The sequence below is a fragment of the Marmota flaviventris genome, chromosome 19 (assembly GCF_047511675.1).
Source record: "Marmota flaviventris isolate mMarFla1 chromosome 19, mMarFla1.hap1, whole genome shotgun sequence".
Taxonomy (NCBI): Eukaryota; Metazoa; Chordata; class Mammalia; order Rodentia; family Sciuridae; genus Marmota; species Marmota flaviventris.
In genome coordinates, this window is record NC_092516.1 from 20,141,609 (window position 1) to 20,209,978 (window position 68,370).

Below are 68,370 nucleotides of genomic sequence, written 5' to 3' on the forward strand. Positions count from 1 at the left end.
ACCAAAAAAAACACAAACAAAAAACCTGCTTGGGGTCCAGAGGCACAATAATTGTGGTTGGGGTCAAGACCTATCAGATCTCATTCCACGACTTCCCCAGAGAAAGAACTGAACTCGCCATGGAGATGCAGGACCACCGTGAGCAGGAGGTCAGGGTGGGGCAGACTGGGGTGGCCAACCGTACCCCATCACCAGCACTTCTCAGAGTGTGGTCGGTGACGTCATCTTGGACCTGGCTATAGAAAACAGAGTCACATCCTGGGAAAACTCCTTCTTCTCTTTTCATTTCTTGTTAAGATCCCATTTAAGACTGGGGGTGTAGCTCCGTGGTAGAGTGCTTGCCTAGCATGTGCGAGGCCCTGGGTTCCATCCCCAGCGCTGCAAAAATGTAAGGAAGAAGGCGAAGGAAAAGGAAAAGAAGAAGAAGAAAGAAGCCCTGCTTGGTGACACACACCTGTAATCTCAGTGACTCTGGAGGCTGAGGCAGGAGGATAGAAAGTTCAAGGCCAGTCTCGGCAACTCTCAAAATAAAAAAGGCTAGGGATATAACTCCATCACAGAGTACTCGCCTAGCATGTGTGAGGCCCTGGATTCCATCTCTAGTACAAAAAAAAAGAAGAAAAGAAAAGAAAAAGAAAGAAGATTCCATTTTAAAATACTCCCACTGAATAATTTTTAATTGTTTGGGGAAAAAAAAGTGAAGGAAATTAAAGAAAAGTGTAAACCCGTGCACAGCCACTGCTAGAATCAATGTTAACATTTTATCCTATTCGCGTCAGATATTTTTACTAAAAAAAGACAAAACATGACAGAGAAAGATGAATTCCCATCACACCCCCTCCCATCCCATTTCCTGGATTCCGTCCCCAGAAACAGCCGCTGTCATGATTCTGGAGAGATCCTTCTCCTCGTAGGACTTGGCACGCCTTCAGTGCAGGGAGCAGAATTCCCGACTGAAAGCTGCTTCAAGTTCAGCCCAGCAGGTCGGTGACACCAAAGAGAAGCAGGTCCTTTGCTCTTCCTGCCATCACAGTGGCAGCCAGCTGGCCACCCACCGTCCCGGAGTTGTATTTCCACGTGGGGTGGGGGTGGGGGGGCTCAGTGGCACTGTCTCTGGAACAGTGTGCCTCTCGCTTCAGAATGTATCCTCCAGAAAGAGACTGGAAGACGGGCCCCTCCAGCTGCTGCACATCCCGCCTGCCCAGCTGTCGCTCCCGATCCCCCTGGGGTTCTGGTGAACTTCCTGGCTTTGCTTATCAGCCATGACTACCTTCTAGAGGCCCCCGATGCTCCTGTGCCTGTCAACTGCTTCCAAACTATGGCCCCAAATGTCATCCTATCTGTCATCTTCAACCTGATCAGCTCTCGGACCTCCCCAGTCGGCAGTGCCACCAGGGTCCATCAGGCTGTGTGAGCTGGTCACCAGTACCAATGTCCTAGGCATACTGGTGGCCATTCTGGAGGGTGGGGGTTCTTCCTGGACAAGACCGCTGTCCTGCAGGTGACCAGAGGCCTCGCCTCTGTCATGCCTGGTAATTTACAGGGAGCAGTCGCTAACTGCGCAGGAGCATATAGATGTGGCATCACTGTAAAGGGCTGTGGACCCTGGGCAGAGGAAATCTAAATGGAGATGATCTCTGTTTTCCAACCTGTCTTCTATGTGGCTGTGGAAATCATGGCCAAGTTTTACCTTTGTGTTCTGCTATCCAAATTATGCCCATCAAGACCTCTGGGGGGGTCTTGCTGGGGAAAAAGCTTGGGGCTGGCAAGATGGTTTATCCCTCGGTGTCAGTAACCAAGACCCGCAGCCTCCTAAACAGCGGCATTGGTTCCTCTCTCCAGATATGTCGTGTGGCTCAGTCCTCTGAGAAGCAGGCCAAGGTGGGGTCAGCAATTTGTTGGAGAAAATGCTCGGGAGGAGATCGAAGAGCGGGAGCGAGAGGGGGCTGGGAGAAGCCGCAGGCTGCACCAGATCCAGCCCTTAGGAGAGAGAGAGAGACTCAGGCTGCAGTGCAGAGAATGTGTTGTCAATGCCAAGGGGTGACCTTGATCCAAGGTCGCCCTTAGAGGGCTTCTGTGTCTCCAAGGAACAGGTGTGCTGTTATTCCTTGGCTGGGACCAGTCCATGGGAAGCAAACTGCAGCCTCTTTTGTGCGCCAGAGATGGGTTTCACAGCTGCCCCCGTGGGTTGAATACTTTCCCTGACGTCAGAGGTCTGAGTGGCACAAGTTCGTGGCTGCCATCTTCCTCCCCTTGAGCTACATGGCAATTTCTCAGACCCCATGACCCCCTCCTTCTTTCCTTCCTTCCGGGGATTGAACCCAGGGCTTCGCGCATGCATGGCTATGCTCTACCCCTGAGCTACGCCCCAGCCCTCGCCATGTGCCTCTTTGAAGAGTTTCTAAGAGGAAACTCTGAAGACTTAGTGGAGCATACTACAGCCTCCTGTCCCCACTGCTGCAGTTATCTGGGGGCCTAACCAGGGACTCACTCCTTCCCCTTCCACTGTCCATTTCAAATGATCCACACTCACCTCCTAAAATTTCCACCATGTTCCAGTATCAGCTCTCATCTTGGCCAGGTGTGACCCCTTCAGTCCTCAGGGACCCAAACTGTTGGTTATCATAATCCATGCACCGTTGGATCCACACAGGTGTCTGTGGGCTTCCACTCTATAAAGCAGCCCGCCTTCCTCTGCAGGGACAGCGACTCCCCTCTTCTTGTCCATTGGTCCCAGGACACTAAAGCCCAAAGTTTCCCAGCAACAGCCATAGCTTAAATTTGGTGGGACCCTTGCTGTGTCTCTGGACTCAAAAGTCCCTCTCAGCTCCGATGTGGGGGAGGACAGGATCTTATTTCCCACAATGTGTCTTGGCAAACTTTTCCTAATTGCTTTGTGGGTAATCACGGCCCCCACTGAGGAATCAAGGAAGGTTTCTGCAGAAGGGGGCCTTAACCTGGCCAGCCCTCAGGAACTGGGTTAGCGTTCTGTTATTGTCAGATACCTGACAAAGTCAACTTAGGAAGAGGAAAGGTTTATTGTGGCTCACCATGCTGGAGGCTTCCGTCCAGGTTTCGTTGGTCTCATGGCTTTGGGGCCTGTGGTGAAGCAGTCCTCTGTGGCAGGAGCATGTGGCAGAGCAAGCTCCTTCACCACATGGACAGGAATGAAAAGAAGAGAGGAAAGACTCATGTCCCCCGAGCCCCATTCAAAGACACACCTCGAATGACCTAAAATCTCTCACTACGTCCCTCCGAAAAAAGTTTCCACCACCTTCCCATTGCACCAATCTTAGAACCAAGACTTTGATGGCTTTAGGGGGATGTTTTAGATCCCAACAAAGCAATAACCATGGCTGGGAGTGTGTCAAGGCCTGATTCAACCCCTTTCCTTTCTAGGCCTCAGTTTCCTCATCCGTATAAAAAAGGAAAGTCCTCGCTAAACTCCTGGGACTTGGTTGTTAGACCCAGGAGGGCATTCTTTCCCACTTCCTCCCTCTCCAGCCCCCCTCTACTGTGTACCCAATAACTCAAACACCTTCATTAGTTTGGGGGCACTGCGCCTTCCTTGGACAGCCTTAGAATCAAGAGGGTAGAATTTGACATTGGTAGTTCAAGAAGAGGGAGGGGAGGAACAGCAGCCACAGAGGAATTGGTTGGCAGGATAATTTGTTTGGAAAACAAAGAAGAGGAGAAAGATGTTCTAGATAAAGAAAAACAAATATATAAAAAAAGATGAGGAAGTAGATGTTCCAGAACAGGGAGACTGAGGTCAAAGCTGAATGGAGAGGGGAATGGTGAACAGGCTCCAAATGCTAAAGGCTTTGAATGCCACAATAAGGAGGGTAGACTTTATCCTGGAGGGAACAGGGAGTCCTTCAAATTTTCATATACGGGAGGCACTCGATTTGATTTGCATTTTACACAGTTGATGGCCACAAAGGACTTGCATTCAAGAAACATGCATGTAAGTAGAGATGGGAGAAAAGACAAGTTAGACACTGAGCAATATTCTCAACAGGAGAGGTTGCCAACCAACGACCTGTAGATCAGATCTGTCGCCAAAGCGTGTTTCATTTGGTCCATTCAATATTTCTGAACTTGGGGAACACACTGCAAACATGGAAAAGCTGGAAGATTTTATGTTAGGATATGGATTTTCTGCTTTTCTTGAAACACCATCTGGCCACAGGGAGCCCAGGGTCCCTCCAGTTTGTAACATTTCCACCACTCCCTAGCCTTTCCCTGACCTCAGCTACTTTTTGCAGTTCTGGGTTGGGACCCAGGGCCTCCTGCATGCTAGACGCTGTTCTGCCACTGAGCTATATCCCCAGCCCCTATTCAGTCATTTATGTGACCTATGGTACTTGAGCTCTTAATCCCTGGATTTCAAAGTCCTAGAAACAGTCAGATGGTAGGACTGAGAAAAACGCCTAATCACAGAAGAAATAGGGGAGGTGCCTGGGGCGTTGGGGGGCTTTCTCATAAAGCAGAGTATGCTGCAAGGACGAGAGGGAGAGAGACTAGGGCCTGGAAAGATGCGCTGTCCCCATCTCATCTCTGTCCTCATCCGCCCCACTTCCATTCAGGCCACCAATTTCCGGTTATCATACAAAGCTCCTTCACACCCGGGTGGCTTTACACATGCTGCACCTCTATCTCTGCCAGGAATCCCCTTTCTTCCCTTCTGTCCAAGCCCCGTTGACCCCCACTGCGTTCCTTGACTAGTCACCTCCCGTTTACAGCTCGGGTCGCAGATGCCACCCGAGTGGTCCACAGCCCAAGATCCCAGTTTAAGACCTCATCCCTGAGCAGATTGTTCTCTGGGGTCTCGCTCGAAATCGGATGGATAGATGGATGATGAATGGATGGATGGCTAGATAGATGGGCCGACAGGCAGACGGACAGAGGGACGATGGAGTGAATGCATATCGAATAGGAGAACTCGGATTTGTTTTCCCTTCTTGAAACAGACCCAGGCTCCGCCCCACAAGCACTGACTGGGACAGTCTGGGGCAGTGTGGTCCCTCGGGGGCCAGGCAGCTGGACCAGGTGACCCTCTGAGACTCCCCCGAGTCCTCTGTAACCTCGTTCTCGCCCCCTCGTGGGCTCTGACCTAGAAAAGGCGGGGGTGGGAGGAGGGGGAAGGAGTCTGCGGGCGCTAGGACCCAGCGCGGCCGGAAGGCGGGTGGGGGCGCCGCGCCGCGCCCCGCGCTCGGGGAGACTCTGCGCCCCGCAGCGCGCGGCGGGCGGGCGGGAGCGCGCGCGCGCCAAGCGGGACGGACAAAGGGGCGGGCGGCGGCGCGCGAGCCGGAGGGCGGAGCCGCGGGCCGGGCGGGCAGGTGCGCGCCGGCGGGAGGGCGGAGCCGCGATGCCGCGATGGAGCGCAGCCCGGGCGGGCACCGGCGCTGGGGCCCGAGCGCCAGGCGGAGCGCGAGCCGGATCCGCAGCCGGAGCCCGGGCCAGGCCGGGGTTCGGGACCGCAGGGCCGGGCTGCTCGTAGCGGCGGCGACGGAGCCCCCCAGCGGCTGAGGGGCGTCCTCCCAGCGCCCGCCTGTGGCCGGGACCCTGCAGCCCCGCAGCCGCGGAGCGCGGGGATCCCCCCCGGCATCCAGCGTCCAGCGAGCCCCGGGCAGCGGAGGCCCCCGAGCCAACACCGAGCGGCTTCCCGCGGGGGACAGCGGAGCCAGCTTTCGGATTCCGAAGACAGAGCTCCCTGCGGCTCCGCGGAGACTCCCCCTCTTCGGTCTGGGCCCCCCAAGACCCAGAACGCAGAGCTCCCGAACGGGATTGCTGGAACCCCTCCCAAGACCCCGGTCGCTGCAACTCCACACCTCAAGACACCAAGACCCAGCTCGGAACTCCCCAGATCAGGGATCCTAAGCCCCAGCCCCGGCACACGGAAACCCCAGGTCTGGGAACCCTCACCAGCAAGAAGCCTCGGGACCCCCCTCGAACCTCCGGGACCCGGGCGACCGAGCCCCTGACGGCACCCTTCGGATCCCGGCCCGTGACTGTGGCGCCCTGAGCCCCCGGGGCCGGGCTGATCCAAACCGAGACGGCGCCCAGGCCCCCTGCCGCGGCGTCCCCGCGGCCCCAGCCCAGGTAAGCCGGGCCCAGGTGTGGGGCGGCAGGTGAGTGGCCCCCGGGGTCCCTGCATCCCTGCAGGTGGGGAAGGGAGTATTGTGAGCGCGCTCCCCCTCCCCAGCGTCGCCATGGAGCCGAGGCTGAAGGACGTCTCTTTGTGTCTCGCTTGGAGGAGCCGCCCCCTCCTCCTCTCCCTTCCCCCACCCCACACCCTAACCCTGAGGTTTGGGCGCTGCTCCGGGGTCCCAGGAGGGAGTGATGAGGGAGCCCCCTGTGCGTGGAGAGGAGGGCAGAGGGTGCAGAGGCTCCTCAAAATCTGAGCCCCGAGCGCTGGACGCTAGGTCCTCGGAGTATATACACCCCTCCCCCATGGCCAGCCTCAGTTCTCAAGTAGAGTCCCCTGGGAAAATATGGGGGTGTCCACAGGTGAGGGGCCTGCAGCATGTGGCTCTGGGCACTGACCGGGGCTTTGGGTGGTGTCTTTGTCTGAGAGCAGGGAAGGGGTGTGTTTGAGAGAAGGACTGGGGATCCCTTGTTTTCTCTGTCTCCACTGCCCACCACTCAGGCCACAGCAGTGGTCTTCACCCAGACCACTGCCCTGCAGGACCGGGAGGGGGCAAGCCCTCCTCAAAGTGAGGCGCTTGTCTCTGGGGAGGAGAGGTAGTCTAGATGAAGAAGCCCTTTCAGGTCAGAGCACTTTTCTATCCCCATGTGTCCCAGGGACAGTAAACCCAAGTTCCTCCTTTCTCCTGACCTCCAAAACACCCAGGGCCAAATCTAGGATTGGGTCAGTGTGTCCCGGACAGCCCAGGGGCCATTCCAGGTTCTTGCTTTAGATTTCCAGTCTGCAAAGCATCCACGGTCCCCGCCCTCAGTGTGGTCCTGAACCCCAGGCCCTGCAACTCCTGGGGAAGTGAGGTGTCCCCGGAGGTTGTACCCTGAAATTCTGAATGGGAGATCTTCAGCAGGGGCTGGCCGATGCCAGAGAACACTCTGGGCTGCTGGGATCCCCCCAGTCTCCTCGCTGGGAGCCCTCTGCAGGCAGGCATTGGCTCCAAACCCAGTCGATAGGTGAGCACACTGAGTCTCAGGATGCAGGACCCTGGGTACCTGGGGCCCCCCCAGTAGCTCCTTTGTTTACTGATTCATTTGAACCTTTAGCTGGTGTGTGTGCACTGAGTCGGGCCCTTTGTCACTTCTCCTGAGCTCTCCTGAGCTGTTCCTGTTCTTGATCAGACCCCCAAGATGTTGACAGCTTGCCCCAGCCATACTTAGTTGGACCGTTAAGGTGGCCCTGGTCATTGCCAGCTGATCAGTTCCTGACCCCAAACCTGAGGCACCTGACCCCCAGCTTCTGCAGACTTGGAGACCCTGAGCCTGAGCCGTTGATGCCTCTTCTCCCCCTTCACCACACCAGGTCCCTGCCTCCCCGCCCCACACACCTGCTGCTGGCATGGCCCCGGGGGTAAAGGTGAGACCCGGAGGAGGGGAGGACAGGAACTGCTTCAGGCCCAACTTCTTGTAGCCCCATCCTGAAAGTTCAAGGACAACTGAGGGGACAGCTGAGGCAGCCACCCTCAGCACAGGCTGCGGAGTGGCAGCTGCCCTAAAGACTATGTGACCTTGGGCAAGCATGTGGCATTACCCAGAGAGGGTGACAGAGGGCAAGCCACTCTCTGCAGCCAGCAGGGCAGCTATAGATAGGAGTTGGATCTGAGAAGCGTCCAGGTGTGTCCTAACCATCCGGGAAGGAATTCACGTGCCCAGGTGGGCTGGGACCACATACTCACAGAAAAGGGAGTGGACCCAGAGTGGAGAGTGGAGTCATTGACCAGGGGGAGACATTAGGCCAGAGGAGGACCGTGTCTAATCTGCAGTGACCCCCCACTGAGTCCAGGCCTCTGCAGTCTGGCCCTAAACCACCTCACTCCCCAGCCTGCTCTCTCCTGGCCCATCTGCTCTGGGTTTTCTAATCATCTTCCGCTGTCCCATGCTGCCCCCCCCCACCCGGCCTAGAGCCCCACTCTAGAATGGCCTGAGAACAGCTTCTGCCTCCACCTCCCCTTTTGACCTGACCTGGCCTGGCGCATCCTGTAGAGATGAATGTGATTGCTTGGTGGCTTGGAGACCGTGGTGTGTGTCTGCGTGTGCTGTGGAAGTTCCTCAGCATATCTGGGCTGTGACCTCCCGGGGACAGGGCTGTCTGATCCCCATCACATTGGCCTTGTCAAACCCAGAGCCCAGCATATGACCCAGCACGTGTTGTCAAATACAGCTTAAGAACGGGGCGGGGTGGTGGCCCAGTGGCAGAGCACTTGCCTAGCAAGTGGGAGCCCTGGGTTCCATCTTCAGCACCACATAGAAATAAATAAAGTAAAGGTCCACTGACAACTAAAAAAAAAAAAAATACAGCTTATAGAAGCGTTTTGTCGATCTGGTGTATTTACATGTTTACATTTGCTGTCAGTGCAAAAAAAAAAAAAAAAACAATTGGAAGGTCTCATATTCAAATACTGATTCAGATCCTCTAGAAGAATCAGGTGAGGTGGCAACCCTATGCTGAGCTGAGGAATGGCCACCTTGTTTGGACAGGGCACATGCCCCTGCAGCTTGCCCTAGGACCCCCCTGGCCTGTTCACTCATTGGTGTGACCTCCTGGCCACTGCTACTGGCGTCCAGGTCTGAAGGCCCAGGGAAGAGGCTAGAAAAATGTTTGCTCAGCAGGGGACCTTCTGTGAGTCTCTGCACGTGTGTGTTCCCGGCCTCCCCTGCGCAGGCTGCAAGATGCAGAGAACAGTGTCCATCCGGGGTCTTTAGGGCTCAGAGGTGAAGTGGGCACGAGCCTGGACACTCTGGTCCTATCTCTATCACACACTGCCACCCTGTGCTAGAGGCATCCAGTCATCTAAATCTGTTTTTACTCTGCCACTTGCCCAGGAGCAAAAGTCCAAGGTTCTAGACCCAGGACCTGCCAAGGATTCTCAGAGGAAGGCTTCCTGCCAGGCCTCAGTTTACCCATCGGTCCAGAGAACATGAGACTGAAGTTTCCTTGCCTGTAAGCCTCCTCCTTGCTCTCACTTTGTAAGACTGAGGTCTGGGTTTCGTCAGGCAGAAGGGTGCGTGGATGCAGCAGTCACTCAGAAACCCAACATTCCCTAAACGTTAATGAAACTGATGGGTGTTGCCAAGTAGATGGGCCAGGGGCCAGCACTGGGCCCCAGCCACTGGGCATGGCCCTGGAAGGAAGTGTGCCATCTTTCTGGACACAGGTCTACAGCAGCCTGTGGTCAAAGTAGATGGCAGAGCACCACGGTTGAGGGTGCGGACTCTGGACTCTGCCTAGGTTTGTACCTCATTTGGTTGCTGTGGGACCTTCAGCAAGTCACTTAACCTCTCTGGGCCTCAGTTTACTTATATGTAAGACAGGGACAATACTAATCATATAGGGTCATCTGGGGGATTAAGTGAATGAAATCATGAAAAGGGCCTAGGACAGGAACTGTTGGCAGTTTTTCAAAGGGGCATTGGTGAGAGGGTGGGTAAGCCTTGGTGGTTATGCTTCCCTGGGCTGGTCCCAGGAAGTGAAAGGCTCTTGGTGCTGTCCTAAGACAGGACAGGCATCTTTGGAAGGTAGTAATTCGTAGTGCTTAAGAACACCTCACCCCTGCTCCGAGGTGCATGGGGTAGGGTGGGGCTCAGGGCTGAGGGTCTGGGGGGCTCTCTGAACTTTGCCTTGGAGCTCAGCTGAGGAGCAGGGTCCTGGGTAAGGCTCTCTGCACCCCAGCCTCTGCTGTCCAGGCAAGGCCTGCTGGGCGGCCAGTGACTGCCGGAGGCCTCTGCCCCAGGCGGGTGGCTCAGGGCCAGAGCCAGGACCAGCACCTCCTGCAGGCCCCAGGCATCCCTCGCCTGCTCCATCTGGGTCTCAGGAAATGGCAGCAGCTGGACCTGGAAGCCACCTCTCCTGCCCGCCCCGTGCCCCATCCACACCATGGCTTGGCCACACCTGAGAGAGGACTCTCCAGACCCCTCTCAGCCCCACCTGGGGACCATGTCACCCTTGGGCTGGAAGGAGGCATTGAAGAGTTTACCCCGCCAAGTGCACCCGGCCAGGCACGGGACGTCATCTTCTCGTTTGGCCCCGGGTGCTGCACTCCTGGCCCTGAGCAGGACTCTGAGGCCAGCTCCACCACTGCAATCCAAGCCAGGCACCGTGGGCATGCCTGTCATCCCAGCAGCTTGGGAGGCTGAGGCAGGAGATCATGAGTTCAAAGCCAGCCTCAGCAACTTAGTGAGGCCCTAAGCAAATCAGTCTCTGAATGAAACACAAAATCAGGCTGAGGATGTGTTTCAGTGGCCTAGTGCCTCTGAGTACAATCCCCTGTGCTTCCCCTCCCCACAAAAAAAAAAAAAAAAAGCAATCCAGACCTAGCAGTGTGGCTTTGGGCAAGGTACCTAACCTCTCTGTGCCTCATACCCCTGTCTATAAAATAGGGGCGATACTAGTACCTGCCTGTAGGGCCATCATGAGGCTTAAGTGAATGAATATTTGTAAAGGGCTGTGAATGGTACCTAGTGTCTACTGAAGTTTTGCTCTTAGTCCTCAGAAGCCCTGAGCAGAAAGGGAGCACCAGCCCCACTTTTAGAGATGGAAAGGGAGGCTTCAGGTGAGGGGACGGGGCTTTGTTCAAGTCCCCGTGTCTGCAGTTCAGGGAAGAGTCCCCCACCACTCATACACAGCCCACAAGGCATGGCCGTGAAAAGGACCCAGGGGGCCTGGCCTGGGCTTGGCCACGTTCCTGATATATTGCCGGGCAGGGAAGGGTCTCCGCTCTGGCTGGATCCTGGGGAGTCTCTGAGTTCGAGGGCTCGAGGCCCAGGTGGGTGTGGTGTGTCTGCCTCCACCATTCAGGGGTGGCACATGGCTGGCTTCAGGAAGGGCTTGCTCAGGCCTGGGATTTAGCGTGCTTCTCACCGAGAGTGAAAACCAGATCTGTGTCGTGGTCTCCAGAGCCCTACATGACAACGGCCTCCCCCTCCCCCTCTGCCCTCCTGCTACCCCATCGTCCCTGGCCACCCCTCTGCAGTCCTGCCCCTGAGCACGCCTGCACAGCCCACCGCTGGCCTCCCTGGCTCCCACTGGGAAAGCTCTCCAGCTCTGTGTCCATGGGCGACAGGCTTCTCAGTGAGGCCCTGTGGCCATGCACTCATGGGGTCCTTCCCTTCCTGCCTGTATTTCCCTCTAGAATGTCTCGCCACTGACATTCATCCCTTACCTCCCCTGTGGCCCTGGGGGTTGAACCCAGGGGTGCTCTACCACTGAGCTACGTCACCAGCCTTTTTTATTATTTTGAGACAGAGTCTCGCCAAGTTGCTGAGGCTGACCTTGAACTGGAGACCCTCCTGCCTCAGCCTTCCAAGTTGCTGGGATTACAGGCCTGTGCCACTGTGCCCAGCTCTTCCTCGTCTGCCACCAGTCAGAACACAGGCTCCTTGAGGGCATGGCCGTTCCCATGGCTCACTGCTGTCCTCCAGGTCCAAGAACAGTGCCGAGCGCTCCGAAGGCGCTCCACGAATACTTACTGAACGATCTGGAGCCAGCAGATGATCTCTGAGGCCCCTCCTAGCTTTCTGACCCGGGATGCTTACTTAATCTTTCCTTCTCTGGTCTCCGGGGATAATAAATAGCTTCTCCTAAGTTTTTGAGTCAATATGCATATGAAGCTCCCCTCCCCTAAGTGGCTCAGGAGCACTGGCTGTTATTACCTCTATCTGAACCTGCGTCCTCACTGTGCTCATTAACTGACGAGGAAACCAAGGCTCAGGGAGTAAGTGATTTGCCCAAAGCCTCATGACCCGGATGGTGGTGTCCCAGCCTGGGCCCCAGCCTGCTGGGCGACAGCACATCCTTCCCTCCTGTAGGAGCAGCGGGAGGGGCCGAGCCTCCCAGGAATCCCTGCTCACCCAGCCAAGGCCCCTGCCTCACCAGGCAGTGGTGAGGGACCCCAGCCCCCTGTGCCCTAGTCTGTCCCCTCCCAAGGGCCGGCTGCCTGCCTCCCCCAGGTAATGAGGCTGGGAAAACCGCGCCCCATGGCCCCAGGGCTGCCTCTGCCCCAGGCCCTGGAGCAGGGGAGGATGAGGCCCAGGGCTCCCGCCTCCCCTGGGGCCAGAAGAGGTTCTGTAGCCTGTTCAGCTCTGGGTACCAGCTGCAGGCTGGCAGAGTCACAGACTATTAATAGCCACCAAGGCTGTGCCCCAGGGAAGGGGCAGACTGCGCGCCAGCTGGGAGGGGAGTGGAAGGAGAGGCTGAGGCTGGAGCCAGACCTGGAGCCTCACCCAGCACAGGGAACCCTGCGGCCCCTGGAGGGAGGGCAGAGAGGAGGAGCAGGTGCTGTCCCGCCGAGGTGACTGGGTCTTGGTACAGTCCCCACTCTGCCTCAGTTTCCTCATCTGGGAAATGGGAGAGGTGGGTCCACTGACCGTCGTTCCTTATGGCTTGAGTGGGTTCAGGGTGAGGTTTAGGGAGCCCATATGGCCTCTGTGGGCAGGATAGAAAACCAGGCTCACCTGCAGCATCAGCCACAGAACCAGCTCCCCAGCCCCTCCGGGCGTCTGCTCAGAACCAGGCCCACCAGGCTCACTGGGCATGGTCAGCTCTGTCTCACTGCGGGGCAAGCTGGGGCTTAGGCAGGTGGCACAGCCGCCCAAGGTCACACTGCCAAGAAGGGACAGAGCACGGTTTTCACCTCAGTGGATGACAAGGACGAGACCGGAGAACACCATCTTCTTCCTTTGAAGCAGAACAGGGTGCGTGACAGGGTCTGTACTGTGTCAAAGGACCATGGGGAAGCAGAGTCCCATTTAGAGTCTGGGGGCTCCCCAGGGCCCTGTCCTCTGGTGTCGTATATAGAAGGGGACACTGCTGCATGGGGACATTTCTCAGGGAACAGGGTCCTGAGCTTGTAAAGATCCCTGAAAGATAAGAAGCACTAAATTAGTTCGTTTCATAGCTTGGAAAATGGAAGAGATGGCCAGGGCTCCCAGGGGACCAGTGGCCGAGGCCAGAGCCTGGCTAAGTACCTCATAAGCCTCCTTCAGGGCCCAGAGGGCCTGGCTCTGGGTCCCCTGTCCCTAGCAGTGACAGGAGAGTCCATGTGCAGACAGCTGTCTGAACTGCGGTAAACTAACGTGAGGGGCAGGGACATCTTTCAGGGAAAGTGTTAAAGTCAGGTGGCCCGGGAAACCTGGCTTGGGGACCCAGAGAAGGGGCTTCCCTTCCCGAGCTCCACTTGGCCCACTGTGGGGACTTAGGCGGCCGCTGGGCAGGTCACTGTCCTCTGGACCCTCTTGGGAACCTGGCTCTGTGCCTGGGTGTGAGAGCAAATACAACCTCTCCTGTCACTGTCCCCTGGTCTCCCTGCTCCCCAGCCACACCTGGCTCCTTTTACTCCCCAGGCCCTACAGGACTGTCCCTCAGGAAGCGCCTTCCTACAGCACTTCCCTTCACTCCCCGAGATTCGGTTGCCTTGTGGCAGCCCTGGGGCCCAGCAGCCAACGCACCAGGCACCACGGTTCTTGCCATCCAGGTGCTTGAGACCTGGTGGGACAAAGAGAAGTCACAGTGGATGCTGCAAGGCGGTGAATTGTGTCATACATCGGCAAATGGTACATCTACCAGGGGAAAGAGAGCAGGGTGCAGGGTCAGAGGGCAGGAGGGCAGCCCTCGCTGGCAAGGTATCCCCTGAGCGGGTCCTGGGGGAAGGAGCCAAGCCACATGCTGTCAGGGAAGAGCTTTCTAGGTGAAGGGACCGCCCCACGCAGGACTGGCCGGCTCGGGAACAGCAGGAAGACCCGAGTGTCAAGCACAGGGCCCAGGAGAGACCGCCCGGGGGCCAACAGGGGCATCGGGAGGACCTTGGAATGGGGCGGGAGCCAGTGGAGGTGCTGAGCTGGCAGTGATGGGGTGCCCCCTGGCTGCTGTGACAAGGGCAGGCTCTGGGGGCAGGGGCGGCTGAGAGGCTGGTGGCTCGGACCAGTGGGAGTGAGGGGTAGTGACAGGGTGGGTGCTGCAGGGGCTGAGTGGCTTCGTGAACCCTTGCAAGCGAGAACCCTTCCCCCACGTCAAGGTAGCACTAACCATCTGGAACTGCCTGACCTCAGTGACAGTGACATGGAGGCCCAGAGAGGGTGAAGGGGCTGGTGGCCGCCACTGTGATCCTCCAAGAAGCAGCCCTGCCCTATCGGGGGGTCAGGGGTGCGGGGCACAGCTCCCAGCAGGGGGTCAGGCACCTGAGGGGATCCCAAACACACTTGCCCTTCAACCCACAACCCTGTTTCTAGAACTTACCATAGAGAGACACCTGTGCACTCTGCAAAACGACTTGTGTGCAGCCCACTCGTTGTGTGTAGTGAGTAGCAAAGCGTCGGGTGTGACTGGGTGTCTTTCAGTAAAGGTCTGGTTAACTAAATGGCAGTGTGCCCAGACGTGGCTTTCCAGCCACCGTCCTGACTTCCAGTTCTCCAACAGTCCCTCTGCCTGGTCCTCATCCTCTAGGGCCTCTTGCACTTGGAGGCTGGGCCTGCCCGGGCGCTGTCCATGCCTGTGGTGCTGAACGCAGTGGGGCGGGAGGGGGGACCTGGGGCTGGGAACCAGAGACCAAGAGCTAAGAGGGGGAGTCGGAGCTCTGCTGCTCATGCACAGATTGATTTGGGGCGAGTTGCCTAACCCCTCTGAGCCTCAGTGTCCTTGTCTGTAAAATGGGGTTTCAGTGAATATGAAATTGGCAACATAAATGGTGACATTCACGCTGTCATTTTAGAGACAGCAGCCTAGAGGTTAAGCTGCTGGGTGTGAGTGATGGGCCTGGGTGTGAACCTTGGCTCTGTGGCTCCCTGGATGGGATGATCTCAGTCAAGGGATGCCTCAGTTTCCTCATCTGTAATTTGGGGATAATATGTCACTAATGTCACAGGATGGTGTAAGGATGAGTTCATTTACCTGAGGCGCTTGGCACTCAGCAGGGCTTCTGTCACTGTCCTCTCTCTGGCTGTCACCATCTGTCTCAGCCCTGCCAGGCTTTCTGTGCACAGTGGCCGGTGCCACTCACAGCTGCTCCTGTCTGTGCTGTGCAGGGGGCTGGGCTGGGCTGCCAGAGGGGACAGCGCCTTGCCCTGTGGCGCCCTGGCTTCTCGCTCAGCCCTGCCACTGACTTTCTGAGTGACTGTGAGCAAAGCACGTTCCCTCTGGCCCTCAGTCTCTGCGCCTGTGAAATGGACCTAACGGTCCTTCCCGCCACCCCTGGAGAAATAATTATGTGCCCGCAGGGTCACATTCTGAAAAGCCAAGATGTAAAAAATAACAACTTCCCAAACACGCACGGAATTATTCAGCCCGCGTTTGTCCCATCCTGGCCCAGTGCTGGGAATGGCGGGCTGATGGCGGCAGGGGCTTGCTCTCCAGGAGCTCCTGGGCCTCTTGCTAGACTGTACGGACACTTTTCTGGGCTCTTTAGGTTGGGGGTTCTCAAACCAACTCCAACAGGCTTCATTAAGCCAAAAAGGAAATAGACCTATTCATGAAAGAAATGTTCAGGGTGTGACTGGCTCAAAGTCACCAGGAGTCCCTGCATCTTTCATCTCCTCGTATCTCTTTGCCGCCTCGTGGTCAGGCAGACTCACCCGCTCATGGTGGCAGACAGTCCCCAGCAGCTGCAGACCCTACCCTCCAGCTTTACAGCTCAGGCCGAGAGGGCACCTCTGTGCTGAGACCTGTAGCCAAAGTCCTAGCGCTTGACCCTGGTGGGTCACCTTTGGTCACACGTCCATCTCTGGCAGACAGGATGGATCGTTGGGTTGGCGAGGCCTAGGTCAGCCCCACACCTAAAGCCAGAGTGGAGACCACCCTCCTGAACCACATGGGCAGAGAGAGGGGCATCCAAAGAAAGGGGGGCTCCGGCTGAGCGGAAGGAGACAGACCGTACTCACTCAAGAAGCCACTGAAGCGGCACGTGGTGCACTCCTGTCATCCCAGCCGCTCCAGAGGCTGAGGCAGGAGGATCGCGAGTTCAAAGCCAGCCTCAGCAAAAGGGAGAAGCACTAAGCAACTCAATGAGACCCTGTCTCTAAATAAAATAGCACTGGGGATGTGGCTCAGGGGTCAAGTGCCCCAGAGTTCAATCCCTGGTGCCCCAAAAGAAACCATTGAAAATGCGTGTTGAGGCCAGGACTGGGCCAGATCTGCTCTTAAGACAAGTTATTTGAGGAGCAGGATCAGAGCCAGGAACCTGGAGGCAGGTGAGAGAGGAGGACGGAGGTGTGGAGCGCTCAGGCTGAGGGCGCAGCTCCTGCCCCTCGCGGTACAGGGATGTAGGCGAAATCACGGGCTCCTCGGTGCCGGAAGTTCCAGCACACGGCTGCTTCTTCAGGACCTTTTAATAATAATACTAACTCACAGAAGGGAGGTGACCACCCAGGACAAGGGTCCAGCCCATGGCATCCTCCCCACCTGGCCCCTGTTAGGGTGCCCTCAGCATCTGCCCATTCCAGGCCCCTAGGGGAGGGGACCTGGGCATGGAACAGGGGATCGTAGGATCCTAGTGTGAGAATCAGCAGGACCTGGCTGGATCACTCGGTCCAGCCAACCCCCCAACCGAGTCCCCAGCAGATGGGCTCCCAGCCTCTGCTTCTCCACCCCCGTGATGGGTAACGCACATCCTTCCTGTAGCGTCTTATTTTGAGTCACTCTGCCCGGGTCTGCCTTCAGGAGCCTCACAGGACACGGAGCGTGACAGCCTGGGATCAGCAGCCTGAGTTCAAATCACAGCTCTGCTAACTACAAACTCTTGGGCGAACTACTTAGCCCCTCTGGGCCTCAGTAGTGGTCCTAGGCCACTTAGGGCCACTGCAACAGTACCACAGACGGGGTAATTAATAATGAGCAGCAGTTTATCTCTCACAATGCTGGAGGCTCAGAAGACCAAGGTCAAGGTGCTGGCGTCTGACAAGGGCCTTCTTGCTCAGCCATCCCATGGTGGAAGGCAGCAGGACAAGAGAGAGAGGCCAAGTGGGGGCTGGACTCAGCGTTCATAAGGAACCCATCCCCACAGTAATGGCATTAGCCCATTCATGAGGACACAGCCATTGTGTCCTAGCCAGTTCTTGTGATCCCACCCCTTAATTAAATATCAACATGGATTCTAGAGGGGATGGTGAAGCCACAGCAGAACCAAAGATAGCAACAGCCAGCTTCTACCTCCCAGGACAGTGATCATGAAGTGACGTGGCCCAGCGTGGTGAGCACAGCACCCGGCACATGGTAAACGCTCAGTAAATATGTGGCCAGTGTTATTCTCCCACAAAGCGGGGGAATGGCAGGCTCTCTTCTCGACAGATTCGTCACCCCCACTCACTCCTACAGTTGGATTCTTGTCACTTGGCCGCAGTGTTGTCACTATCCGGGGTAACCTCTGGCTAGGTTCCAGGCATCTGAACACATGGAGATTCAGATCTTAGCTCTGCGTCCTGGCTACACAGCCCTTGAACCGGAGCAGCACCAGTTGCTGTGATAAGTCAGCCCAGGTCGCAGCCTGACAGCAGAAGTTCGCTTCTCGTGCTCAGAATAAAGCAGACAGGGAACCCTGGCCCGCAGGTGAAGTCACAGGGGCTCCTCGGTGCCTGAGACCCCAGCACATGGCTGCCTTCCACAGGGTCTTGGAAGAGTGATACTAACCCAGGGAAGTGAGGTGCCCCGTCCAGGAACAAGGGTCCTCCTGATGCCTGGGCCCCTCATTCCTGGGGCCCCATCACCCTTTAGAGTCCTCTGCACCAGGCCAGGAGACTAGAGGAGCCTTTGAATCTGGACAAGCCCCAGATTAGAGGTGACACACCTCACTTTGGTTCACATTCCCAGGGGGAAACCGACCTCACAGCCACACCTGGATGCAAAGGAGGCTGAGGATGTGGCTTCCTATGGGACAGCCACTTTCCAACAGTGACTTTGTACTGCAGGAGGGGAAACAAGTTTGGCGGCCAGGTGGCTGTCCTCCATGGCAAATCCTCAACCTTCATCTGTAAAACAGAGCCACACTCCATGTGGCTGGGTCGCCGGCCTCTGCAGTGGCTGAAGTCATTGAACTGCATGCTCTTGATGGACGGCTTTGTCATGTAGAGTTTGTCCCCCCATGAAGCTTTTTTTCAGAAAACATAGGACGCTTCCTGTCCCCTTCCCACTGTTCTTGTGAGGACTCAATGAGGGGAATTCTGCCGAGCTGGCAGCGCTCCCTACATGCGCACGCGTGTTCCAGAGTCTGCGCACATGTGTATTTGCGCGGGTCTGTGTGTGTCCGTGTGTGCCTGGGGACATGCCTGTGTGTCCGTGTGTGCCTGGGGACATGCCTGTGTGTCCACGCGTGGTGGGGGCAGGGCTTCAAGGCAGGCCTGAGTCGGGTGTAGCTTCGCAGGGTGACACCAGCCCCAGCTGCCTGCCAACAGGAAGTGGTGGGCGGTTCAGTCTCGCTTCTCTCCTGGGAAACCCTCCCCCACCACGGTGGCCCTCCCAGCATATGGCAGAGCCACCCTTGCTGCGTTAAAGAGGGGCCCCACCTGCTCTCGGCCACTCAGAAGGGAGATGGAGGGCCTCCCTTGGGGCCAGGGAGGACACACCCTTGAGGTGCATGGCCTAAGGAGGTCCCCAGGGGCTGCAGAGTGAGCCTGAGTGTGGGTGATGTGGCAGCTACTACCCGAGGGGACTGAGGTCAGCAGAGGCCACAGCTGCTCTTCTAGTTGCTGCAGCGACAATGCGTACTTGAGGATCTAGTCCCCCCAGCGCCGGCGAAACGCCTCGCGGCCTTCCCGCCCGCTGCCACTCAGATGTCCCTGCTTCACTCGGGGCCTGGGGTTCTCATCTGGAAAAGGAGCAGAGCAGCTGGCGCCTGTGCAGCCCGAGCCCGGTGCCCAGTGCCAGGCAGGTTCAGCAGGGCCGCCCGGAGGGCGGGGCTTCCCTGGCTGAGACCCCACCCCCCTCTGCTCCCAAGGGATCTGGGGGAGATGAGCCCAACATGCTGGCTCTAGAAGATACGGTGGGTGAAGTGCCAGCCTGGAGCCAGGCTCAGGACTGGCTGTGTGACCTTGGGTGCAGGACTTAGTCTCTCTGCACCTCATTTGTGTATCTAAAGTGACGGTGTTATCAATAATACTTACCCTACCCCTGCACGGTGGCCCAGGCCTGTAATCCCAGTGACTCTGGAGGCTGAGGCAGGAGGATGCCTCAGCAACTTAGCAAGACCCTGTCTCAAAATTAAACATAAAAAAAGGGCTGGGGATGTGGCTCAGTGGTAGAGCACCCCTAGGTTCAATCCCCAGTACCACAAAGATAAATTAATAAATTAAAATTTAAAAAAAAAAAAAACCTACCCTGGAGGATATTGGGAATCAGGCAAGGTGGCCCCTGGCCCTGTAGCAAGAGGGACAGTTAGTGCTGGTGGCATTCTTGTTTTCTTCACTGTATGGATATGTGAACTGAGGACCAGAGGAGTAGTGGGACCCACTGAAGGTCACCCAGCCAAAGTGTGGCACACGTTGGGATCAAGGCTGCGGAGCCTTGAGGCCCGTGCTGTTTCTGTCACTGCCACTGTGCCTCCTAAGTCACATGCGTGGTAACTGGGTCAGAGGCAGCGAGTACCTGGGCAATGACGTGGCGGCCGTGGCGGCCGGGACAGGCGTGTGGATCGATTCCTTGTGGAAAACAGACCTGAGGGACAGGCAGGAGGGGGCAATGTGGGGACCCCCAAAACTGGGCCCTCTGGGGAGTTCCTGGCCTGATGGACAGGGGCGCTGTCCAGACACACCCCCTCCCCACAGGGTCAGCAGAGCCCATGAGAAAGGGACAGGGTGCAGGATCCTGGTGCTCACAGAAGTGGGAACTGGCACCTGCCGGGCATCAGGGAAGCTTCCCAGAGGAACGAGGCCTGAGTGGCCGGGGAAGTGACACAAGTGACAGAGGTGGCTGGGCAGCGCTGGCGGAGACTGGCTGGGGCCACAGAGGCTATAGGCGAAGAGCAAGGGCTGAACCCAGGTCAGCTTGGAGGATAAAGGGGCAGGGGCAAGCCAGGTACCCAGCAGTCCCTGGTGTGAGCAGGGAAGGCGTGTGCCCACTTGCAGCTGCCAGTCAAGTTCCCAGGGGACGCAGAAGCAGTCCAAAGCCACCGGGCTGAAACCTGGAGGGGAGGGGGCATTGCACACTTGTGTACACATGTGCCTGCACCCACAGGGACTGTCCACCTCGGCCCTGGGGAGTCTACACATGTCGGGACCAGGTCAGGAGAGCAGCCCAGTGTCTCCCCGACACCATCCACAGAAAGGGCCAAGAGAGCAGGGCACAGTGGCACACACCTACAATCCTAGCAACTTGGGAGGCTGAGGCAGGAGGATGACAAATTTGAGGCCAGCCTCAGCAACTAGGGAGATCCCTAGACTGGGGATGTAGCTCCGTGGCAGAGCCCTTGCCTAGCATGCAGGAGCCACTGGGTTCAATCCCCAGTACCACACACACACAGAGGCCGGGGGCTTGGGACACACTGGCCTGAGGACACCCACACAAAAGTAACCACAGCATTCCCTGCTGGCACCAGGCCAGCCCAGGCAGTTTCTCAACTCGGTCCTCGTCAACGGGTAGTGGATGTTTGCTGGGGCTTGGAAGAAGTGATCTCTGGCAGCCCAGACACCAAGGAGAGAGCAGCATGGGGAAACAGCACCCCCTACAGCCCAGTTGTGGCTGCTGCAAAGAGACCCAGAGCCGTGCAGCCTAGAGCTGGGACCACCTGGGCGCCTGGTTCCATCAAGATCTGAGGGCAGAGGAAGGGGAGGCAGGACTTGGTTTCTGGAGGTCTGTGCCATTCCTCCCTCCAGGGGTCTCTAAAAGGAGCTCACCGGACTGCAGACTAGACCCTGAGGGCGACCATGTGGCATTTCAGATGAAGTCCCCAGCACGCATTCTGATCAAGATAAACTAGGAGAGAAACGGCCCTAGCTGGGGAGGGAAGGGGCTGTTAGAGCCCGGTCCCCGAGCAGAGCTGGCTCATGAATGGAGGGAGCGAATCCTGAAGGGTGGAAGTCAGGCTGGGGGAGGGCTCCCTGCGCCCCAGCCAACCAGGAGGTGGTGCAGATGGAGCTCCGCTTGGGGCTGGTGGGAGGCCAGGAAGCTCCGTCCTGATGTTCCTCCTCCTTGCGAAGTGGGAGGCTGGGTCGTGAGAGGGAAGAGGAAGAGGCTTTGGGCCTGGGAGGGAGCTGCTGGGCCGGGGGGAGGATGCTGGGCTCCCGAAGAGCGGCCCCTCCCTGCAAATGCTGCTCATGATCATATGGGCATCATGCCAGGCACTTATGGAGCGCTTACTGTATACTAGGTACCAGGTGCTTCATGTCTACCATTTTACTTGATCCTAACAGCTTAGCTAATAGGTGCCGTGGTCACATCCTTTTTGTAGAGGAGGAAATCAAAGCCCAGAGATGTGAACTAACCTGCCCATCACATCCAGCGAGCAAGCGACAGATTTAGGACTCAAACCCAGGCTGACTCCAAATCTGTGCTTTCTCTCGATGGAGCGATGGTGCTTGTCCTTCAGGGAGCAGAGGACTGGGGGGCTGGGAGTGCTGGGTGAGGCCTCTGGGATTAGAAGTAACAGGGAACGAGGCCAGGGCAGAGGGAGGTGCGCCAGGAGGGCAGGTGATAGAGGGCGGGTACTGGCCCCCACGGCTGATGCGTGCATGTGTGCACACCTTCACGCGTGCGCTGGGAAAAGGCCCAGCCCTCCCTTTGCACCCAAGAAATGAAGGTCCCAGAGTGGACACCTAGAAGACAAGGATGTGGAGGGTCAGGAGCTTATAAGGGGCAAAAGCAAACTCTTGGGGTGACGGGCATATGGTGGTTTCATGAATATGGATCTGTCACGACTCATCAGCTCCTGGGGTTTGGATATGTGTAGTGATGTGCCTCCATCCGACACGCCTCAACAGACTGCAGGAAAACTAAGTGAAGTAAATAACAGGGAAAAATAAAGTCCAGGATCGGGCATGAGCTCCCTGTCACCCTCTTGAGTTTGCTGTCACCCACTTGGAGCCTTTCAGTCAGGTCTCCCGTCCCCAGCCCTGGACTCACCCCCTGTGACACCCTGCTCCCTCCCACCCCAGTACGCACAGTTAGATTCAAGGACACTGGTCTACTTGGGGACAAACGCAGTGGCCGTGAGGGGTGGGTCCAGGAGGACCACCCTAGCTTGTGTGGACAACAAAGGAGTCTCAGGCAGTGACTGGAAAGAAGGACGGGGCCTTTGTCCCAGCATCCAGGGACGGGGGAGGGTGCAGCCTTGGGACCACAACTGTGTTGTGCCCGAGCAGGGTTGTGTTGTCATCTGTTGGGGGAGGTCTAGGCAGTGCTGTGTGTGGCCGTGTCTGCACTGTCCTGCCAGAGCCGAGGCAAGGCCACGTGGTGGAGGCACTGGATGCCACAGTCCCCCTCAGGCCTGCCCTTCATCCATCCCAGCCTTGTCCCCCCCACAGCCCACGTCCCCTCTGATCATCATATATAATTTGTGTTTTTTCTGTTTATTGTCCCTTCTCCCTGGGACGTAAGCACCGAAGAGCAGGGATTTGTGTGTGTCGGGTGAGTGCTGCCTCCTAGGGTTTTGATGCCCGCCTGACAGCACTTGCTTCGTATTCGGGGCTGGGGCCGGGATGTGGCTCAGTGCGAGCTGAGCTTGCACACAGTCCTGGTTTCATCTCCTGAGAAAGCAAAGCACAAGGCAAACTTATGAATGAGAAAAAGCACCTGAGGTTGACATATGGCCGTGTCTGTGACATAAACGAGTGCCTTGCCTGGCGCTAGGTAGATGACAGCAGCAGACCAATGGGCCAGGGGTGCACAAGTGCTAATGAGCCACAGAGATTGGCTCCAGCCTGACCAGGAAGCTTCTGGAAAGTGATGTGACAGAGATGCTTATCGCCCCCTTGTGGTCATCTTGGGCCTAGCATGGGGCCCAGGAGTGTTTCCTGGGTGCAGGGGAGGCAGCAGCAGGTAGGTGGAGAAGGGGGACCTGGTCTGATGTCACTCTTCACACTGAACCCCCCACACACAACAGGGAGAAGATGAGCGTGGGCTGCCCAGAGCCCGACCCGCCGCACTCCCTGCCCTGCTGTGGGCCAGGGACCACCCCAGGCCCGGGCACAGGTGTGCCCCTCCTGACCGAAGACATGCAGGCACTGACCCTCCGCACACTGGCTGCCAGCGATGTCACCAAGCACTATGAACTTGTCCGGGAGCTGGGCAAAGGCACCTATGGGAAGGTCGACCTGGTGGCCTACAAGGGCACAGGTGAGTGTCCACAGGGTGGCCGTTATTAAGGTTGATGGGGAGCTAGGAGGCAGAGACCGTGGTCCTGGAGGAGGGGACAGAAACTGAAGCAACCCAGAGAGGAGACCAAGCAGATGGGACAAGGAGGACTCAGGGCAGAGTTCCAGGCTGGAGGGCAGGCCATTTGGGGGCCATCTGGGGGCCATTTGGTACAGCCAAGGGGATGCACCCAGGGACCTCAGGAGTTCGGGGGAGAGAACGGGGGTACAGTTGTGCTTGGGGAGTTGGTGATGTGGTGATGGCTAGCCCTAGGGAGGTGGACAGAGTGAGGGGTCCTTGGGAGTAGGGTCCCATGGTCAGAAGGTGAGGTCAGGGTGACCATCGCCATTTCTCCAGGGGGACACTGAGACCCACACCTAGCCAAGGTCGTGCAGCTAGAGGTCTCAAACCTGGATGGCACCCAGTTGCTAGTTCCAGATCCATCTCGCTTAGCCCCCACCTCACAGCAGTGCCCACTCAGAGGGCACACAGTCAGGGCCGGGTCTCTGTGCCCACTGAGGGCAGCAGGAGTAGTACTGGACATGGGTCCCTGACCACTGCTTGCTTGCTGTGTGACAAGTGATCACCTTCCTGTGCCTCCATTCCCTCATTTAGAAAACAGGGCTAGCGCTCCCCTCCTAGGGTCAGTATGAAGCATGAGTCGTGAATGTGAGGTGATGGAGGCGGTCCTGTCACAGGTAAGTGCTCTGTGGACACACATGTGTGCATCCGGGAGGGCACACGTGTCTATCCAGGCACAGTGTCAGGGACCTTTGTCTTTCAGTGTCGTATCTTCTTTGTTCACCCATTTAACAAATCTTTGCTGAGCAACTACTCTGTGCTAGACTCAGGGACATAGCAGCTGACAAGACAGTTTCCTGTGCTCGAGGAGCCATGCTCTGGCTGGGAAAAGAGATGCCACAAATAAGTATACAGCATGGCCGCAAAACAGGAGAGCAGGGGTGGAGGCAGCAGCCTCCTGAGCACCTCCTGTGGAGGGCTGCAGACAGGGCAGCAGACGCACCTGAGCAAGGCCTGCTGTGTGGCCTCAGGCAAGTCCATTCCCCTCTCTGGGCCTGTTTCCCATCTACAGGACAGGGACCGTCATGCCTGCTAGAGCCCTGGTGGGCCTTGTTGTTGGACAGGCTGTGCAGACAGGTATGGGAATGTGGCAGGTGCAAGGTACAGGGAGAGGCCTCACCATTGTCACCATGGCCCCCACCAGGCACAAAAATGGCACTGAAGTTTGTGAACAAGAGCAAAACGAAGCTAAAGAACTTCCTGCGGGAGGTGAGCATCACCAACAGCCTCTCATCCAGCCCCTTCATCATCAAGGCCTTCGACGTGGTCTTCGAGACCGAGGACTGCTACGTCTTCGCCCAGGAGTACGCGCCTGCTGGGGACCTGTTTGACATCATCCCTCCCCAGGTACCTGGGGTGGTGGCATAGAGAGGGGAAATGGTCTTCAGGGTCCCCAGAGTGTGAGACTAGGAGTCAGACGGTTGAATCAACATGCATTTATTGAGTGCCTACTGTATGTCCTTCCCTATTTGGAGAGCTGCGGAAGAGAAAGGTCCTGCCCCTGTCCTAGTGAAACCTGCCCCTGATAGGCCAGATGACGACAGAGATGATCACCTGGGAGGAGACAGCAGGGCCATGGGCTCAAGTCCAGTGGCACCTTGCTCAGGAGCTGCTCAAAGTGGGAGGTGTCAGGTCCACCTGGAAAGGAGGTGACCCTGGGGCAGAGAGAGTGAGGAAGACCCCAGGATAGACTCTGCTGTGCCAAGTGCTGGTGGAGGAGGCTTCCTGGAGCCTCAGTGTCCTTTAGGGGAAGTGGACATAAGACCCATCTGAAAAGGGACTTATGGCAGCACCTGGTCTGCACCTGGGGCTCAGTCTGGGATTGCCACCGTTATTGAGTAGAGTGGGGGATGACAGCCACCCCCCCCCCAGAGATGGGATGGAAAAGTGCCTGCTAGGATGGGGGAGGGTGGCTGGCACCAGGACCTGGGGCAGCCACGGGAGAGGGGCAATGTCCACTTAGAGGCAGCCAGAGGGCGCAGCCCCGGGGCAGGGCCTGAGGACGGAGGAGGAGGTGGGGTGGGGCAGGCGTGCCTGGTCACCACTTAGCTTGGCTCTCCTGCCTGGCTGGCAGGTTGGGCTCCCGGAGGACACCGTGAAGCGCTGCGTGCAGCAGCTGGGCCTGGCGCTGGACTTCATGCACGGGCGGCAGCTGGTGCACCGCGACATCAAGCCTGAGAACGTGCTGCTGTTCGATCGTGAGTGTCGCCGGGTGAAGCTGGCCGACTTCGGGATGACGCGCCGCGTGGGCTGCCGCGTGAAGCGCGTGAGCGGCACGATCCCCTACACGGCGCCCGAGGTGTGCCAGGCGGGCCGCGCCGACGGCTTCGCGGTGGACACGGGCGTGGACGTGTGGGCCTTCGGCGTGCTCATCTTCTGCGTGCTCACCGGCAACTTCCCGTGGGAGGCGGCGTCGGGCGCCGACGCCTTCTTCGAGGAGTTCGTGCGTTGGCAGCGCGGCCGCCTGCCCGGGCTGCCGTCGCAGTGGCGCCGCTTCACGGAGCCGGCGCTGCGCATGTTCCAGCGCCTGCTGGCCCTGGAGCCCGAGCGCCGCGGGCCGGCCAAGGAGGTCTTCCGCTTCCTCAAGCACGAGCTCACGTCCGAGCTGCGGCGGCGGCCCTCGCACCGCGCGCGCAAGCCGCCGGGCCCCGGGGACCGCCTGCCCGCCGCGGGGCCGCTGCGCCTCGAGGCGCCCGGGCCGCTCAAGCGCACGGTGCTGACCGAGAGCGGCAGCGGCTCGCGGCCCGCGCCCCCTGCTGTCGGGCCGGTGCCGGTGCCCGTGCCCGTGCCCGTGCCCGTGCCCGTTCCGGTGCCTGAGGCTGGCCTGGCGCCCCCGGGGCCCCCTGGCAGGACCGATGGCCGCCCGGACAAGAGCAAAGGGCAGGTGGTGTTGGCCACGGCCATCGAGATCTGCGTCTGAGCCGGCCCCGCCGCCCTCGGGCCAGGGCGCCGAGCACGCAGCCGGGCGGCTGGGGAGCAGCCCTCGGTCCGCGCTGAGCCGGTTCTGCCAGGCGGCGGGATATGGAGCAGCCGCTCGGCGGCGGGAGGGAGTAGCAGTAGAGTAGGCGGCCCAGGCACCCGGCCAGTCCGGCGGGCGGGTGATAGAGCCACCAGGAGACCTCGCGCGGCCCTGCCGGTGGGCCTCGGCCCAGGGAGCCAAACCCCGCAGACTCGAGGATTCAGAGGCCCCGACACCAGAGCCAGGGAGCTTGCGGGCCAGACTCCCCCACGCCTCCCTGAGCCCTGGGACCCCTACAAGTTGCTCCTGGCCCTTTGCACACCCTGGTAGATTATCCCACAGTCCCCGCCCTTCTGGCCACTCCACTCTGTCCCCATTGCACCCTGGGCACAGAAAGGGACTGAAGCTTAGGGCTGAGATAGGGCGTGAGTCCTGGTGCGAAGGAGGAGGGCATCCAGCAGAGGGCAAGCATATCCTGCCCCTTTCCTGGGAGGCTGGAGGGAGAGGCCAAGCCCCTGGACAATGTAGCACAAGTCTGGATGTCACATATGTGCGGGCACAGGCCCCAAGAATCTAGTGGTGTCCCTACACCCCCATTCTGCTGATAAGAACCCTGAGCCCAGGAGGGGAGACATTGCCCTGGCCACACAGCCACTGAGGTGGTGCTCTGGTAGTCCTTCCACTCTCCCTATCCCCAAAACTACTGTCCTTACACCTCTGGGGGTCAGAAGGGCTCCAGGGCAGGGGTCTCAGGGGCCACCGCATCCTCTAGGGCAGGGGAGCCCAGGGCAGGTCCAGCTCCCTCTGCAGAGGCACCTGCCGCCTGCCCCGGGAGATCCTCCCAGTCCTCGGGCTCCACCTGGACACTCAGTGGGGACCCCAGGGGCAGCAAGTTAGTTTGGAACAGTCATTTCTCCTGGGCTGCTGCTGGGGTCAGACATTCCATTTTCACGTTGCCCCTTCAGGCTGACCCCACCCCCACCTCTGTAGTCCCTGGAGAAGGCAGGGGTAGGAGGGCATCTGTGGGCATGAGGGAGGGCGTGGAAGCCCGCGAGGGTAAGTGACTGGTGTGTGCAAGGGCAAGTGACTGGTGTGTGCGGGTGTGTAGAGCACATGTGTGGGATGCCCTGTGCTTCCCGGTGACTGTGCAGCCAGACGCCTCTGCACCCCTGCCTGGGCCTCCTCACCAGGCAGCTGTCAAGAGGGCTGCCAGGCCTGCATTTTGACCACACCCCTCAGGGAATCCAGCAAGGAGGCACCTGCAGCCTGGTCCTGGCCCCTGGGCGGCAAAACCAAGAGGAAAGGAGCCAGCCTCAGCCAGCTCCCCGCGACCCGCCTCTGTGGAGGCTGGGCCCGCAATAACCTCAACGTGGGTGAGGCTGCTCCCGCTGCCTGGCAGTGCCCTGCCCACCAGCCCCGGCTGCCTCTACCAGGGTTCCTCCTGGGGTTCTGGAGCGTTTGAGGGGACTCCTTGATAGGCCAGGCCTGCGACAGGGGACACCAACCACCCTCTGACCTGGAGCCCCCACATCTCCACCCACCCCTCAGTCCCACCACGCAAAAGGGCTATAGGTCCCCTGCCCTGCCCAGTTTACAATCAGCGTGTGGTCATCCAGGGCCTGGCCCGCTCCCCAGTGCGCCCGATCCTCGAGACCCCTCTCCCAGAGGGCATGGGGCCCACCTACGCCAGGTAAGTAGCAAACCCCCTCCCGCCGAGGCCACATCTCAGAGAAGGCCCCGTCACTGCCCGGCCACCTGGGCCGTCCAGGCCCTCTGTCCAGCAGCCACTTCTCCTTTTGCCTTAGGCCTCTCGACAGCCTGATCTCCTGCAATAACAAGGAAGCGAGACTCCAGTCCTCGTCCCCGCCAGACGCCCTCTCCCTCTCTGTTGAGATCCTGTTGGGAGTGTCCTCCCTTGTCGTACTAGTACCTAGGATGTTAGAGCTCGGGGGACCATAGCTATGTAGCCCACTCCCCTCTGTTTTCAGCGGCAGCAACCAGCCTGACCCTGAGCAGGACTGGAACTGGGCCAGGACTCTGTTCCTGTTGCCGCCGCCGCTGCTGCTGCTACTGTCTCTGTTGGTCGGGTTGGGACCCTTTGCCCCTTAGGAGAGGTGTTGGTCACAGATGTTTACCTCAGTTTATGTCATTGTTGAAGAAACAAAAAAATAGCAAAAAATTAATAACACCGTAGACATGGAGACTTAGAAGACAAAAAAAAAAAATCACAAAAAACCCTCCCCCTTGCGGTTCCTCTGTGAAGGTACAATGTGTACGTGTGTGTGCGCACCTGTGGGGGTCTCTGACCCACCCCGGGGCAGGCCAGGGCGTCCCGGGCCTCTGTCCAAGCCCCTGTGTCTCCCACACTGCCCCCGTCCTTCGGTGCTTCCCAGAGGCCCCTCTGAGCTGGCCTGTGGGGTGTGGGGAGCCCCATGGATGGGAGGTGGGGCCACGGGCCAGCTGGAGGGTCCCCCACCAGGTCCACTGAACAGAGCCCCCAGGCTGGTAGCATTCAAGCCTGGCTTGGGACCTGGGGCAGGGTCCTGGGTGGAACCCCAGCCCCAGAGCCCCAGACTCATGTCTTGCCCCCGCGACCCCCCAATATGTGTTTGTAAATACTCTGGCACCCTTTGGCCCTGAGAAAGTTTTTAAATGTGTTATCTACTTCTCTTATCATGACAATTGCTATAAAATAAACAAAAGTTTAGAAAAATTATCCCTGGGTGGCTGTGTTGTCTCGACTGCAGGGTGGCAAGGGACACATAGGGCCTCTCGAGGTGGCATTTCCAGACTGTGGGCTGCTACCCCAGGCCAGGGCTCAAGGGTGGGGGCACTGAAGACCTGACTCTGGGGAGGGGCAGGGAATCGTCCCTAGCCTGGTGTCCAGCTTCAACCTGGAACCTTCAGACGGGGCAGGAAACAGGCCAAAGTCCTGAAGAACAGAGCCGGCCAGTTCATCTGGCCACCACTCAGCGATCATTTATTGAGCACCTTTGGAAAACTGGCTCCAGACGGACCAGTGAGCAGGACAGACAGGGCCCCTGGGCTTGGGCAGCAGCCATCTAAAGATGGAGATGGACGTTACCCAATCACAAGGCCAGGCCCTGAAGCTCATCCGGTTTGGAACCGTCAGGAATACTGGCTAAAGACAGGGCCCGAAGACTAGTTCTCTGGACCTTAGGTCACACGGGGTGTGGGAAGCTCAATGGGCAGCAGACGTGGCCAAAGGCCTAAGGAGGTTCTGAAGCCGGGGAAGTGGGTGGCTACGGGGAGTTACATAATTCAACGTCCACTCAAGGGAGCTCGGGCTAATTATCTACTCATGTCAACAGAACAGCTCTGGATGCAGCCCCACCATGCGAGCCTGTCACAGTGGCCTCTTTGGCTCACAGTTCCCTCTCTGGAGTCCCATGAGCTCTTCATGGGACAGCAGCCAGAGTGGTTCTTACTTATTAAAAGACCCATCGCTCGGTCAGAACCCTCCGCTAGCTCTCCACATCAAAGCCCAGGTCTTCTCAGTGATCCCCAGGATCCCACAGGGTAGCAGGTCAGGCCCTGCTGCCTTCCAGCCTCATCCGGGCTCCTTTCCCAGTACCACCTGCCTCCAGGTTGGCCTTTCGCTGTTCCCAGGACAGCCAAGCATGGTCTCACCTGAGGGCCTTGACCTTCACCTTGGATTCTCCCACCCTCCCTCCCTCCAGGTCCCTACCCAAAGGTCAAAGGATCTGGGGCTGCAGGTCCTTATTGACTTCATCACACACCGTGCAGCCCACACCACCGCCAAGCCACATATTGTCATCCCTATCTCCTTGCTAGGACGCAAGCTACGTAAGAGCAGAGACAGGATTTGGCAAATGGCTACTCCCCACCGCCCCATCCATGCCTGGTACAGGGCCTGGCACATGATGGGCACTTTGCCATAAGTAATCAAATCAATGAACGAATACCCAACACTGTTTTCAGAGAGCAACAGACAGAGGCAATCCACGCCTGTCATCCCAGCAGCTCAGGAGGCTGAGGCAGGAGGATGGTGAGTTCAAAGCCAGTCTCAGCAGCTTAGCAAGACCCTAAGCAACTCAGCAAGACCCTGTCTCTAATAAAATATCTAAAATAAAAGGGCTGGGGATGTGGCTCACTGGTGAATGAAGTGCACCTGGGTTCAAACCTCTGTACCAAAAAATAAAAAATAAAATGAAGTTTCCTTTTAAAGAAGAAAACAGACATTAAATCAGTTACATAATGATCTATGGAATGGGGGGAGGAGAGAGAAAAAGAAAAAGAGAAGAAAAAGGAAAAAAAGAAAAAATACCACTCAGACCAGATCAGAAGCTGGAGGACTGCTACCCAAGAATTGGATCTACAATATGTTAAAGGAAACTCCTTCATTCCAAAATGTCTGCCACTGTCCTGCAGTAGTAAGGACAGACACCTGTGGACAATTGTCCCTTTACAACAGATTGGAGGGTGGAGGGGAAATCTACAAATGCAAACAGTATAGCAGGTTCCCCAGCTTGGTGTACAAATCATCACCTCTTTGGGACACCCAATGTGTCCAAAAACATGAGAATTAACCACTAGAGGGCCTGGGTTTCCTGTTGAACAGCTTCTGTCTCTGCCACTCTGGTATCATCACCTCAGAACAAAAAACTTTTACCCTCCCACCCCATGTTAATGGCTTGACAGGAGGAGTTCCCAGCTCTATCCACACACTGCAAGAGACCAGACGGATTTCCTGTGTGCTCCTGGAACCTTTCATTTAGGCTGGGTCCCCTCCTGTAGATCATGGCCAGTTCCCTCTTGCATGAGTTCAGTGTCCTTTTCTGTCTGTGATCTCCAGTCTGGGCTAAGTCAGTCCATCAAAACTCCCAATAACATTGAACTTCAGAAGGAAAAAGAATTGTGGTCCGGATTCCTTTTCTTCCCAAAATGCTCCTTGAGCTCTATGCAAATTTTCCCCAAAAGCAATCCAAGACAAGGGATATTGGAAGAAGCAACCTGGAAGGTCCCATTCTGCCTTTTGCTCGCACAATAGATGCCTCCTCAACTTAGATTTACATCAGTGAGGGGGAGTCCCCGAACGGCACCTCCCTCTCTCAGAAATGCCAAGACTATATACCATCTAGTGCCTGGTTTAGGATGGAAATGTGGGCGGAAGAAAAGTAATTTAGAGGTATTTACTGGCAGCTGAGGGAAGGAGATTGTTCGTCACCCAACCTTGAGTTAGCGGAGCTTCGGAGCAATCAGGAATCCGGGGGTTTCCATTTGGAGCCAAAAAAGGGCAAAAAGAGGAGAGTGACTTCCGAAGCCAAGCACATTAGTGACAGTCAAGAAAAAGACTAAGCACTGCCTGAGCCAGGAGAGGGAGACCCCACCTCGGGGATCCTCAGAGATCATGAAGGACTTGATTTTCCTTGGTATGTAGTAAGGGCAGACTCCAGGCATTTTATTCTGACCTTAAAGGAAAAGAGGGGGGGGGGCGCTTCTGGAAGTGGCGGATTTGGGATTATAGTTCATTACAATTATGGTATGGACCATGAGATGCCATGAATACTATAAGATGCGGCTAGGTGTGTGACTTGGTGGTGCAGCACTTGCTTACCATGTTCAAGACCCTGAGTTCAATTCCCAGCACCTAATTATAATAATAAAAAAAGATGTAGTGGATATCCACTAATTTTGTCAATTTAGCATTTAAAAATGCATGAAAAATGAATGAATCACACGAGCTGGGCGCTATGGTACCCGCCTGTCATCCCAGCAGCTTGGGAGGCTAAGGCAGGAGGATCGTGAGTTCAAAGCCAGCCTCAGCAAAAGTGAGGCACTAAGCAACTCAGTGGGACCCTGTCTCTAAGTAAAATACAAAATAGGGCTGGGGATGGGCTCAGTGGTCAAGTGCCCCTGAGTTCAAGCCTCAGTACCGCCCCCCCCCAAAAAAAAAAAAAGAAAAGAAAAAAGAATGACATGAAACCTCTGGGTAATAAGGGACACCAGAAAACTGAAAGGAGGTCTAGGCTCTTGGAATGTGACGGGGTCACAAGTCTGTCCCTGGATTCTGCTGCCCAGGAAGGAATAGGACACGGCCTCTTTGCCGGCTGCAGACTGACATCCTGCAGCCATGCCCCCTCTGGGGTTCCCAGGTACCTCGTGTCACCCCCGTCTCAGAAGATGCTCGGCTTCCTCTCTCCTCCATCTGCGTCCCCTGTGAGCCCAGGTCTTGCTGTAGTTCCCTAAATTCCTAGTCTGTGCTGACAGGGAGAGATGAGGTGACTTCGCTGGGACAGCAATGGGATCCAGCCCACGGAGCTCCCTGGATGCCTGAGGCCCCAAGGACCCAAAGGGTCTCAGAGCTCTGCTGGCTCAGCCAAAAGCTGTCACAGCAGTCCTTAACCTGGCTGCTTATTAGTGTCACCCACCCAGTAGCTGAGGACTGAGGAACATGAGGCTGGCAAGTTCAGAACACGGGGTGTGCTCCAGACAGCGAGCGAGGCTGGTCTCTTTGTAAGTAAATGTCGCAGAGGCAAGAAAAGATGAGGGGCTGTTTCTTAAGGGTTTCTTAAGCCTGGGCAGGAAGAAGAAGGCCCTGGCTGGTTGGAACAGATATCTGGGCACCTCCCCCAGAGTCCTCTGGGGTGAGGCCTGTGAAGTTACATTTCTAACAAGTCCCCAAACCCACTGCAAGCACCCGTACCAGACCAGAAGAGTCTAAGCAGACGCAAGACTGTGTGGCTTCAGCTTAACTGAGTGTGTCAACTGAGTGTCTTAACTGCCATGTGTAAACCTTCTTGGGTCCTGGTTCAGAAACCAAACATCTAGCCGGTGGCCCTTGAAATAAAAGTGACCACAACACTCAGAGCGACCAAGAGAGCTTTACTGCAGCAGTGCAACAGAGGAGAAAAGAGAGAAAGAGAAAGAGAGAGAGAGAGAGAGAGCAAGAGAGACAGAGAGAGGGGCCCGGCAGGAGGGAGTTTTTATAGCCCAAATCTAATGGGGTCTCTGGGTCTGCAAACTGCCTTGTTGGCACACAAGGGGGTTAGGTGCTTGGCTTTGAGCAGGGGGTTGAGTGTTCAGTCTTGAGTGGGGGCTTGGGCGTTTGGGCTTGAAGCAAATAGTTGATAAAGAACCAGACAGAGGGTTAAGTGGCCAGGTCATCCTGCAGTTAACTTTGTTTGGCATGCCCTGCAGACAGCTGACTCAGCCTGTCCTGCACCTAACAGCCCTCACCTGTAATCCCAGGAGCTCGGCAGGCCAAGGCAGGAGGATCACAAGTTCGAGGCCAGCCTCAGCAATTTAGCGAGTCCCTAAGCAACTTAGCAAGACTCTCTCTCTAAATAAAATATTTTTTAAAAGGGCTTTGGATGTAGTTCAGTGGTTAAGCATCCCTGGGCTCAATCCCCACTACAAAAAAAAAAAAAATCTATAAAATGCAATTTGGGAATAATTGGTTTTATTTGAATATCGATTCAATGTGAGCGGATTCCTCTTAATTTTCTTGGGTATATGATAACATGTGACTAGAGGGGAAAGCATTTTTATTTTTTAGAAGATAGATGCTGAAGTATTTCGGGGTTAAGCGTCATGGTATCTACAATTAAATTTTCAATGTTTTAGCAAAATACACGGCAACAAAACACATATGACTGAATCTCAGTTGTGGCTGTGCAAGTGACCATTACACCATCCTTTCAACTCTTCCGTGTTTAAATGTCTTTTTAATTTTTTTTAAAGTTGCAGGTGGACACAATACCTTTATTTTATTTATTTGTTTTTTATGTGGTGCCGAGGATCGGACCCAGTGCCTCCCACATGCTAGGCAAGAGCTCTAACACTGAGCTCTACCACTGGGGTCGTCCCCAGCCCCTGTGTTTGAATATTTTGAAGATGAGAAGCCAGGAGAGGACTGAGAGAAGGACTGTGTGGCTTCAGCTTAACTGAGTGAGTGGGGGGCTGCTGGGAGCCCAGGCTGGACCCCACCACGTCAGCCCCACTGGGACCCACTGAGGACTCTGGATTCCATCCTGAGAGTATGAGGAAGCCCTTGGAGGTGTTAAGCAGAGCGTGACATCATCTGATTTTTTTTTTTAAGTATAGCTTTTTGATAAAGGTTCTCCTCTTGAAGCTTGGCAAAAATGGATGACATAGAAAATGGTCCCTGGCCAACCCCTAAAGAGCCGCTAATGGCTGCAGCAGAAAAGGATAATTATCCAATTATAAACCAGAAGCGGCTTCTTGTGTGAATAGCTGACTGTCTGAATAAGCCGAGATGCACTGGTTCCCAAAAGCTTTGTGAAAATAAAAACTTATAATCATTTATAAATAATCATCATAATAGAGATTCCAAGGCACCGCACAGAACAATTAAACGCTATTCCTGGGCACCAGGACCTGACCCTAGACCCCCAGGTGATCTTTCCCTGCAGCCTGCAGTCCTGGGGTGATGAGAGCCAGCAGGTCTGTGATGGATCAGCCCCTGGAGCCCCAGAGCACGAGGCTGCCCTCCTGAACCCCAAAGCACTCAGCTGCAAGGCCATGTCATTGGGGTGCTCTGAGCCACACCCACAGACAGACAGACGCTCATTCCGGAGGACCCAAGCCAGAGAAACTTGCTACCTGGGAATTTCAGAATCTTTTGCTTTCTTTACTTTTGCACTAAAATTCAGCCAGGAACAGCGGTGCAGGCTGTAATCCCAGCAGCTCCGGAGGCTGAGGCAAGAGGATCACAAGTTTGAGGCCAGCCTCAGCAATTTAGCTAGACCGTGACTCAAAATAAAACTAAAATGGCTGGGGGTGTGGCTCAGTGGTAGAGCACTTAGGTGCCTGGCATGCCTGAGGCCCTGGGTTCTCACCTCCGAACTGCAAAAATAAAAAATAAAAATAAAAGGTAAAAAGGGCTGGGGAATGTAGTAAATAAATAAATATGAGTATTAGCATTTAAATAAATATGTTCAGTTGAATTAAGTGGTTTACAGATTTTTATCTTCTTGGAAGAAATCGCTATAACTCTGTTGAAGACTTATTCTCTGCTCCAAGATGAGCCGACTGCTCCCAGGATGGTTGACCAGTGTTATTTTGAGGTCTCTCTCCTCTGATCCTTCCTCCAAGTCGTCCCTGGCCCCTTCCCTGTGTTGAATCTCTGGTGGAACCGGCCTGTAATCCCAGCAGCTGGGGAGGCAAGTTCAAAGGCTGAGGCCGGAGGATCATGAGTTCCAAGCCAGCCTCAGCACAAATGAGGCACTAAGCAACTCAGTGGGACCCTGTCTCTAAATAAAATACAAAGTAGGGCTGGGGACGTGACTCAGTGGTCGAGTGCTCCTGAGTTCAATCTCAATACCAAAAAAAAAATTAATAAAAAAATACAGGGCTGAGGTTGTGGCTCAGCGTACGTAGAGCACTCCCTTAGCATGTGCGAAGCCCTGGGTTTTGCACCACATAAAAATGAATAAATAAAATAAAGGTGTTGTGTCCAGCTACAACTAAAAAAATAAATAAATATTTTTTTTAAAAAAGAAATATATTTCTTGGGACTTTGCAAAAATATTTTACTGGCTATTGCCAGATTGATTTCCAAAATGCCTTAGTTTGCTTTTGCTCTTGACTCCTTCCGCCTGTATCCATCTTCTTTCTAGTTGGCCACAGTCTGCTTACCCACCAGCAATCCATGAGAGTGTGCTTCGTGAGGAAGCCGCCACGGTGCATTGTCTCTTACCTGAGAGGTGTAAAGTACTAGCTCGTTGTACTTTAATTTGTGTTTCTTGGTGACCAGCGAAAGCAACATGTTTTATTTACTTGTAATTCGGATCTGCTTCTGCGTGGACTGTCTTTATATACCCTTAACCATTTTTCTTTTGGGCTATTTGACTTACTGCTATAGGGACTGAACCCAGAGGTGCTTTACCACTGACTCACATTCCCAGACCTTTTTTTTTTTTTTTTTGAGACAGGGTCTCACTAAGCGGTTTAGGCCCTTGCTAAGTTGCTGAGGCTGACCTCGAAACTGCAATCCTCCTGCCTCGGCCTCCCAAGTCACTTGGATTACAGGCATGTGGCATAATGCCCAGATTATTCTTCTAAGACTTTTATTAAGCCTTTAGTTGGTCTGTGATTTACCTTTGCATATGTGTGAGATATTGATCCAATTTTATTTCTTTGTTGTGTATTTCCGGCTGTGGTACTGCGGATCGAACCCAGGGCCTCGTACATGAGAGGCAAATGCTCTGCTATTAAGCTACCTCACCATCTGGAATCCAATTTTATTTCTTTACTTTTTTCCAAACAGATAGCCAGTTCTGCTAGAACCTGATATTAGGTACACTGCCCTCTTCTGACTGAATCGAAGTTCTAACTTTGGTTATGATTTAAATTCCTATTGATATCAAGATCCATTTCTGAGCTTTCTCCTCCATTCCGTGGCTTGTCGGTTTTTGACATTTTCTATGTGAAATTTTATATAATGTTAGTTAAGGTTTCAAAGGCCCCTGTTATGGGCCTCACACATGGTAGGCAAGCACTGTACCTCTGAGCTATGTCCCAGCATTTTCTGTCTATTTTGAGACAGAATCTCCCTAAATTGCCGAGGCTGGCCTCAAACTTTCGATTCTCCTGCCTCGGCTCCCAAATACCTGTGACTACAGGACATAGGCCTCACACCTGATCTATTTGTGTTTTTCCACCTCTAGCCAATGGTTTCTAACAATATCAGATCATCTCTTCTTTTTCAATAGTGAATATTTCATTTTTTCCATTCTGATGTATTGGATGGAAGCTTCAAGGCACCGTTTTGTTTTGATTTTACAGGAAATGGCATTAGTGTTTAGAACGATGTTTGCCGTTAGATATTGGGGAAGAAGACTTCTCATATTTAAGTTGTTTACTTTTATTTCCTTTTTAAAGTTTTTTTTAAAAGAACTTTTAGTTCTCCACTGACTTCTCAACATCTACTGATATCATATTGTTATTCTCCTTTAGTGTGAAATATACAATTATGTTGATCGATTACTTGATCATTCCTGAAATAAACCTTATTTGCTCCAGATATATTATTCTTTGCATTTACAATTGTACTTTTTTTGTGCACTGGGGATTGAACCCAGGGGCGCTTAACCACTGAGCCACATCCCCAGCCCATTTTTTTAAAAATTTTTTAGTTATAGATGGACACCTTTATTTTATTTACTTATTATTTTTTTTTATGTGGTGTTGAGGGTCGAACCTAGTACCTCACACATGCCAGGCAAGCGCTCTACCACTGAGCCACAATCCCAACCCCCCAGCCCATTTTTTGACATTTTACTTAGAGACAGGGTCTCACTGAGTTGTTTAGCACCTCACTTTTCCAGAGGCTGGCTTTGCACTCATGATCCTCCTGCCTCAGGCTCCTGAGCTGCTAGGATTACAGGTGTGTACCACCACACCCAGTTTACAATTGTATTTTATTTAGAAAGTTTACATCCAAATCATAGGGAAATTAATCTGCAATTCCTTTGTTTCTTTTTTTTTTACTTTTTTTTTTTAGTTGTAGATGGACTCAATACCTTTTTTGATTTTATTCATCAATTCTTATGTGGTGCCGAGGATTGAACCCAGTGCCTCACGTGTGCTAGGCAAGCGCTCCACCACTGAGCCACAGCCCCAGCCCTGTCCTTTGGGGTTTTTTTCCCCTTGTAGTTTGTTCCTTGGTTTGCTGTGAATCAGATTGTCACATAAGTTCACGTAGCCTTCATAAAGTAAATCAGAGAGTTACCATTTTTTTCTGGTGGCCCAGAAGAGTTTAAGTAACATTGGAATCACCTTTATTTATTTTTTTAAATTTCTTCTCTCTCTTTTTTTTTATTGGTCTAATTAGTTATACGTGACAGAAGTGGAATCACCATTATTTTTACCACTTTATCTGATGGTACTTAAGTTCCTCTTTGAAATTAATCATCAGGAACTGGTGTCCTTACGAATCATGTTATACGTACAAAAATAGCCTGCAACATAAAACCAGGTTAAGAGACACAGAAGGAACCCAGGAGCCAAGTCAACGTATGTCTCTAACTTACTCGTCCAAGTCACAAGGCTGAAGGGCAAGGGACAGGGGCCTTCTCCTCGGGACTGATTCCTGGCAGAAGAGCAGGTCAGACTGTCACTGGAACCTGCAAGGAGAGGAGACCCTGGAACTAATTCATGTCTCTTCTCTCCTTCGCTCTTCTTTTTTCTCTTTGCAAGAAAAACAAGACCCATTTCATTCAATGCCTGCCGTTCTATTGACCAGGTAAAGCTGTGTGGACTCACACACAGGCTCTGGGGGCAGAAGCACAGGTCGGTGTTTGGAGACCATCTTTGCCCTGGGCGTGGCCCTCAGGGACTTGGGTACCTGCAGGGAATTGGATTTCTCAGTTGCAAAATAGGTTTGTGTGAGGTTGAAATAAGCAAAAGGCCTCAGAACAGATATTCCACAAATGTCTCCTCCTGGCTCTCTCCCTACCCCACAGATAGAGTCTTGCTAAGTTGCTGAGGGTTTCACTAAGTGGTCCAGGCGGGCTACAAAATGGAGATCTTCCTGCCTCAGCCTCCTGAGTTGCTAGAATCACAGGCTGTACCACTGCACCCATCACCTTAGGTCTCTGAGGTGGGGAATCCTCCAAATACAGCACAAGAGGACAGGTTTAGTGCTGGGATATGGATGTGGGATTAGCCTGATACAGGCAGAGAAAATGAAGCACAGAGAGAGGCAGTGACTTGCCCAGGGTCACACAGCTAGGAAGCAACCCTGCTGGAATTCCAACCCAGCTCCTCTTGACTCTGGTCCCCGACCTTCAGAATCCAGAGGACCCGACTGACCCTCCGTGGCCCACAGTGCCAGCAGCTTCCTGAGAGGGATGTGCATCACCCCCGTGTCCCGGCACCTTCCGTACCTGCCCCCGCATGAGTCACCCACCAGAGCCAGAGTGAAAGAACCCACCTCTCTGGGGGAGGCCTCCAGGAAAGTGCGTTTTAGGTTCCCATCTTAGTCACGCTGCTCTTAGTTCCCACCCCTCCCCCAGCTGCTGGGAGACGCCTGTGACACCTGTGGTGGGCTGGAGCTGAAAAGCGGTGACATGGTGACATTGACAGTGGGCTGGTGAGGGAGGGTCACACCCCTGATCTGAAGTGACAGCAGGTGGCCAGGCGGACACTAGCCCCTATGGCCACCACCAGCTTCTCACTCACCTTAAGAGAAAGCAGAGAACTTGCCAGATAACGCTGCCTCGAGGTCTGGCAGGGGACACTTCGAGGTCCCTACCTCCGGGTCTCTGTGCCTAGGAAGACAGCCAATCCTGATCAAAGCCCCAGAGGCACCCTTGTCCCTATTTTGCAAATGTGGGGACTGAGGCTCAGAGAGGCAAGTCATTCTCCCAAGGTCACACAGCCAGCCAAGGGGAAGACAGAGTGCTGCGCTTGGGCGGTCAGTGCCCGGACTGACAGGATCCTGCCCGGGGCTCCCTGTCCACCAGGATCCTGTCCCTCCCTGTCCCTGTTGGGACTAGTGTTCCAGCACAACACAGCTGGGCGGGGCCAGGCCCTGTGCTGGGTCTTGTCCTGCTTCTTGAGCCCAAGCCAGACACAGCCCCCCGAGAATGGCGAGCAGGGCCACCTCTGGGGACGAGGTGGGGACACCAACTCTGCCCCCACATGAGTTCCAGGCCACGGCGCAGCTGCCTGCAGCCACCAGCCACGTGCCGGCCTGGGGCCCTCCAGACCTTCATAGGCCGCAACACCCTCCTCCTCCTCCTCCAGACCCCTCCCTGCTGGACAAGTCAGAGGGGTGTCACCTCCTCTGGGGAGCCCCCTGGGATGGGGCCTAAAGCCCAAGTGGCCGTCCTGGGTTTGAATCCCGAGGTTGCTACTTCCTGTAACCGCGGGCAAGTCGTGGACCCGTCTGAGCTTGGCTTCTCACCCACAGACGGGCAGTGACATCTCAGGGGTCCTGGGAGGGAGGGAGAAACCAGCGGCCACGTGCTGGTAACGCATTGCTTCCCCCAGGCCCCCCGGGGGACCCTGAGGACACCCGGCCCCTAGAGCCAGTGCACCCGGGCTGGAGAGCTCCTGCCTCTCTCCCCTCTGGACCGAGCGCTCTGCCAGGGAAGAGGAAACGTCCATGTTCCCAGGTTTGTTCCTGGGGCCCAGCACAGGGCCTCCCCAGAGGACGTCTCAGAACGTCCTTTCTGGTTTTTCTTGAATGAAAGTCCCCGGATCCGCAGACCTGGGACCTAACAGCTGGGCGAGGAAATAACAGGGACCAACAGAGAGGACGTTGGGGACAAGGCCAAGGATGGTCACCGTGGCAACCAGACCACTCCCTCTCTGAATGGTCAGGCCATGGAGCCTCCCCTGTGTGACCTTGGGGAAGTCACGCAACCTCCACAACTTGGTGCTCTTGTTGGTCAAACCAGGAAAACAACACTAAGGGCCTCCAAAGACCTCCAAGGGCCTCCAAGAGCCTCCAAGGGCCTCCAAGGGCCTCCAAGAGCCTCCAAGGGCCTCCAAGGGCTTCCAAAGACCTCTAAGGGCCCTCAGGGGGATTATCTGGGTTCATATGGCTAAGCACTTAGCTGGGCCTGTCCACGGTTGGTTAAATAAGAACAGAAGGTTTGTCCCCCCCGTGGGTCAGCCTTTCTCTCCACATCTGGGCTGGGTCACAAGGAGCTCTTCTCAGGGTCCCTCCTGCTCATGCCAGGTCCTTGAGGACCTGCTGGCAGCCGAGCCAGTCCCCTGTCCTTAAGCCGTGCCCAGCGCTGGACATAAAGCCAGGTGATACTCCACGGGACCCAGGAGGGGAGGGAACGTAGAACCTATTTTTTCAACCAAACATTTTTTTTTTTTAACTTTGACCCCCCCCCCCCATCTGAACATAATCAAGACGTGTTCTGGTAAATTCAGTCCAAACTGGTGATTTCCAGGCACACTCAAGATTCTGAGACCCGGTCTCTTTGCAGCCATCACCTGTGTTCCTTGGTCCCCATGGCTTGTCTTGGGGTGGCCCTGGGACCCAGGCTGCAGGCTGGAGCCAGCCTAGGGTGGGGGAGGGAGGGAGCAGGCCTGGCTGAGGCTGCTCCCTCCCCTCCCACCTGCCTCTGCGCCGTGCAGAGGTGAAGGGCAGGCGGGAGCTGTGGTTTCTCTTGCAGCTTGATGATTTTCTCTTCTGCTTTTTTTTTTTTTTTTTTGCTGTTGCTAAGGCTCCTCAGGTCTCCTGCATGATGCTGGATTAGGTGCCAGCCCTCAGCTTCAAGGTCAAGTCCTCCCAGCTACTTTCTGCATCCCCATTGGAACCTGCAGAAACTTCTAGAAGGCCTCCCCTCCAGGCACAGGCCATGAGCTATCCCATCCCCAACCAGAAATGCCCTCCCACCAACTCTTGGCTTTGTCAGATAAAACTTTAGGAGACCACATTAAATTTGCACGTCAAATAACCAACCAGTAAGGCTTTCTGGTAAAGTATGTTGTTCCAAATATTTTTATTTGCCAAACCTGGCAATCCACCTATGGGGTTGGTTGTCCATAAAGATGTGATCCAAGCTGGGTACAGGGGTGCACGCCTGTAATTCAAGTCACTCAGGAGGCTGAGGCAGGAGGATCGCAGTTTTGAGGCCAGCCTCAGCAACTTAGCAAGTCCCTGTCTCAAAATAAAAAATGAAAATAAAAAGGGCTGGGGATGTGGCTCAGTGATGAAGCAGCCCTGGGTTCAATCCCGAGTACCAAACAGTAAAGTAAGATTTGACCCAGCAAACCCCTTCTAGGAAGAGGATTGTCGGTCTTTCTTTCCCTCAAACCTCACCTCCTTGGGTCCTTTGGGGGACCGTCTCTGTATTTCCTTCCCTTCCCTCTGCACCCCAGGCTGTCTGTCCCCTGGACAAGGAGAGGCAGAGAAGAGGAGCTCCCACTCTTCAGAACCCCACCAGGTCCCTTCCATCACTCCTTCTTCTCTGGCCCCGGCAACAGCAGCCCTTTCCCCCACCGGCCCCTCCTCCCAGGCTCTGTTCACACCTGACACAGTCCTTGGAGCTGGCAGTTTGGGGCCTCCAGCTTCTTTCTCAGCTGCATTTGTGGGAGGTGGTAAGAAACAGCACAGAGTTTGACATCTCAAATTACCAGCCCGCCACAAACGCACACTCTGCAGCCTGCCAGGCTGTGGCCCGTGCTCTGAGCCTCGGACAACCTCCCATTTCAGATGAGGACACGGAGGCTCAGCAGGGTGAAGGCCTCACCCTGGGTCACATGGCTGGTGAGTGCAGGGCCAAGAGGGGCGTCTCCCTCCAGGACCCCAGGGCTGCCCAGGGCAGGCCACCACCCTCTTGGAGACCTGGGGTCCCGGCAGGGGCTCAGCCAGCCCGGCAGGAGGCTCCAGGTCCCTCAGCCCCTGAGGTCTCCTCACACAGGAGCCTGAGCTGTAACCACGGGATGTAAAGAAGCCTCATCCCGCCCCCCACAGCTGGTGGGGCCTCTTGTGACGGTTCCTTTTCAGGGATCAGCCACTGCTAAGCCTGGCTGGCAGAAGGGAGGAAGAGAGGTCACCATGAGGACTCAGACCTGACTATAAAAGGAGGCCAGGCCCAAGCACGGGGGACTCAGGAATGTGTGCCCTGGCTGACCCAGGGCCTGGCAAGTCATTTCAGGGCTCAGAGCCTCAGTTGACTCATCCAAAAAGTGGGGTCCAGAATGCTTTCCACATCCCAGGGCTGAAGGAAGGATTCAAAGTGGTTTTAGGAAGTCGGGCGTGCCTGAAAATCCCAGCAGCTCAGGAGGCCGAGGCAGGAGGACCGAGAGTTCAAAGCCAGCCTCAGCAATTTAGTGAGATCCTAATCACCTCAGCAAGACCCTGTCTCTAAATAAAATGTAAAAAGGACTGGGGAGGGGGCTGGGAATATCGCTCAGTTGGTCAAGTGCTTGCCTCGCACGCACAAGCGTTCAATCTCCAGCACCACAAAAATAAAGGGGGGAAGGCTGGGGATGTGGCTCAGTGGTTAAGCACCTCCGGGTACAAAAAAAAAAAAACAAAGTGGTCTTAGGGGGTGTGTGTGGCTCAGTGGTAGAACAGGTGCTGAGCATGCACAAGGCCCTGGCTTTGATCCTCAGCGCCTTCCCATGATTAAATAAAGGAGTAACAAGAGTCTTACATAATACAAATAACCGGCCAGCACCTATTTACTGTGTATTATAAGCCAGATACTGCTCTAAGTAATTTACATTGCTAATTCTCTCAACCACCCTATGAGATAGGGACTATTATTATATCTACTTTATAAATGAAGAAACTGAGCCGAGAGATGAAGTCACTTGCTTCAAGGTCACGAAGCTACTGGAGTCAGCATTCCAATTGTGTTAGCGATCACAGCTTCTGTATAAAGCACCAGCACAGAAGTGCTCAACAGATCACTGAGCGTGGAGGTGCGCGCCTACAATCCCAGCCACTCAGGAGGCAGAGGAAGGAGGACTTTGAGTTCAAGGCCAGTCTCTGCAATTTAGCAGAGTCACTGGTGGAATGGACCAGAAACAGACCAGGGGAGTTTGGTCTAATATACAGCACAGTTCCAAGTTAGTAAGGAAAATACAAATTATTCAGTACATGGTATTAAACGGGTTTAGGCAGCTGGAAAAAAAAATTAAAAATAAGACTGTTCTATACCTCACACCTTAGACCAGGATAAATTACATTAAAGATTTAAGTGTAAGCAAGAAAACCGCAGCAATGCTCAAAATAACCCCATCCGAAAGTTTTTAAATCTTGGAATGGGAAAGGCCTAATACATTCTAGGATGTATTATAGATAAATGATCCGTCCACTCAACTATGTGAAAATAAAAAGAGCTCCCGGCACTAGAAATAATGTTTAAAAAAATCTTCAAACATTAAATCTTTAAATAAGGTCCATTTGAAGAAGATCCTCAAGCATCTGATTTTGCTTTACAGTATGGTTGTGACCCTTTCAAAACAGTTATTTTTTAAAAAGTGAAGTGACAAGCCAGGTGGGTGGCACACGCCTGTAATCCTAGCAGCTCGGGAGGCTGAGGCAGCGCTTGTTCAAAGCCAGTCTCAGCAACAGCGAGGCCCTAAGCAACTCAGTGAGACCCTGTCTCTAAATAAAATCCAAAATAGAGCTGGGGATGGGGCTCAGTGGTTGAGTGCCCCTGAGTTCAATCCCCAGGACCAAAAAAAAAAAAAAAAAGAAGAAGAAGGAGGAGGAGGAGGAGGAGGAGGAGGAGAAGGAAAGAGAGAAAAGAGATGGAGGTGTGTGTGGCTCACCTGGGCTCAATCCCCGGTACCATAAAAAAAAATAAATAAATAAATAAGGAGGAGGAGGAGGAGAAATCTAGCCATGGACCCGAACAGAGAGATCACAGAAAAGAAAATATGTGACTCTAAATGAAAAGACATTTATTTTCAGAAGAGAAATGCAAATTAAAACTGCAGTCTGACTCCCATTTTTACGACAGTTTGGTAAAAGATCAGACTGATAACACCCGGAGCTGGCGAGGGGGTGGGGAAACCGTCACTGCGCCCTTGGCTGTGGGAGTCCAGGTCTCTTCCCCCCCCCCCCTCCCCGGGGGAATTTGTCTAGCGCTGTCAAAGGCGCATGCGCACTCACTTTGACCTAGTGACTCCACTTCTAGGGATTCTTTATACAGAGATACTCCCACGGGTGTTAAATGACTTGCATGTTAGACCACCCGCCCAGCCTTGTCTTTTCTTCTTGATAAACTCTGGGAAACCATCTCGATGCCCACCACTAGAGCAGGGGCAGGATCCGCCCGCTCAACAGCACATGGCAAAGCGCAGACGGGCTGCGTGACAGCACGAGCAAGGTTTGGGGGTGATGATGCTAAACCATCCCCGACACCCAGGACACCCCCTTATCCGCAGGGGTCGTGTTCTAAGACCCCCGTGGATGCCTGAGACCGCGGATAGTGCAGAACCTGTGAGAAGAGTGATGCTAGCACAGTCCACCCGATAAGTGAGATGATACTAAGTGACTGCCGGGGGCACCCACCTGTGTCCCTAGGCTGAATGAAGGCATGATTCGTGTCCCGGGCAGACCAGAGCGGGATGGTAAGGGGCTTCACGGAGCTACTTAAAATGGCATGCAATTTAAAATTTAGGACTCGTTTATTTCAGGAACTTTGCATTTAGTATTTTTGGACCGAGCTTGGCCGTGGACTGTACAATTACAGGTGACGCGGTGCTGCTGTACATGGTGACATGAAGAAAGAAGCTGCAAACAGCGCACAGAAATAGCCATTATTGCCAGGCGCAGTGGTACGCGCCTGTGATCCCAGCAGCTCCGGAGGCTGAGGCAGGAGGATCGGGAGTTCAAAGCCAGCCTCAGCAATGATGAGGCACTAAGCAACTCAGTGAGACCCTGTCTCTAAATAAAGTACAAAATAGGGCTGGGGATGTGACTCGGTGGTCGAGTGCCCCTGAGTTCAATCCTTAGTACCCCCCCAAAAAAAAGAATTAGACTGTTCCATAAAAAAGGAGGGTAGAGAACATGCTCATGAACATATTTCCTTCTTGGTGGCTAAGGAAAGGGCAGGAGGGAGATTTTTCCACATATTCTTTGTTCCCGTGTGTCATTGGGGATTTTTTTTTTCAGAACCCCTTGGATCCCATAGTCCTGCGTATAAAATGGTGTCAAGTTTGCATATAAACTATGCACGTCTTCCCACCCCTTTAAATCATCTCCAGAATGTCTATAAGTACCACACACCGTGTAAATGCCAGGGAAATTGTTATACTGTATTGTTCAGGAGATCATGAAAAGGGGGGGGGGGGGAGGACTATACTTATTCGGTGCTGAAGCAATTTAAAAATATATATTTTTTAAATCTGAGGTTGGTTGAATCCATGGTTGCTCAATCCATAAACAGGAAGGGCCTGTATACTCTTTAGTGTTTTAGGACTTTTGAACCATGGCAAGGTATTACCTATTTAAAACAAAACAAGACAAAAACATTCAAGCCGGCTGTGGTGGCACACACCTTAATCCCAGTGGCTTGGGAGGCTGAGGCAGGAGGATCAAGGCCAGCCTCAGCAACTTAGTGAGGCCTTAAACAACTTAGTGGGAACCCATCTCTAAATACAAAAATTTTAAAAAAAGGGCTGGGGATGTAGCTCAGTTGCTGAGTGCCCCTGGGTTCCAGCCCTAGGTAGACAGATAATTAATTTCAATTAAAAAAATAAAATAAAATGAAACAGGGCCAGCACAACTGAGCTCTGGCCACCCGCTGGCACATGGCCTCCAGGCTGAGCAGGGGAGGTGCTCACACAGACCTGGATTTCCAGGGGGAACTACCAGTGCCCCTACTGTCGCAGTAGGGGCAGCCCCGCGCCCTCCCTCCCTCTCTCTCTCTCTCTCTCTTAATCTCTCTCTCGGCCCGGGACTTCTTCCTTAGTGACCGAACTGTTTGTCCTCAAGGTTGCCAGGTGCCATGCGGGGGGTGAAAGAACATCATTCCTAGTCTCCTTGCGGTTAGGAGAGGCCAGCAAACCTCAGCTCTGCCTCCCTGAGAGGAGGTTTGTAACATTTCCCCAACAGGGGGCTTAAATTGGTGGGTCTGGCCTCCCTTCTTCCCCTTCTCCAGAACACAGCAGGAGCACCAGCAGCCATCTTGCCTTTCTGAGGATGGGGCGAAGAGCCACGGATGATGGAGGAGAAATAGAAAAGGAGCCTGGGTCCCAGGAGGCTGTGGGGCTGGTACATGCCCACCGTTCACACAGTGCATGTGTACAGTCACGTTGTTCTAGAATATAATAGTGGGGTGTTTTATTATAAATCAAGTTTTCTAACAGGTGGAAATATAGAGAACAGCACACCTTTAAAAAAATATTTTGTTTCAGTTGTAGTTGACACAATCCCTTTATTAATTTTTATGTGGTGCTGAGGATCGAACCCAGGGCCCCGCACGTGCTAGGCCAGCGCTCTACCATTGAGCCCCAGCCCCAGCCCCAGCCCCAGCCCCCAGGACACCTTTTCTAATTTGCCTCCCTCTAGTATTTTTTAACATCCAAGAAAATTAGCCCAGTGTTTTGCCTGAGGTGTTTTGCCTGTAGTCAGATCTCTGTTTTCTCCAGTACAATTTAACTCTATATTGAAATGTCACCTTGGAACCCGGAGCCTGTAATCCCAGCTGCTGCGGAGGCTGGGGCAGGAGGATCACAAGTTCTGGACCATCCCTGAGACTTAGTGAGATCCTGTCTTAAAATCAAAATGAGAAAGGGCTGGGGATGTAGGGATATAGATCACCCCTGGGTTCAAAACAAAGTTTGCCATAGGTGTACACAATTATGATTTGTCAATTAAAAGGGATAATAATTTTTAAAAATTCAGTTCAAATTTATAACAATTTTATCAGTGAGAATAAACTGACTCAAAAATTAAAGATTCCTCTTAAAATTCATGGAGAATATCAAAATAAAGCCCCCAAATGAATCCTCACATATGCTGTCCACCAATCTTTGACAAAGGTGCTCAAATCATTAATGGGGAGAAGACAATTTTTTCAACAAGCAGTACCAGGAAGACCGAAATGCACTTGGACCCTCACCTCACATCACCTATACAACTAACTCAAAGTGGATCAGAGACCGAGATGTCATGTCTAAAATTATAAAAGTTCCCAGACCCAGGGGCGCATGCCTGTCATCCCAGCAGCTCAGGAGGCTGAGGCAGGAGGATCGAGAGTTCAAAGCCAGCCTCAGCAACAGCGAGGTCCTAGGCAACTCAGTGAGACCCTGTCTCTAAATAAAATATAAAATAGGGCTGGGGATGGGGCTCAGTGGTTAGCGCCCCTGAGTTCAATCCCCGGTATCAAAAAATAAAAAATACAATAACAAGTGCTGGGGAGGATGCAGAGAAGCTGGGGACCCTGGGGAACTGTGGGCGGAAATTTAAGATGAAGTGGCCACTGTGGAAAAGTGGAAGCTCCTCAGAATATTTAAAATGTAGCTACCACAGGATCCAGCTCTCGGGCTCCTGGGTGTGTATCCAAAAGAATCAAACGTAGTATCTCCAAGAAATGCCTGCACTGGTGTGTTCACAGCAAAGGGGAGGAAACACAGTGTCCCCTGACAACTGAACAGAAAACCCAAATGTGGGCCACCCCTTCCCCGGAACATGGTTCAGAAGGAAGGAAAAGCAGGATGTGGGGGCCTCTGAGCCTGGGGTTCCAGCCACTTGGGAGGCTGAGACAGGAGGATGGCTGGATCCCACAAGTTCAAGACCAACCTGGGCCACATACAGAAACCTCTGTCTCAAAAATAATAATAATGGTATTTTTTTTAAAGAGGGAAGGAAATTCTTTTACGCTACCACCTGGACGGACCTTGGGAACATTCTGCTAATTGAAATAACAAGTCACAAAAGGACAAGAAGCAGAAAAGCACAATGATGGTTGTCAGGGCCGGTGGGGGCGAGGGAGGAGGAGTGGGAGTTTCCTGGTGCCTGCAGAATTTCTGTTTTGCAAGATGAGAAAGTTCTAGAGACTGCTGCCTAACGTGAAGCTAGACCTAACACCACTGAATTGAGGTGTGAGTAAACTTAAGATGGTAATTTTATGTTATGTGGTTTTTTTACCACATTTTTTCTTTTTTTTTTTAATCAAGCACTTCAGTGGGCCACCAGCTTGCGATCCCTCCTTTAGACAGAGCCTTCTGCCAGGCTGGGCCTGTTCCACGTGTTAGAATCAGCGGGAACTTATTGAGGATCTCACTTGTCTGTCTTTTGAAGCACTTTTTAAAATTCAGTCATCCAACAATATTTGCTGAGCAACTACTCTGTGCCAAGCTCTATACTGGGCCCTGGAGGGACAATGATGGACAAGGAGCCCAGTCTAGAGGGGGACAGATATGAAATACCAAATGCATGAAAAAAATTAGCAATGGGGGCCCTGGGTGTGGTTGGTGATAGAGCATGTCCTTAGCAGGCACAAGGCCCAGGTTCAATCTCAGAGCTAAATAAATAAATAAATAAATAAATAAATGGCAGTATCCTGAAGCCCATTTGTAACAGGAGGCAGGATCGACTGTGACGACTCCTCCAAGGAGCAGAAATTTCAACTAGCAGCAAGGGGCCATGTGAGGATTCTCGGCAAAGATCCAGGCAGAGGGAAAAGCAAGTGCAAAGACCCAGGGGTAGAAACAAGCTCGACCCCTCCAAGCTAGCAGGGAGCCAAAGGCCAGAGCGTCTGACTAGGGAGCCGGTGGGAGGTGGATGGTGGAAACATTGCCAAGAGCCCTGTGTATATGAATCAGAGGAAAGCCAATCTTTATAGAGTGGTTTGGGGAGTTCAAAGGTATCATTAACTTCTATAATAAAAATTAAAAAAAAAAAAATCAACTGCAAACAGCAAACTGGTCCGAGAAGCCTGGGTCACCAGAAGCCTCTCCAAACCTCATATTTTTGTCTCAACACATCCAACATCTGCTGAATCTCTGATTTCAAAACCGCGGATCTAGAAGGGTGTGGTGACACACGCCTATAAACTCAGGGGACTGAGGCAGGAGGATTGAGAGTTGGAGCCCAACCTAGTGAGGGTCTGGCTCTGAATGAAAATTTTAAAAGTGCTGGGGCCATAGCTCAGGGGTAGAGTGTTTTCCAAGCCTGCACGGCTCCGGGTTCAGTTCTCAGGACCACACACACAGCTGTGCTCCGACTCCCATCACCCCCAGCAGGGGAGGCCCGAGGGAAGGGGCTCCAAACTGGGCATGTGCAAAGGAGTCAGTCCTGGAGGCTGGGCAGCTGGCGAGGCCTGGGGAAGAGGCCTCCACAGCCGGTGGTCCTCAGCCTGTGGGAGAAGCCCCCTCTGTGGGGGACGGGAGGGACCTGACTTCCCTTATGGGGAGAACCCTCTCCCACACGCAGGCAGCCCAGGAGTGGGGCCCAGTGTGGGCTGGACCAAGGGCAGGTGCAGGTGACCAAAGAGGGAGGGACATTTAGGGGTGAAGCCTGCAGCTGGTGGCAGAGCTGGGGCTGTCTGGGCTGGATCCTGCTCAGCAAGGCCGTCCCCGCGTCCTGCTGGTTGCTCAAGGCAGCTTCTGCTTCTCCCATGATCCTCGGTGCAGGCTATCCCTCCGGGGGTCTCTTTGGTATCAAATGCCCCCAGCCCCCCGTTTCTGCTGCCTGCATCAGGGATTCCGAAGGCCCTGGAGGGTCCCCCAGGTGCCAGAGACACCACGATCACCCCTAGAGCCCCTGCAATGGCTGCGAGTGCCCCCGCGGGGTCACTGACTGGCCAGTAGGGCCACTGACTGGCCATGTGGTCTTGACAAGGTGACTGTGGGCTCGGCCAGGCTCTGCCAGGCTGGGATTGGGACATGGCAAAGCCAGAAGGGGGCTCTCAGTCACCAACTGGCTCCAAATTGCCTAGAATTCAATCTTGAGATGGAGAGAGAGTGTGAGTTTAGGTGGAAGCCCAGGATTTCATCCTCAGCACCAACTAAACAGATAAATAAAATTCAGTTTTCTGAATCCACATTCACGACTCTGGCCACACCTACAAGGCCCGTGCTCAATTCTCTTATTAGTTTTCTTTTTTACTTAAATTCACTTAAGAGGTAACCACATCCCTAAACCAAAAAACTGGTACTGCCTGCCCTGAAAAAAACGAAACAAAGGATTGAGTTCCATAAAGCTGCCTGCTGGGGCCCAGAGCTTGAGACTTCCTCCCTCCCGTTTAAGAAGGGAGATGAGCAAGCCCAGAGCGGAGTGAAGTGCCAGCAGCCATGATCGGAAGTGAGAAGCAAATGTCTTTCTCTTCCCAGGGTTCAAAGTGAACTCACTTAGCCTCCATCCAAAATGGACAAGCCAATGGCCAGTCCAGGCTTTGGCCACGATCAGTCCAGTGTGGTCAGAGTTGTGTCATATCAAGGGTTCTTAGCTGTGTGACCTTCAGCAAATCACTCAACTTCTCTGTGCCCCCATAAGATAGAGTTGATAACAGTAGCCACCTCGAGGGGTTGTTGTGGGGATTAAAGCCGTAAACACTAGGCTGAGACCTGTTACAGAGAAAGTGCCGCCAATTGCTTGTCAGCCTTTGGCTAAGATCAAGTGTGGGAAGGTGCCACCAAGGGTCAATAAGCCCACCATAGTAAGGAGGGGCCCTGAAGGGCAAGGAAGGGCGGTGGCAGGCTTGAGAGCACCTACAGGTCTCCAGACACCAGGCTGAGCCTTCTTCCTCTCAACTCTCCGCCTGCCCCAGCTGGCCAGACCTCAGACCTCCTCCGGTCCCCATCTGTGCAGGTCCCCGCTCTCGTAAGATACTTGATGCAATTCTCACAGGGACCCCACAGGGATCAAGCCCCACTCAGGGGAGAAGGAGCCGGCAGAGGAGGCCAGTGTCTCCGGCTGTCCCTGCAGACCCCGGCTGGAAGGAAGACGCAGGGGATTCTGGGCTCCACCCCTCCCCCACCTAGCCACCCCCCAACACATTATCTCTGAGCGGCAGCAGCTGAGCCTCCCGGTATCTCTCTGATCCCCCAAATTTCCGGTTCCCCAAAGACAACTCAGGATGTGGGGAGGGAGGGGCAGGGAGAGGAGGAGGGAGACTGAGCAAGAGAAAGATCAGAGGGTGACAGAGAGAGAGATGGGCATCCAGGACAGAGGGGCAGGGACAGAGGCACAGGGACAGACACACAAGCAGACGCAGCATGCTGGGCAGAGTGGGAAGCAGACAGAGAGACAGACAAAGGACAAGACAGAGAGACAGACGGAGGGAGAGGCAGAAAGGGGAGGGGCCACCCTGAGATACACACAGACAGAGGGACAGGGAGGCAGAGGTGGGAGACCAAGGATGAGGCCCAGTGAAGGCTGCAGTTGCTTGGGGGGGGGGGCGTTGGGGGTGCAGGGATTGCAAAGGGGACCTGAAACAGAAAGAAAGTTGGAAGCTTCCCAGCCCAGTGCGAGAGGCGAGGAATAGCAGACCCCTGCCCAATACCAGGAAGAGGCAGACAGGAAGGGAAGGGGGCCAGGGTGGGGACCTGGGGGTAGACCAGATGCTCCAAGCATGTATGCCACCGGGCTCACATCACTCTGGTGTCCTTAAGGACAGTTGGGGAGCCTGCAGCCCCAGGGAGGAGTCCAGCAGGGGAGGTTTGCTCTAGTGACCTCAGCTGCCCACCACTCTCAGGGACCGAGGAAGAGCAGGGCCTGGGGCCTGGTGCCCATCGGGGTGGGGGCAGGGAAGGAGGGATTCAGAACAGGGTGGCCCTGGGCTGCTCGGAGGGACAGCGACAGTCCCCGCTTGGTCTGGCAACCTGTTCTCTCTGAACCTCAGTCTCCTCCTTTGTACAAGGGTAGCAAGAGAAGAACCGCTTCAAGGGTCCAGGGTGGACTGAACGTAGGCAGAGTGCCACCGCATGGCATGTGGCAGGTGTCTGAAGATGGGGCCCTTGTTGGTGAGGCCGAGGCTCCCACAGCATCCTGTCTCTGAGTCAACTCTTTCATTTGCAAATGAGAGAAACCCAGCTGAAGCTGAGCCAAGGCAGAGAGGGGCGTTCGTTGTTCTCCCACGTAACTGCACGGTCCCCCGGTGGAGCCGACTTCAGGAACCAGCGGATCCAGCACCTCAGTGCTCTCAGGAACCTGTCACCCTCACCTCTCAACGCTGCTCCTCTTCTTGCTGCCTTCTCTGGGGCCACTGCCCTGCTCACTGTGGTCCCTGGCAGCTCCAGGCCCTGCCTTCCCTGTTGAGTGGTCCCAGCTTAATAAGAAAGTCTCACTCCCAAGAGCTCTAGCCAAAGTCCCCTGTTGGAAGCAGAACTGACCCTCCACGGCTGGCTCCTTGGCTTACCTTCTCGTTTTCTCCTGTTCCACCAACTTCTAGCTAATGCACAACCTCCCCCTCTCCCCCTCAGAGTAGGCTTCGGAATTTGTTGTGTGACCTTAAGTAAATCATTCAACCTCACTGAGCTCTTTCTCTTGTCTACAGAATGGACTCCTCCCACCTCACACTCGGGTATCCTGAGACTCCATATAATAATAATGAGCATGGCATACAGTAAGCGTGCAATAAATGCATCTCACACCGACATCCCTCCTTCTACCAGCATAGTGCTGAATTTTCCTCTGAGCATCACCCCTGTGTCCAGGCCGAGTTGGGAGTGGATTCTAGGTCATGGGCGGGCCCAAACCCACCTCATGTGGTGTTCCCCTGGCCAGTGATTGGTTCAGGGGAGTCCAGTGCCCCAAGCTCATCCAATCAGAATAAGTTTGGGGCTTTGCCGGGAATATGAATATCTTGCCCCTCCCACTCCATGGAAACCTGGAGGGATGGGGACCCTGGACTCGCTCTCTCCTGGACACACGGGAAGAGACCGGAAATGGACTCCGTAGAGAAAGGAGAGCAGAGATCTGAGCCAGCCGACAATGGGAGGTGCCAGTTCGCCCTCTGACTCCAGCTGCTCCTGGACATTCCGCCTCTCAGCAGTAAGAACCTACTCTTCGGCTTTCAAGGACATTCTTTGGGGCTAGGGCACCTCAGAATGGAAAGGTCTGAAACTTCAATCCAGGACAGGGGATGTGGCTCAGGGAGAGAGCGCTTGCCTGGCAGGTATGAGGCCCTGGGTTCCCGCCCCAATGTCCCCTGCCCCCTCCCGCTCACAGAACAGACTTAAATCAAATATCCTCAAAGTCCCACAAAGGTCAAGTGGCAGAGTCGAGGCAAAAAGTTTAGTCTCCTGATTTACATTTCAAAGCTCTTGTTATCAAGTACAGCTCTAGGCTTGGAATTAGTGCTTGTTTATCTCTGCGACCAATCAAACCAATTATATAGATCAAAGGTAAGAGGTCAGGGCAGGGGGCATGCCTGTAATGCCAGCAGCTGGGGAGGCTGAGGCGGGAAGATTGTGAGTTCAAAACCAGCCTCAGCAAAAGCGAGGCGCTGAGCAACTCAGTGAGACCCTGTCTCTAAATAAAATACAAAATAGGGCTGGGATGTGGCTCAGTGGCCTTGTGCTCCAAGTTCAATCCCTGGTAAAAAGTAAGCCATCTGGGGCGGTGGCACAGGCCTGTAATCCCAGCCCTTGGGAGGCTGAGGCAGGAGGATCACAAGGATCCAGATTTCTTCTCTAGAAATTCCAGAAAATTCTCTCTCTTACTAAATCTACCTTTTCTCCAATGCTAGAATTCAAGAAAAACCTGTTTCTGCTCCCAGCTCCTGTAGGGGCTTCCCCACTGACCTCTCCAATGTGCTAAGAAATCCTGGCCCCAGCCCAGGAGACCTCAACTGCATCGACTGCTCTTTCCCACCTGGGTCACCGGCTGTGGAAGCGAAGCCACATCCCCTTGCTCACTCCAAGAAACACAAATGTAACCTGCTCAGTGCTTCAGGGAATACCCACACCCCTCAGTCCCCAAGGCAAGGACCAGAGTGGCCCTGGCTCTCCCCATGTCCCCCAGCCCATAGCCAACCCATCCTTCTGGTCCCTGGATTGTGCCTCTCAAACACCTTCTTATTCTACCACTTCTCTCTGCTGCCCCTGCCACTTCTGTGGCCAGCCCGCCACCATTTCTCACGGGGATGACTCCAATAGCCTCCTCATGGCCTCCCTGCCTCTCGCTTAACTGGCCTCACCATTGATTCTGCCCATCAACCAAGCCAAAGATCTCTGCTAAAACACAGACCTGATCATGTCCTCCTCAGCTCCAAAGCCTCCCGCGTCCTGGGTCTCAGGATCGAGGCTCCACACGGGCTCAGCCCCACCCCCGTCCACTCATCTCTTAGTCTTCTCCAGCCTCACCACATGGGATTTATTTTAGTGTCTCCACTACACCACATGGCCTCTATGGAGGCTGTTGCTAAGGCCTGGGGCACCACAGCCAGCTTGTTCGCTTGGCACAAACCACCACGGAGGCTTGGCCTGCTGTCCACTGTCTTCTAGAGCCATCTGGGCCACATCCCCCTACCCTGACCTGTTCCATCTTGGGGCCTTGATCTTAGTTATCTACCCCATCTGGATACCTTTATGAATGTGTGGCCCCAAACTAGGTACAGGTTGAGCATCACTCGTTCAAAAACCTGAAACCTGAAATCCAAAACATTTTGACCACCAATGTGAGGTTGCCAGTGCAGAATTCTACACCTGACCTCACATGACAGATTGCTGTCAAAACGTGAGTACACTAAAAAATATTGTATAAGCTGGGCATGGTGGTGCCCATCTGTAATCCCAGTTATTTGGGAGGCCGAGGCAGGAGGATCTCAAGTTAGAGGCCAGCCTCAGCATTTTAGCAAGACCCTGTCCCCAGGCTATAAGTATAAGGTGTACATGAAACAAATGAATTTCGTTTTAGGCTCAGGTCTCATTTCCAAGATACCTATATAAGTGCAGATATTGCAGAGTCTGAAATACTTTCGGTCCCAAGCATTTTGGATCAGGGCTAGTCCACTGGGTCTTTTTCCCATTCTTAACTGGACGTGTGTGGCTGGCTTGGCCGCTTCACCCCACATTCTGCTGGTGATGTCCATCTGCGTTGACAGGCCTGGCTCATTTTATCAGCTGGTGAGTATTTGCCATGTGACTTCACCCAGCTTATCAGACTGTTGTCTGGCAACGGGTGTCGGCTGCTTCCAGCTGTGGCTGGAAGCCGTGCACAGGCCTGTAATCTGCAGGGTGGCCCTGTGGCTGCTGGCCCCGCCACCTCAGCCCAGGTGCCAGTCAGCCAGGGTCTCCACCCGAGTCTGCTGGGAAAGGGACGCGCACGCCTCCAGATCTCCCAGGCGTTGCTCGATTGTCCTCCAGGCTGCTTGTCCAGCATCCCCGGTTGGTAAACTGTTCTGCCCAGACACACAGATGCCTCTGCCCATTTCTGGTTCCTCCCAATAAAAGGATTTAACTCTACTTCCTGTCTGACTGAACCCCGTCTCCTTCCCCCCCGTCTCCAGCTCGGTGTCATGAGCTCGGGGTCATGAGCTCTGCCATGTCCCAGGCAGCTGGCACTTTGCACAGTAACCAGAACTAGAGCAGCAGGCAGTTGTGACTCTGGAGGCCACAGATCTAATCGCAGATTTACCTCTTCGGCTGTGTGCCTTTGGGCAGATCACCTCACCTCTCTGAACCTGTTTTCTCACCTGTGAAGTGGGGGCACTAACCATAACCGACAATAGGGAAGTCACGGTGATTGAGAAGGTGCCCCACGAGGAGAAGTTCCTGCTACCTCCAGAGTCCACAGAGAACCGGCAACTTTGCATGGCTCAGGGCAACTTTGACTGCAGTGACAGAGACTCCAAGTCAGCGGATTGAAGACAAACGGTAATTTATTGGCCCAGGTGACCAGGACACCTGAGAGGGTCGTCCTGCCCCTGTGTGGTTAGATCAGGAAGCCATGCCAGCCCGTCTCTGGGACACTCTTTCCTTCCCGATGGCTCTGTCCTAGGTGGGCTTCCCAGGTGGCCCCAGGACTCTGTCCTCCAGTTGAAGGAGCGCTGCGAAGGACAGGCTTCTCCTCCCAGCACGTCCCCAGGCCTGTGCCTCGCCACGTGGCTGCTCCCGTGCCTGCTCCCGTGCCTCTGCCTGAGCCCTCACAGTGGCCAGAGGCAAGGGGGATGTCTGGGGTCCCCTCCCGGGGTGCAGGCTGGCTCAACCAGCTCCAGATCAACCGGAATGAGACTGGGAAAGCAGGGGAGCCCAGGGGAGCCCAAGGGGATGTTCCCAAAATAAGGGGCAGGGGATGCCGGTCAGGTGGGCACCAGAGTCACAGCCTGCTGTCCAAGATGCAGCCCAGGGAGCTCCCCTGGGTGCTGCAGCGAGATGCAGAGTCCCGGGCCCCGCCCAGGCCACCGAGTCGGGGTGGCATGAGCCAGACCTGCGGGAGCCACCTGAAACGGGCTGCCCCACACCAGCTTTTTCAGCCACCTAGAACTTTTTTTTTTGAGACCAGGTCTCGCTGTGGTGGCACTCAGGGCCCTGCCTCCCTCCCAGCCAGGCTCCCTCCAGAGCAGCCGACTCCGGCGCCCACACCACACCCACCTGACTCGCAGCCACCGTTTCTGATCTACTGAGAACCACCCAGGCCGAGAACTAAGAGCACTCGAGGTCATCAGGGCCAGCCCCTGGTCACAAGGACAGAGGATGAGTGCCTGGGGAGGGTCTCACGGTTGACATCCACACCGCCCCTGGGGGACCCCACCATCAGCGGCTCTGCCAACAGCGCTGCACTTGCATGGACCACCTCGTGGGGAGATGCAACCTGGGTCCTGGGTCTCAGCCTCACTCCAAAGGCAGCCGTGTGCCGGGCAGTGTCTGCTGTCACTCCCAGGACCAGGCCAGGCGCTTCACCCTGTGGTGACGGAGACCCACCACACGCACACGCAGGTCTCTGCGGCTCCCCGACACGCAGGCACACGCACGCGAGCCCTCCCACGTTCTCAGCGCAGACACAGGCAGGACCTGGCGCACCCCAACCTCATCAGCCTCCAGCCCCTGGGGCCTCAGAGTCAAGGGCGCCACAGACCACGTGGCCTTTATTTGGTTACAGAGGGTGGGGCTGGACGGGGGGTGGGGGGGGGTGGTCATTCTCAGGCTACGTCAGAAGGTGCAGGGTATTGGGGGGGACACAGACTGGCCCCCAAAGTGACAATAAGTTAGGGGGGATTCTCAGGCTGTTGTCCGGCTGGAGTCAGGGCAGGGTACCAAGTGGAGCCCCCCGAGCCACTTCAAGCTGCCCAGCTCAGCCGGCCCGCAAGGCTGGATCCAGGACAGACGTGACCCTGGCTGAAACACACAGGGCGGGGAGGCGGAGGGGCCGTGGGTCAGGGGTCGGGGCCATCAGCAGGGTCAACAGCAGAAAGGACAGGCCTGAGGTGGTCAAGAGGGTCCTGGAGGGAGGGTCACCGGCCCAGGGCAGTGCTGAAGTCGAGGGCCACTCACCAGGCAGTCAGTTAAGCTCCTGCAGGTTCTCATAGTCCGGAAGCCCCTCTTCCTCTTCATCCCCCACTTCCTGGGAGCTCAGGGGAGCTGGGACGGGACGGGACGGGAGGTTGGTGTCCAGCCTGAAAGCCACCCCCTGCTCCCGCCCCTGCCCCCATACACACCAGGCTTGACTGGAGCCTCGGACTCCAGCTCCTGGGACACATTCACGTACTCCCGGCTCCCATCTGTGGGGACAGGTCAGAAGGAGGGATGGTCACGCCAGGGGAGGCCAGGTCACACTGAGGGAGTGGGGGCAGGGCAGGAGGAGCCCCAGACAGACAGGGAGGGGGCAGTGGGCGCCCGTGGGTGGGCTCCATGGGTGGAGGGGGACAGGGTGGGCGACTAGAGCCCGGTCACTCACCCAGAGACGCCTCTGCGCTCTCGCCGCTCTCAGGAACGTTCACGTAATCTTCCACTGTGGGAAGCCATCGAGGCCCACCCGCCCCCACCGCTGTCATTAGACACCTTCAGTCACAGATTCCTGGAGCCCCCCAATTCAGATGTCCAGGGCCTCAGGGACACCCTGAGGCTCCCAGTACAACCCACCCCCAGTCAGTTGCACAGGGACGCAGGGAATGTTCTGAAGAACTGACACTTATCTCCCGATGCTGTCTGATTCTCTCATGTGCTGCCCTGTTTCTCCACGAGGACGTGGACAGGGTGACCTTGCAGACAGACGGCCCAGGTTCAAACCTTGATCCAGCACTAAGGAACTGTTGTGTGACCTCAGATAAGTTATCTCACCTCTCTGTCACTGTCTCCTCAACTGTGAAACAGGATCAGGAAGGGACTTGCCTCGCAGAGTTGTAGGGATTAAAGCAGAGGTAATAGGACGGGGCCCATCATGCAGTAAGCCCTGCCTAATGGCTGCTAATCAGTTCACCCCGAGTCCAGCTACCCAGGAGGCCGAGGCAAGAGGATAGCTTGAACCCAGGGATTCAAGGCCAGCCTGGACACCATAGGGAGGGTTTCTCAAAATAAGGAAAAACAAATACATAAACCCTGCCATGGTACTGAGGGGCTGGAGGGGAAGGGACAGACACTAGAGCACCCGGCCATTATACACATACGACTCTTCGTAGGACACATAGTAGGCCTTCAGTTAGTGATAGTCCTTCTATCGTCCCAGCCTGCCTCATTAACTCGTCCATCCTGATGTTAGCCCAGCAGACATGCCCGATAAGTGAATGAATGAAGGAGAGAGTGAGTGAATAAATTAGAGCATTCGGACAGACAGTCCGGAGCCCAGAAGAGAGGTGGCACATTGGAAATCTGATTGGCAAATAGACAGCCCAGTTCAAGCACATATAGACTGAGCATCCCTAACCCAAAAACCCAATATCTAAAAAAACTCCAAAATCCAAAATCTTTTGGGAGCCAACACAATACCACAAGTGGAAAATTCCACACCATGAAACTTAGTTTTTTGTACAGTTGTTTTAAGTATTGTATCAAATTACTTTCAGGCTATGGATACAACGTATATGTTAAAACATAAATAAATTTCATGTTTTGACTTGGGTCCCATCCCCAAGATACCACCTTAGGTATATGCAAATATTCCCAAACCCGAAACATTCTGGTCCCAAGTGTTTCCGATGAGGGATACTCAACTAGTCCAGAGAGGGGATAGGAACAGAAAGCCCTTCAATGAGACTAGGAAAGGAGAAAAGTGGCTCAAAAGAAACTGAGACGATGCAGGAAACAAAAGAAAACCTCCAGAAAAAGAAAAAAAAAGACCACCTCTAGTTAATATTCTTAGAGATTTGCAAGATGCTATGGCCTCTATTAGTGCTTGCTAATATGGGTGAGGCCCCGGATTCAATCCCCAGTACAAGAAAAAAGAAAAAGAAACAAGAACAGGAAGCTATACAAAAAGAACACTCAGAGTCCAGGAAAGACCTTTGGATGGGAGGTTGTAGTAGAAGGATTGAAGAAGAGAGTCAGGAAATCTCCCAGACAACAACTGCACAGGAAAAAGACAGAGGGGAGAGCAAAGGGGAGATAAAAGGTAAAAAAAAAAAAAAAAAGAAAGTCAAATCGGAACAGGAAGTCCAACATATGAATGAGAGAACAGAAGGGGAGCCATCATTAAAGAAATAGGAGAGGGAAGAGAAGAAGGTCAGGTGGCACATGGGGCAAAGGAGGTACACAGAAATACTGAACTCACTGGAGAAGGTGCTGTCACGGAGGCCAGGGTCACTGGGCACAGGAGCTGAGGGGGCAGCAGTGCTAGTGGCTGGGGTGCTGTCAGGAAGCACCATCCTGCAAGGAGAGAGCGAGGAAGGTGAGCGAGGACGTCTGGCCTCACTCGACCTCCACCTCCCGCCTGGCCACTCACAGGTAGCCCGGGTTGTGATAGTCGTCCTCATCATCATCTTCATCTGCGTCCTCACAGGCTGGCTCTGGGGACAATGACACAGGGGTCAGCATGACCTGGGACAGATGCCAGCTGCCCCACCTAGCCCGGGGACGTGAGATCCCAGACGCACCCTGGTTCTCGTAGCTCGCCATACTGTTAGCTTCAGAGAGAACAAGATGGAGACAGGGTCAGCTCAGGCTGGGTCCGCCTTCTGCCCAGCTGCAGAGCCCCCCGCCCCACAGCCCCTCTCTGCCCTTACCACCATCTGAATCCTGTTGGGAAGGCGGCATCCGGTGGGAACCCACAGGGGGCTGCGGGGATCTCCTGGGAGTCAAAGGTCAGGGGTCATGCCTGGGAGAGGCTCGGAGGCAAGATGGGTTGCAAAAGGAAAAGAGGCCCCAGTGCGAGAAAGGGAGGGAGCAGGAGGTGGGATCTGGAGAGGGAAGAGCCGTCGAAGGGTACTCACGGGATGGGGAGCAAGTCTGGCTGGCTTGGAGGTGGGTAGGAGATAACAGGTGGGTAGGAGGCGGCAGGTGGCCAGGGAACTGGAGTGTCTGAGGACAGAACCGAGTTGGAAGGAAGGACTCCAGACATCAGGCCCCAGGCCTTGAATCAGCTCCTGAAGTCCCTGTGCCTGGGGGCCGTCCCCTCCCCTCCCATCACAGCTCAGGGCAAAACCATGTGGGCAGCCCAAGGTGGGCTCTTGTGCCAGGGGACCCCCTCCCCGGCACTACAAGGCGGGCACCCTCTGTACTCACAGGGAGGTTTGATCAGGATGCTCGTGGGGTTTGAACTGGCAGGAAAGACACAGCTGGGTGAGTGGCCGAGAGAGGCCCGGCCCCAGCCCCAGGGCAGGGGGAAGGAGGGCGGCACCGACTCACCTGTCTGCGGGAGCGCTGTCGTAGGAGTCTGGGGGAGACAAGCCAGGTGAGATGGGGCAGGGGTGCAGAGGGACAGGTGCCGGGGCCCGGGAGCCCTGAGTCCCAGGGAGCAGCTGAGGTGGGGACGGTGAAGAGGGCTGGGGCTTGGGGCCTGGGTCAGGGCCTCCCTTGGGGTCCCCGCCAGCTCCCCACTCACCGGGCGGCTCGTGGCAACGCACACACAGGGCTATCAGCAGCATGGCCAGGAGGGGCAGCAGCAGGAGGCCCAGCGGATAGGGGGTCAGGCCGTCCACCTCCATCTGCAGGAGGGCGCCTGTGCCGGGCCGGCTGCCCCACAGGCCCCTCTCGCTCAGCTGCAGCGGTGTGTAGGGACCAAGAGGGCCCCCCACTGGGGGTCCTGGTGAGCAGCTGTGTCCTCCCCGGGGGCTCCGGGACCACCTCCCCTTGCTGGACTGAGTGGGGCTGGGTGCCGGCTCTGAGACCCTGGTCCTGGGTGGACCAGGGCCCGGGCTGTGGTCTGGGGCACCAGTCACCCTGTGTGGTCCCTGTGCCCCAGGCGTCCCTGCCCCTCGGCTCAGCGCCTGCCTCTCCTCCACACCCGCCTGGCCCGCCACCCGCAGCAGGAAGCTGTGGTGAGCACCGGGTGAGGGCAGGAAGTCATCAGGCTCCTCAGCCAGCTGCACCCGCCCCCAGCCACCCCCACCCAGCTGTGGGAAGGGGGAAGAGGCCTGAGGAGCCACCGGGGCTCTCAGGTAGGGGCAAGGCATCTGGTGGGAAGGGGCGCACTGGCCAGCCCCAGAGCCCTCTGCGGCCTCCCATTTGAGGGGGAGGCAGCCCCAGGGAGGCTCTGACAGCAGGGAGACTAGGGGCAGAGGGCAGCGTCCACCCCACCGCCCCCAGGCCTGCCTGCCGGGAGGAGGGGGCTCCTGAGCAGCACAGGCATGACTCACAGTCACACTGAACCAGCTCAGAGAGCAGTCCTCCCTCGGGGTCACCCAGCCCAGAAGACAGGGACTCCCCACAGGAGTGACCGCACAGTTCCCAGGAGCACTGAGGCTGGAGATGGGGCATCCCCACAGCCAGAGGTCGGAGGCCACTAGCACCCAGAGAGACTCCAGCAGGCACGTGCGGTCTGGCTACAAATTTTATTCCCATTACAAATAGCACCAAGCCCCGGGGCCACCGGGCAGAGGGGATGTCCCCTCCCAGACCCTATCCTCCTCTGTGATGCCCATGTAGTGTCAGGGAGCGGGGACACAGCCCGGGGTCTCCTCCTGAAATGGGCCAGGTCAAGGGTCTGGGACCAGGGAACCCTGTGGGGTGGCCCAGGGCCAGCTGCAGCAGATCTGCAGACAGACGAGTGACAAAGTGACACAGCTTCAGATGAGCACGCTGGACACCGGGACCCGGGTGGAGCGGCCTCGCTGGGGAACCACAATGCGGTCGTCCGTGGACCCGGCCTCGGGCAGGAGCCCTGTGGGGAGGGGTCAGAGCCAGGGATGAAGAAACAGGCAGAGCCAGTGGGGGGACAGACGGGCATGGGACACAGAAGGAGCAGCAGCAGGAACCACAGACACAGACAGGGATCAGCGTGCGGGACAGACAGACCCAAAACTGAAGGGGGGACAGAGGAAGACTGGGAGATGCCGGGCACACAGGCCTGGACAGACAGACACACGGTACTGTGACGGTGGCCACAGCAGGCCGCACTGACCCTGCGCATGCAGCTGGGCCCGCCGGCGGTCACCCTCGATGAAGATGGCGGTGCCCAGGAAGGCTGCACCGCCCAGCGCCCCCACAAAGGCACAGAGCATGAGGGACAGCTGCAGGGCCCGAAACTCGGACAGGAAGGAGGGCGGCCAGCTCCGACGGAGGCGGTCAGAGATCTGCAAGGAGGAGAAGGAGTTGGAGGGAGCCAGGCAGGAGCCGGGGACGGGGACCCCTGGACATCAGGGAAAAGGAACATGGAGCCCGAGGAAGGGAAGGAGGTTGGACCCCGGGCGAGCCCAGAGCTCCCAGCATTGGAGGGGAGGTAGGAGAGACACCAGGCAGAGGTGCCTAACGGGGACGAGTGCGCCGCCCGCCCCGGCTCAGGCCACCAGCTAGTGCTGCAAGTGAGGGCCTGTCCCCCACCCCGTCCCAGCCCAGGGGCTCACCAGGCCAATGAGGTAGGGGCTCCCCGCGTCGCCCAGCAGGTGGGACAGCACAATCTGGAATGCCTCGGCAGTGGAGCGTCGAGTGGGAATCACCACGTACTGGGGGAGGAGTGGGACTCAGGGGGGCTCCAGGGCAAGAGGCAGGGGCCAGGCCAGGGCCAAGGCTCAGTCTGGGCCCAAGGTTAAGACCAGGCCAGGACTACAGGCACCCCGGGGCTGCATCCAGAGGTTAATGGGGGGTTGGGTTTTAAAGGAGGAAAGGCCACGATTCAGAGCCAGCGATGTCCCCTGACCCCAATCCCTGCTCCCATCAGCCTCTAGGCTCACCCTGGAGCTGCCAGCTACTCACCAGCAGAATGTCAGCCACAATGGCCCAGTTCATAGACAGCAGGGTCTCCCCAATAAAGATGAAAATCTGAGGGGTGGGAGGGGTGGGGGTCTCACAATAAGAAGGGTCTACTACATACCAGGCTCATTCACTAACCCCTTCTCACCACACCTCTGTGAGGCAGGTCCCATGTTACAGATTAAAAAAACTGAGCACAGACAGGTTAAGCTACTTGCTCAATGTCACACAGATGGGAAAGACCAGAGATGGGATTTGAAACCAGGCATTCCGCTTTGAGTAGGCTCTGAACCACTCTGCTGGCTGACCCCAGTTCCTCCACCGTGAACCCAGAACGTCCCCTTGACCCCTGCTAGCTACTTACGTAGGTGGCCACGATGCTACCACGGGCACAGGCGAGGGACAGAAAGAGGAAGGGTGCAGAGCCCAGGAGGCCAGCGGCGCAGACCAGAGGGTCGGCCCGAGGATTGGAGCGGCGGAGGCGGCGGCTGATCTCCACGCCCAGGCCCACACCCAGGACCCCGGTCAAGCAGGTGATGAGCCCGAAGATGAGACTAGGGGGTGGGGGTGGGGCGTGGGGACTAGACCCTCAGCCTGCAAGGGCCCCGCCGGGTCCCCCTGGCCTGGGGGGGAAGATGGTTCATCCCAGCCACCCTTGCACCCAGGTCTATTCAGGAAAAGCACCCACGGTCCACGGACCCCTGAGAGGAGATGCTATCCCGCCACGTGTCCCGGACCCTGAGACTGAGACTCTGCCACAGAGCCAGGCTTCAGCCTCCTGCCCGATCCCGAATCCCAGGCTCTCCACCCCTGCCACCCTCAGGCGGCCCCGCCCGCCCGCCCCATCTGGGTACCTGTCAGAGGAAGAGCAGGAGTCTCCAGGGAGGCAGGGGGGAGTCTCCCCCAGGACCACACGGGAACGCAGCAGGAAGGCGGGCGCCCAGAGCGCCAGGGAGCCCGTGACAAAGGCCACGGCAGTGAAGCCCAGGGAAGACAGGGTGAAACTGGGACTGCGGACACGGGGGAGGGAGGGGTCAGGTCCTGCAGCGGTCCCGGTAGGAAGGGACCACCCTTCTCCCCTCCTGGCTTAATTTTTGAAGTCAGAACCCTGGGAGTGGAGGCTAGCCCGCTGGTCCTGGCCTGCGATTCAGGACGCTGACACAAGGGGGCAGTAGCAACGGGACTGTCCTAGTCACTACTGGGCAACTGGCAGACAACTAAGTCCGGGCCCGCTTCAGCCTCCATAGATGCCGGAGCCTCAGATGCTGGACTGGGAAGGGATTGAACTCACTTTCTTGCCAGAGCCCTCAGATCTGCCCACCACGAGGTGGGGTTCAGGGGTGGCGAATCTGAGTGACGTTCCACAGCTCCCCGTGGTGGCTCCCGTACTACCAGGAACAGCAGCAGGACAGCCACCACTCCTAGACCTGGTGTCACCTGGGGAAACAGCAGGATTCAGGAAAGGGCACAGGGCAGGACACACTCAATCTCTGGGCTGGGGGAGAGTGACAGCGGAGAAGACCCTCGGGTGTCGGCTCAAGGAAGCCAAGCCCCCATTTGAGAAATGGGGGGTGTCACTGGGGGCCACCTTATTTCTGCAAGGCTAACTTTGCTTCCTTTGATAACAGAACCCTAGTTTTCTTTTGAGAAAGCACCCCCCACACACACTGCTGTCAATCTACGTGGTTCAAACAGCATCTCAGACTTGGCCAAAATTAGCACCACTAACCCCCAATGCTGGTGGCTGATTTCATGGGAGGCCTGTGAACCACATATCATCACCACCAGGATTATTGCCCAAGGATCCAACATACCCAGGTTGCTCAGGTGAAAGAGAATCATTTAGAGTTTCACACACCTGAAGATGAAGCTAGCATCAAGGACAGGAAGCTAAACACAGAATGATCTCCTTCCTTTGACAGTGTGGGAGCCCTGGATCCAGCTTTACCTGATGCTCACCCTGGGGCTTTCCACTATAAAAGCTAAAAGCAAATGCAGCCACTTTCTAGGGCCTACAGTTTTACATGGGCTCTGATACCCACAAGCACATGGCTTCATGGTGAGGGCACCAGGTTTCCTGCAGGCTCAGAGAGTGAGCACTGCCACAGAAGGAGGTGTCTGAAGGGCAGAAAGGGGGCTCAGTGAGAATGTCCCTGACCTCCCTCCAGGACATGACCGAACTCACCCTCAGAGCCCAGTGCCAGTCCCCAGCCACATCCTTCACTTTGGAGCCTGCGATATAACCCAGACCACTAGGGGAAAGGAGGGAAAAAGGGACAGCCAGTCAGTCGAGCCCCACACCTCGGCCCTCTGCCCCTCACCAGGCCCAAGGCCAGCTCACCTGCCCACTGGGATGGCAAAGTAGAACACGCTGAGCATGCGACTCCGCTGGTCGGCCACAAACAGGTCAGCGATGAGAGTGGGCGCGATGGTGGAGTAACTGGCCTCCCCGACCCCCACCAGGCCCCGGGTCAGGAGGAGCAGCCAGAAACGCTGGGGAAGAACAGGGGAGGTGGCAGCCCACCCTGGAGTCAGCCTCCCAGCCTTGCTGGGGAGGTGGCGGGCACAGCAGGAGAAACCTGGGCTTTAGAATCAGACAGACCTGGCTGGAATCCTGGTTCACTACTTACTAGCTGGGACTTTGAGAAAGTAACTTAACCTCTCTGAGCCTCAGTTTCCTCATCTGCAAAAGGGGAATAACAATAACTTGTTCACACAGCTACTGTGAGGCCTGCATAGTAAAGGTCTACTCATTCCCTCGCACACAGTAGGTGCCAAACAAACCTTAGTGGCTACCACGCCCCTCCCACCAAGACAAAGGTGAATAAGGACCTTAGGTGTCTGCCAGACACCTGAAGCTAAGGACATGGTACAATCAACCAAGGAGAGTACACCTGGGGCCTGGGGCTGAGGACCGAGGCCAGGGTGACAGCAGATGGAGGAGATTCCAAAGGAGCCCAGAAGCCACAGCCAGGGGGGTGCGAGGGAAATCAGAACATGCATCGAGAAGTCAGAAGAGAGCTTCCAGAAGGACAAAGTGGGCCAGGGGTGCCGGGGGCTCCCAGGAGATCAAACAGGAGCAGATCTAGGAAGTGGGAGCCCCATTTGGCAACTGGGAGGCCATTGTTGACTTGGGCAAGAGCAAGTTCAATGGAGTGGTGGGGGCAGAAGTCAGCTGGCAGCACTCGAGGGTGAGTGGGAACTGAGGAAGTTGGGCAAAGAGTGAGAGCCGCTCCCTGGCTGTCCCCTCGCCCACACTGGCCCTGAGCTCAAGGGCCCTCTCAGGAAATCGGACCAGGAAGGGGAAGGGTTTTTTCCAAGGCAGAGAAACATGAGCATTTAGGTATGGAGGGGAGGAGCAAATGACCAGGGGGACGGGGTGACAAACAGAAGAAGGTTCTGAAAGAAAGAGGAAGCGGACGGGTGGAGATGAACCCAGGCAAGGAGAGGGCAGAAGGTGGCAGGGACCACTGCGCCCGGGCTGAAATGACTCCAAGGAGCAGCGGCAAACTGATGGGGGTGTGGGGAGTGGCCAGAAGCAGGAACCAGCTCGGGGCCTCACCTCTCTGGGGATGAAGGATGACCCCAGTGTCACCAGGGACCAGAAGGCAATGCCCCCGCACATGAGATACTTCCGATTGTACCTGTCACCCAGGTAGCCAAACACAGGTGCCAACACCATGTAACTGGAGATGAACACTGGGAGGAAGGAGAGAGTCACAGCCCAGCCCCAGCTCCGTGGCCCCCCAACTCCCACCCCAGCTCAGGGATACAAGATGCAGGAAACACTAAAGCACGAGAGAGCCCCCTCACCCCCGGACACGGCACCATCCCCACGTCCCAGTCCTGTAACCCGTCAGTGCCGGATGTCCCCATCTTCAACATCTTTCCCAAACTCCCACTTAGAATGGATGGTCCTGGCGCCATACCAGTCCCTCCCACCCAGCCTAAACCAAAACCCAAGCTCAGCTTAGTGGCCCAGGATGCCCCGAGCTAGCCCGTCCATCTGGTCAACCTCACAGCCACCCACTTTCCTTTCCCCTCTGCATCCAATAGCCCAATTGCCAAGGTCAATATCATCTTAAGGGTTTGGGCCCCTTCTGGCCCCTTCTATCTGGAACATATTCTCCTCTCCCCTGAGTTCACAGAGCTTGGCTCCTTTAGATTCCAGACTAGATAGCTTTCCAAATCACCACATAGCCAG

At 55.3% G+C, this 68,370-nt stretch overlaps 3 protein-coding genes across 7 annotated transcripts in view; 1 reads left to right on the forward strand and 2 right to left on the reverse strand.

Moving 5' to 3' along the window:
* The first annotated feature begins 5,566 nt into the window (after positions 1-5,566).
* Positions 5,567-29,220, forward strand: Sbk1 (SH3 domain binding kinase 1). Of its 2 annotated transcripts, XM_027948542.3 has the most exons (4): positions 5,567-6,105; positions 23,214-23,446; positions 24,690-24,892; positions 25,620-29,220. In XM_027948542.3, the coding sequence occupies exons 2-4, from the start codon at positions 23,221-23,223 to the stop codon at positions 26,463-26,465; spliced, it is 1,275 nt and encodes a 424-aa protein (XP_027804343.2). In that variant the 5' UTR covers positions 5,567-6,105; positions 23,214-23,220; the 3' UTR covers positions 26,466-29,220. The 2 variants fall into 2 exon arrangements, with proteins under 2 accessions (XP_027804343.2, XP_027804344.2); XM_027948543.3 differs by lacking the exon at positions 5,567-6,105 and having other exon boundaries at positions 21,792-23,446.
* Positions 29,221-56,749: 27,529 nt separating this feature from the next.
* Lat (linker for activation of T cells) lies at positions 56,750-62,446 on the reverse strand. Of its 4 annotated transcripts, none has more exons than XM_071605773.1 (12): positions 61,861-62,446; positions 61,665-61,692; positions 61,542-61,576; positions 61,250-61,337; positions 61,043-61,107; positions 60,914-60,943; positions 60,763-60,826; positions 60,592-60,686; positions 58,783-58,836; positions 58,544-58,606; positions 58,380-58,466; positions 56,750-58,223 (listed from the first exon to the last, which is right to left on the reverse strand). In XM_071605773.1, the coding sequence occupies exons 1-11, from the start codon at positions 62,429-62,431 to the stop codon at positions 58,387-58,389; spliced, it is 1,173 nt and encodes a 390-aa protein (XP_071461874.1). In that variant the 5' UTR covers positions 62,432-62,446; the 3' UTR covers positions 56,750-58,223; positions 58,380-58,386. The 4 variants fall into 4 exon arrangements, with proteins under 4 accessions (XP_071461874.1, XP_071461873.1, XP_071461872.1 ...); XM_071605772.1 differs by having other exon boundaries at positions 58,380-58,472; XM_071605771.1 differs by having other exon boundaries at positions 60,763-60,943.
* A 348-nt stretch (positions 62,447-62,794) lies between these two features.
* Positions 62,795-68,370, reverse strand: part of Spns1 (SPNS lysolipid transporter 1, lysophospholipid) — a 7,291-nt gene continuing 1,715 nt past the window's right edge. Inside the window, exons 4-13 of the mRNA XM_027948547.3 lie at positions 67,729-67,865; positions 66,508-66,659; positions 66,352-66,418; positions 65,458-65,603; positions 65,021-65,176; positions 64,531-64,720; positions 64,170-64,235; positions 63,821-63,919; positions 63,379-63,550; positions 62,795-63,138 (exon numbers count right to left, since the gene is read on the reverse strand). Of these exons, the coding sequence (XP_027804348.3) occupies positions 63,044-63,138; positions 63,379-63,550; positions 63,821-63,919; positions 64,170-64,235; positions 64,531-64,720; positions 65,021-65,176; positions 65,458-65,603; positions 66,352-66,418; positions 66,508-66,659; positions 67,729-67,865 (1,280 nt within the window). The 3' untranslated portion in view covers positions 62,795-63,043. The remainder of the gene's footprint in view (positions 63,139-63,378; positions 63,551-63,820; positions 63,920-64,169; positions 64,236-64,530; positions 64,721-65,020; positions 65,177-65,457; positions 65,604-66,351; positions 66,419-66,507; positions 66,660-67,728; positions 67,866-68,370) is intronic.

Excerpts from the sequence above, each read along its gene's own strand:
- Sbk1 (XM_027948542.3), top strand. The coding sequence starts at position 23,221 with ATGAGCGTGGGCTGCCCAGAGCCCGACCCGCCGCACTCCCTGCCCTGC. Across the intron at positions 23,447-24,689 it reads GGTGGCCTACAAGGGCACAG|GCACAAAAATGGCACTGAAG; the intron begins GTGAGTGTCCAC and ends GGCCCCCACCAG. Across the intron at positions 24,893-25,619 it reads TTGACATCATCCCTCCCCAG|GTTGGGCTCCCGGAGGACAC; the intron begins GTACCTGGGGTG and ends CCTGGCTGGCAG.
- Lat (XM_034636364.2), bottom strand. The coding sequence starts at position 62,431 with ATGCCTTGCCCCTACCTGAGAGCCCCGGTGGCTCCTCAGGCCTCTTCC. Across the intron at positions 60,687-60,762 it reads TATCACAACCCGGGCTACCT|GATGGTGCTTCCTGACAGCA; the intron begins GTGAGTGGCCAG and ends CTCTCCTTGCAG. Across the intron at positions 58,837-60,591 it reads CCGTGACAGCACCTTCTCCA|TGGAAGATTACGTGAACGTT; the intron begins GTGAGTTCAGTA and ends GGCTTCCCACAG.